Below are 72089 nucleotides of genomic sequence, written 5' to 3'. Positions count from 1 at the left end.
GCATGGATGCCTCCCACTAGACCAGGTTGCTCACAGCCCCATCCATTCTGACTTTGAATGCTTCCAGGGAGGGGGCATTCACAGCCTCTCTGGGCAACCTGTTCCAGTATCTCACCAGTCTCACAGTAAAGAATTTCTTTCTAATATCTAGTCTAAATCTACTCTTTTTCAGTTTGAAACCATTTTCCCTCATACTATTGCTACACGCCCATATAAAAACTCCCTCCTCAGCTTTTCTGTAGGCTACCTTCAAATACTGGAGGGTCGCTATTGAATTTCCCCCCGAGCTTTCTCTTCTCCAGGCAGAAGAGCCCCAACTCTCTCAGCCTGTTTCCATAGGGAAGGTGCTCCAGTCCTTTGATCATCTTTGTGGCTCTCCTCTGGACCTGCTCCAATAAATCCATATCCTTCTTATGTTGGAGTTTCAGGACTAGACACAGTACTACAGGAAGGGTCTTGTGTTATCAATGGGTCTTTTAGAATAAGCAACATATGATATGATTTTGAATAAACAATACTTGCTTAGAACAATGCCATTTGTTTTCATTTCACTCCAATTTATAGGAGGGAGATGAGGTTCTTTTAATATCTGTATACCCGGCGTGAGATTAAGAAACAACGTTTCAAATGTTGGTCCAACCAGTTTATTATAAATCCTAATCAGGGAGACGGGGAAGGGAAGGAGGGCGATAGAAAAGAATCGCATAAAGTGGGGATAGTCACCACCGGGATCCAGCAGAGGTTCTGCTGCGCTCCATTTCGAAGGTCTGAGGCAAAAGCAGCAGAGGGGGAGAGCAGCAGCGTGGCTGGCCTTGGGCAGCAAGCAGGTAGCAGGAAGAACTCGCAGGGCCAACCCAGGAGGAAGCAGCAGTGCTCAGGTAGCAGGCCCAGGAGAGTCTGTCAGCACGCAGGGACTGTGTAGTGAGGAATCTGATGGCAGACACCTTTGTTCTTCAGCATGCTGGTAGAGTGCAGAGCAAGTCCAGGAGGGAGAGAGACAATTCTTCTTCACGAGGAATCTGTTGCCAGAAAACCTCCCCTGATGGTTGTTGATCCCTCTTTTATCCTCCTTTTTTTTTCCTGCCTACTGACATCACTGGGTGCTTGAGCAAGAGTGCACCCTGAGATGGCCATCTTCCTTGAGATAAGTCCACACAAAAGACCGCTTCACAGCCATTAGCTGGGGCTTATCTCTCTCTTGTTGCCCCTGGCCTTGTCCATCTGTGTCCCTCAAGCAAAGGATTTCACAACCCATGCCCAGGAGTTGACCATCAGTGTTCTCCAGACAAAGGATTTCTCAACCCTTGCCCAGGATTTGCTTAGACTTGTTCATCTGTGTCCCCAGCAAGCTTTGAGACAATGATGTAAAAGAATAATCTCTCATAGTTTTTTAAATATGAAGAACAAAAAAAATACAGTTATGTGATAGAGATGCATGTCATTTTGCTGGTAGTCTGGATTTCTGGTATTTCCACGCACGCGCACACACACACACACACACACACACACAAAAAGTCACTTGTGTTATTGAATTGGATGCTAGTTCCCCTAGTACTGTTTATCAGACAGCATCCATTATTACTTGTCAGAAGTCAGTCTGGGTCCAGGTTGGCTCTCCAACAGGGAAGTGCTGTCACCATTTTAGAAATGGAAATTGATGAAGACTGCTGCAGGCATGTTGATCTGATGTACTCTGCAGTGAAGTTAGATTCTTATGTATTCAGTTTCTCTCTTGCTCTCTCTTTTTCTTTTTTCCTATAGCACACCAGCATCCAAATACAGTAATCAGAAATTCATTAATAGATTATAATTCAGTTTTCAAAGTGATAGATATTTTTATCTCAGTTTGCCATAGATGTTAAATGTTATTACATCCCTATAACTGCTTATATGTATGAATAGAGACTATTTCTAGAACGTTATGTATCAGATAAGAAATTATGTGATACACAGATATGTGCAAATAGTAGAAAATCACAGGTTATGATGTGACTTCACGTGTACTTGCAAGTCCAATCAGTGGTAAGCATTGGAGGCCAATGTAAGTGAATGTCTTTGCATCAATGCCTTTGCATGTTTACAGCTTTTAAAAAAACAACATTTAAAATATTTATTAGCCTGAGATTTTTCAAAATAATTGTTTCAGTCTTCTAGTTTTTACCTCTTTTACTTGAAAGCAGAAATCAAAACAGCAGCTGTGGTTTTCAAACACTGAAACTATGAAAATATTTTGAGAGTTCTTGAAGTCTACGGATTTTACAGTAAAGACTAAATTTAAAGAAAACATTTCTCACCATATTTTACTTTAAAAGCATCCCTATGTCTGTGCCTGACACCAGCATGACATGACATGGCATTCTCCTGGGGGAATACGTCAGCTCGCAGAGACCTTTTTTCACATATAGGTCAGTTCCCTTTTGAACTGATGTGAGATAACTGCAAGAGGTGTGAGAGTGAGCTTTGCTGGGTCAGAGGGTGAGTTCTGCTCTCAAGCTAATGCAGACTCTCACCAACATCACTGGGCCCTTGATAAAATTTACAAATGTGGAAAAAATAGAATTTGACCTCATGGTTGTATGAAGTATCTTTACTCCTCTATTGCATGTTAGCCTAATGAAATACTAGCATAATTAAATTTGCTTTGTATGGATGGACTACATTTCAGGCCAAATTCCATACTGTGACATGGAATGGATTCACTTCAGGTGCTATTGTCTTTTCCAAATGGTCTGAGTAAATGGAAACAGGAGGGGGAGCTGTGGGAACAGGAAAATGGAGGAATTATTGCTCTGCTTTTAATTTAAGAGGAACAACTCAAGCTTATTTTAACTTTAGCTGTTTTCACCCAAAAGACTACTTTGTTTAACCTAACAGAGTAAGGGCTAGAAAGGCTAAATGCATTGGGCAGAGGATGGGGGAGAGGGAAAAGGAATACTTAATGAGAAAGACACTATTAGTATCTGAACAGCTTAGTGTAAGTAACAGATAGGAATAAACCCAAAATGGACACCTAAAGGTTTCTAACCCATTAGAGTTACTTATTTTCCTGTTTCTTCCTGTAGGACAAAATAATCTTTTAAGTGCTGTTAAGACAGAAATTGGCAAATTTCTGAAAGACATCGTGACTGAAAGTGCAAGGTACTGGATTCAGACCTCTAAACACCCATCTCTGGGTTTGAAGAAGAAGTAAATTTAGTGTTTAGATAGCCCTCTGGGAGACCTCCAGTCTTTATAAGCAAGAACAGCTTCACAGAAGGAACCTACGGATAGCCCAAGGTGTTAAGGTAGTGTTTATGGAGCAGTGACTTCTACTCTAAATTTGTGTTCTGTGTCTGTTGGAGTATAAGGGGGAGGACCTGTACCTTGCACATGTACTGTGAGTGCTCTTTCTGCTGGCTTCTGGGAAGGGAGAAGTCAGCACTGGGATGGCAAATGCCTGAAATAAACTCATTCTGTTGCCTGTCTGAAAAGGAGAGTTCATAGCTGTGAATCCTCAGAAGAGCTAAGCGCTTCTTTATGCCTCAGAGTTAGTTACCTGCCTCTTCCAGGCCAGCAGAAATACTTTCCTCAGTATCCTTGGCTGTTCCTACTGCTCATGTCAGATGCTTCCTTCAGTTTTGCTTTGCATGGAATATGCCCATGTTTAAAGCTTTAACTGTGATTTTCAAAGGTCTCCATGGAAACAATTTCCTAGGCTAGCACACCTGTCTTGGCTGTGATCATCATCAATACCTATCCTCCCATGGAGAAGGGAAATTACAAGCCTCAGCAGGAGCTACTCAGGAGATGGGGATAGGGGTGGATTTCAGTGTTTTATTCACTTCCGCACATCATTGGCACAGCAACAAGCTGCAGTGCTCATAAGAAAATCTATTTTAGTAATGCAACAGACAAAAAAGTAAGTGTCCCGGTGAGAGACAGAAAGTAAACAAGAGTTTCTTTTAAAATTTAGTATTAGTATTTAGATTCTATAGGGCTAATAGTGATATTAAATCCTTCTCCCATAGAATGAAAGAATGCTGTTATTTAGGTTCATTTAATAGTATGAGTAAGGAGAATCCAGTAAATAGAACATGCACTACAGACTTATGAATTGTTCAGTTTTTGTCTGATTCTTCTTTCCTTTTTCTGCACATCTTCAGTTCTTCAGTCACAGTTATTTTGCTGCTATTTAGTGAACATTTCCACTTTTCTTAGTTGGCTGTGTATCTTATCAAGCAAATTTAGCCAAAGCTTTAACAGAATTCCATAATAAATGCATTAAGCAATATAAAACTGGTGAGGTGAATCAAGTTACAATTTTAATATTAAAAAGAATGTAAAATATGTTCATTAATGAGTGTTGAAAACATTTTATATATGACAAACTTGTTAAATTAATAAGAAAATATTTTAATGTCTACCTGAAACCCCTGTGCTCTTTTTTATTTAGATGTTTTATAACGCTGCTATTGTGCACTGTATTCTTCATATTCTAGGTTAAAACTTGAAAATTGAGATTGCAGAGAATTTTAGCACAATAATAACTGAAAATGTTATTTCTATTGCTTCATGCAATGTGATGTACTTTTGTTTAATTCAGACCATGGCTAAATCTTTTCCTCCTACTAATAAAAACATTTCAAAGTAGTTTCATTCTACTTTCACTATATCATTAGCCTGTAATTGTGTGGTTTATTTAAGAGAGATTTTCAGGTAGAAAATCCTGCTGTCACTAAGAAATAGGGTTCTTTTAATAATCATTTGTGGATGAAATGAATAATGTTCATGTTTAAAGAGGAGCTGTAAACTAGCTGCACAGTTAACCTAGGGCTTTATCTAAATCACAGCCTGAAAGAGCAAAACCTGAAAAATAAGAGCTACCCCACTGCTTTCTGAACGAAGGCTTTCAGTCTACATTATTCATGTAGTGAGGAAAATAAGAACAAGTTGCCTCTTTCATACAGACTCAAATCTGTTAATTCTTCAGATACCAGTTATCCTGAGACAAAGCCAATTGCATGTGTTCTCCTGTCCACCTCATCCTGGACTGATACTGAATTCCAGAGTGTGAAAAGGTTACCCTCACACACACACAGGTTGTGTGGAAGAGATTGGTACCAGCACAGCACTTTCATGGCAGTGGGAACCCATGCATCAGCTTAAGGCTGAACAACTAATTCTGTTGCAGCTTTCTCAGCTCCAATTAACGCTGCCAGTGCACACTGAATGACTGAGGCTGGTTAGGGTGATATGGGACAAAGCACAGCTTTCAGAACTATTTCGGAAACAGAGGAACATACCTTTGCATGACAGGACCTGTAGGAGTGAACTGACCTCCGTGCATTGCTCAGGTGGTTGTCGTACACTATAACCTTAAAAAAACGATTTTAGATATTTTTTTCATTTATTCTGAGATTTTAATTCATAGGACAGAAGCAGTGACAGATTTGTTGCATTTGGATATAGGGAAGTTTGTGGAAGGGCTGGAAGCTTATTTCCCTCTGGGCAGTTGGATACTTAATATTGTACAAGTTGGGGAAGGGGAGGGAGAAATGGCTGATGCACCAGAGATTGAATGAGTTCTGTGTAGCACTGGAGCATGCTTCTAGGGAGACCCTTACAGATTGCTAGGTTTGAATAGAATCTGCAATAGTCTTGTGGATGTTTTTTCTTCACAAACACCAAGTATTTGGGATTTCTGCAACATAGCTGTTGAAAGCTGGATCATGTTGATATCTTCATCTAATGCTTCCATGTCTTGCAGGAATTCTGTTAGAACAAACAAATTGAAGATTATAAGATGCCGAGCTACTTTAATGTGGAGAAATAGAAATATCTATATGAAAACTATCTAAACAGTATTATTAGTTTTTCCTCAGACAAACAGTAATTTATCCTGGAATAAAGAATAATCAGCGTCTTCTGTTATAGTCCCTGGTGTGCATAGGTTTTATGAATTTATTTTTACTTGTCCCATGCTTAATTCTAAAGCTAAGCTCTGTCTATAGGAGATAATTGGACTATGCAGTGAGAAAGGTTGTATTTATTAACATTTTTAAATTAGCAGTGACAGAACCCATATCCAACAGACTAAAGCGAGACAGAACTCTTGTGAAAACAAATATATATAATTAAAGTCTCCAAAGGTGTTCAACATCTTCTTTTAGAATTAAATTAGAAAAATGGCTATTTGGAAAAGTACCAGCATTATTCCTGATACTGAATTCTCTGATAATGAATCAAGTTCCATGAAGTGATTTCTGACTGTAATTCTTTGGGAAATGTTTACGAAGTTTCTTATCACATGAGTTTCCTTGTGACCGAAGTTTCCATGAGATAAACTTACAAATCAGCTCATCCAGCATGAATAAGAGATTGCTCAAGACTCTAATAGGCCACAAATTGGATTCCTGAACAATCCACTAATCTGTTGTCTCTTTTCTTCTTTCTCTATAACTAAGACTAAGGGGGGGGGAAAGCTACAAGCTGCTGTCAGTTGTAATTATGCCCAGCTGAAATAAAATGTCCTGACCTGTGAGAGGTAGGTCAAATGTCAGAGAAGGCTTATGGGAAACAGTAGAGTGTTGAAACTGTCTATATAAGCTTTGCAAGTATTTACCCATTCTGTAGAAAATAACTGTGAATTTCTAAAACAGAAAAATTGTAGAAATGTCAATGCATGCCTATTATGACCCTGTTCTATAATATCTCTGGTCAGACGTATAGATGAGTTAAGAGGCTTAAAATTATTTCTCCATCGGAGATGGCGTGCATTGATGCCTCTTCAGCAGACAGATTTTTATATTTTATATTTGAATTAGAGCTGTTTAAGTCATGCTTTTTAATATTGTCTGTGTATGAACAGTCATGATACAACTTGAACCAATATGTTTTAATTTGATCAAGCTTGCTAATCCACTCAGTTCTACTCAGTAACCTATAGTACCTGTAACAATTGAAGAGAACCCTGACGTTTTCAGAAATATTAATGTCACTATGCAATACAAGAATTTATTACTTCTCACGACTACGTTGATGTTATATTTATAGGTTGCACTGGTAGCTATAATATTCTGTAACTTATTTTTTGTTTGCTTGATGAAGGATTTGCTCATGAAGGAAGCGGTCAGCAAAAATGTGATTAGAAAGTGAGAAATAAAGCACCAAATCATTCACCACTTTGTGAATAAAACCTGAAGTCTTCTGTTCAAGCTGAAATAGTCTCTTTGATGCACAATACCACCCTTTTTTTCACTATTAGAAAAACTAATTTGGTGAGTAAATACAGCTGAGACAGTGTGCCTGGTTTGAAATGCTAGGTAGCAAGATCAGGCTTTACAAATACACCAGTCTGTAATTTTCTTCAATGTATTAATAAACAGGATGCAAAATCAAGAATAACTGTCAAGGAATAAGAACCAGAATATTCAGTCCAACATGTAGTACCCATTAACTTGTACAGTAATGTTATTGCTGTGCTTATTTACACAGCATATTGAATGGCTTTATAGGCAGACTGCTGGTTTGCAAGCACAGAAGAATACTGTTGACTTACGGGATAAATTATTACTATCCCAGTTCTTTTACCACTTCAGCTGCCAGTGTGAGATATCTTTTCCTCGGGCAAGCTAATGGACAGAACAATTTGACTGAGCTGTTGAATCACCCTTCCTTGTCTTTACTCTTTACTGTACTGAAAGATTATGCTTGTGGTGCATTTGCAGATTAATGGAAGTGGCTGTCAGCTCCAACCTTGGGTCACTCAAGGATGTTGGGTGGTTAACTAATCAGTTTTTATTGGTGTATCACTTTTAATCTCTTTAAAAAAACTTCAATTTTATATGAGCATATTCTGTTCAGTCATAAATTTATGTTAATGATATTACCTCAAACTATATTTTCCCATTAGCTCTAACCAGCCAGCACACCTCCTAAGCAGCTAGTTCTGTAATGTACAACTTCTTTGATCTTTTATCTTCCTCATTTTAAATGCTGTAGATGATATTTTAATTTTCAACAGCATATTAATGCTAAAACTGAAAAATTCAGGTTGATGTAGAGATATTATAAACATTATTAATTCTCTGTAAAGTTGTTTATTGGAGCCAGATAATGTGCTTCCTATGGTTGGATGTATGTTCAGATGAGAAAAATATGAATGAGTTTCAGTGGCATTGGAGTGCTTGTGATACTGCAATTTTGCTTTGTTGCTAGGATTATATCAGTTCTAGGGAATAAACAGGTGAGCTTTGTCTTCATTTCAGTTATATGGAATATTTCCAGATATGAGAAGTTTGTATGACAGCTGCTGGTCAGGTCAATGGGGCAGTTTCATCAAGTGAGATAAAAGCATTTGAACAGTGTTGTCCACCTACAAAAAAAAGAAAAAAAAGAAAATAAACATTTCAATGTAAAAGTACTGTTCTGGTAGCTATTCAGTGAGTAAAAGCCTTAAATATTAATATGAACCTCAGTAGTGCATTATATTTTCTACTGAGAAATTCATCTCAATATTTTCTTGCTATAGCTATTTCAGTCACAGAAGAAAGCTTGTGATCAATAAAAAGAAGCTTTTATTTTAGACATCAATCTTTTATTGAAAAGTATGTACATTTCTAGCTTTCTAGTAATAATGCTCACAATCTTTTTTTTTGCCACTGAGTGGCAGAAATGAAGTCATTTTGTTGGACTATAAAACTTGTTCATGTCACGGCCAGTGTATATCACAAGAAAGTGTTGCTGATGCCTGTTCAGATGTTCTGCATGTACTGCGGGAAGAACAGGATTCATCTCTACTGCTTTATGGAGTCAGTATCTCTGTGCTTAATCAAAATTTCCCTGTACAAATTGTGGCTACCTATGAGAAAGAAAGAAATGTCATAGGAATGTCATTGGTTTTTTTGAGAGATGGATAATAGATAATGTTATTCTTCATACTGTCAGCTGAAATACACGTTTGGGCAATTGATAAACTTTTAATTCTCCAAATTGGAGACTTCACACTGAAAGTGACCAGAAGGAAAAGAACAATGCTTGGATAATTGACAGTTGATGGAATAACTATGGAGCTCTAATGTAGAATGGGGGTTTGTTATTTTCTTTGCTTGGCATCCAGGAGTCAGAATGTTAGAAACCATAAGATTCCACTACATCCCTCTGAGAAAGGGCAATTTCTATATCTTTGAAATTAATTTTTAATGATATATAGAGTACAAGTATTAAAAAGCAGCACAGCTGCTTCATCATCAGGTTGATTATTATTTAGTAAAACAATGTCAGCAACAGCCATTCACAAAATAATAGCAACACTTTCTCATACATATCTTGCAAATTGATAGGTGATGGTAAATTTGTAAAGCATTTAAATGATCAGTGCAACAGCTTTTGTTTACGTTGTCATTATTGACTTCTTGCTGGTATGAATTCCAGACCACTGAAATTAGACAGGGTTGAGATTACAGTCTCATAGCAGAAGCATTTTCCAGCTGAAATAACTAAGGAAGAGAAACTAAAAGCCTTTTTCAATCTTTGAAACATTGAGGAATCTTAATGAAACACAGTAAGAAGCATGGCTTTTACCAGTGTCAGTTAATCTTGTCTTCACTATCAACTTTCTCAAATAAAATGCTCAAATGTCTCTTCCTATAGAGAACTAAAAAAAGTACAGAAGTCTTTGTGGAATATTTAGAGATTTAAATATCCAATCAATTTTAGGAGCTTAATAATAATAATGAAAGAACCTCCAAGTATTATTTCTTTTCAGTTTGTGAAGTTACTTTTGGTATTGATTACCAAGCTTGGTTGTTTCTGACCTATGATGTTTCCTGGTAGTAAATAAGAATTCTATAAATCAGCAACCTCTCCAGATACATAACCCAGAAGCCTATTATTGATATCTAATGGACTTCATCTACAACTGAACTGGAACCCATGTCTTTTTGCTGCAATTTGACATTTCCTATCATAGTTAGTCAATGTCATCCTTTCTGAATTAAAGAATGTGTTCTAACATATAAATGGAGAAAGTTTGATATACTGCAAATATTTACATGTACTCTACTACATCTAAAATAATATGCAATAAAGATATAAATAATACATGACTTTGCAAAAATTATGCCATCTGATTATGTGACTGACAAAATAAAATTCACCAGCAAATTCTATGTGAGTATATGAGCACATTTGGTAGAATCAGAGTATGTATTATGTAGAAACACCATACCTAATGTCATTTTCCAGATATTCAGTTGAGCTACATTTTGCTTCTTTCTAAGTTCATAAAGGTTCATAATATGTTGGCAATCTAACTTTAACTTCACATTCAGGTATGTAGGAATGTAGTGAAACTTTCTTTAAACCAGTATTATCATGTATTGAATTCGCACTTTTTAGGGACTGTCTGCTAGGGTATTTATTTGATATCATATGCTGCTCTACATGAGCCATTTTCACCCTTTCAATCCTCCATCTTGCATGGTAAAAATACACCACTTTTGCTGAAATTGAGTATCATCTTACCTGGTTAGTATCTGTTGGCTATTACAAAACTGCCCAGAAAACACAGCAAGTACCCAACACATGTAAGGGTGGTTCTGTGTGCTGCTGGTGCAGAGCACATATTCCTGCCGACTACAGAATGTCTATACTGAGTGGAAAAAAACCAAAACAAACAAACAAAGAAAACAAAACAAAACCCATAAATATGCGCTACACCTAAAAAAAAAAAAAAAAAAAAAAAAGAAAAAAAGAAAAAAAGAAGAAAAATGCATTGATAATTGCCCATCTACCCTTCAGCATGCAGCTCCAATCCATTTTGGTTTTTGTTCACAGGGTCATTACTGGTGTGACAGTATTGTCTATTTGTTTTTGGAATCTGTCATCTTCTGACTGTAGCAGTTGACTCTGAGGGTGAGTGCTGATAAGGACATGGAAACTGATGGGAAATTCCTTGCAGAATGAAGGGATCTGTTTTAAGCTTGCAGCAGCTGCATAGCCTCACTTACACCTGTCTGCAAAAAAGGGGATTTGGTGAGGCATCCCATCATAAAGTCTTCCTTACTCTGATGTTTCCATGTTGGCTGACAGTTCTGATGGAAAAGAAAAGTTATCATATACTCCATATCAAAATCTAAACAGAGGACAACCTAACCTTTCTTTACTGTGCAGAAGAATTTATTTGAATGAAGAGAAATAATAGTTTGAAATGGAAACAATGAAAAAGCTCAGTTTTTCTGTACAATTTCCTACCTGCTGTTGGTTTTTTCCTCTGCCACTAAGAACAAAGAAATCAAGAACAGTCATGACAACCATAGGTGATATAATCGAATATTTTAGGTGTTGCAATGGGATGCAGTTCTGATTCTTGTACTCATGATTATCTTACTGAGTTGTATAAGAGCTGCTTTACTTTACATCACTGTATCTGTAAACATTCAGTTTTGATTTTCTGTTTGGTTTCATAAAAATATTTTGGGGGGAGAAGATGAATAAGAGGATTGTTTCTACTGCAGGAAATATTGTTAAAGCATTTTTAATGAGTGATTTTTTCCCCCCCAAATTGTGCATATTAGTGTCTTTAATACTAGGCTAACTGGTGGCCATAAGCTACCATGTGAATGACAAAAAAATCTGTAGTTATATACTTATGTGTTCTCATGCTGAGGATTGTTTGAGTTGAAACTCCCAAATTATGCAGCACACTTAGTATCTGTTTGATTTCAGTTCTGGGTAATATGTGTGTTTTAATTAAATCAGCAACATGCTCAATTCCTTATTCTCCTGAATTATTTCATCATGGTATAAATCAGTTGAAATGTCTAAATATTTGTTTCATAGAAATGCAAAGAAGAGTGAAGGGACCTTCTGCAACTGGTAATATTCTTTTACAGAGGGAGGAACTCTTACAGGACCAGGAGCCAGGGACTCCTTGCTTGCTGTATACCTTAACATTTCTGTAAAGTCCCGATGACACTGACTTCATAACTTGAGCTTAAAAATGAAGGAAAAATATATCCATCACAGTGACACAAACAAACTAGCATTTGCCAGAAAGAGACTAATTCCTGTGGGTTTCATGGAGCTATTATTGTTAATTACATTAATTACAGCAGTGACAAGGAATCCCAGAGAAAGAGACCCTTCTATATTAGTCTGCTCAAGTACAGAGTACTCAGTGAGGCTTTCAGTTTACATAGGCAGGATCGACATTAGATGAAAGAAAGAGTTAGAACACACTTGTGGGATTTACCACTCTGAGAGAAGTATGTAAATAATATGTAAATAATTCATATTATATTTGTTTTCATTAATTTGGAAATAACTTTCTTTGTCTTAGGTTAAAATGGTTGCATGAAGTCTAGCACATTCTATTCTAACCAGACTGAAGTTTATTACTACTTATTAACAACAGAGTTACTACCTATAATATACTACAGAGATTCTGTTGCTTTCTATTGGACACTGTTAACTAAAACAGATTACCCACTCAGATGGACTCATACAGTTTTTAAACTCATACTTAAAAGCAGGACTTTATATTTGCAAAGTGTTTGTTTTGACCCAAATTATAATTTCTGGTCTAATATAATTTCTGTATTAGAAAAATGCATTAAAAAATGCTGATGTCTTTTGGAACATGAAAGAGATAATCTTACCATGATACTTTGGCTGAAAACACCAATGGATAGGGTGCTTAGTGAGAGTGGTTGGAGTTTGGATTGGAAACCTCTTAAAATTGTTCTTCTGTTCCCAAGAGAGGAGAGTGCATTGAAGTCTTAGAGTTTTTCAAGCTGTCCTATTGTAACTCTTCTGTAGAGAACTCAAAATAATAGCAGGATTAAGAACCAAATTCCAAGTTTCTCTCTTGATTGCCTTTAACCTCCAACCTAAAGGGTCACTCCGAAGCTCTTTCTCAGTGAATTAAGTTAGTTGTGTATAGTCCTATTTCATGCACATTTGTACCAAGGAGCGGATCTTAGGGACAACAGGGCAAGTGGTCAAGTGAGTGAAAGCTGTGCTACACAACCTTTAGAAAGTTAAAATAAGGCTGTTTGCTAATGCTCACAACCCTTGTTTTCAGTAGCTCTTGGGATGCTTCAGTTTGTGATGTTAAAAAAAAAAAAAATTAAAATGTTTTTATTTTGTTTAATTTGTGTCTTGGTCCAGGTAAGTGTTTGTGGCATGGTAAGGCATGGTTACATACACACCTATGCTACTTTAGTATTAAAAAAGATGTGAGATTAATGAAGAAGAAAATTGCAAGTGTTTTTTTTTTCTTGTCATCATTTCTATTTATGTTTTTACTTAAAGCCTCTTGTTTCCAAATCCTGCCTAGAGCCATGGTGTTACTTTTGTCAATTTTGCATTTGAATACAACATCTAACTGATCTTACAAGTGTCCAGAAAAAATTAAACATAGGAAAATGTGAAAGATTCGCTAAAGCTTATATGAGAAATCTGAGTAAGAAAATCTGAGTTTTAATTGGTCACACGTTTTACTTAGTATAAATACAAAAGGTGCTGATAAAATGGAATTATTCTGATACATATTCTTGTAGGCAGTCTTTATATGTACTTATATAAAACCTTCTTTACTACTGCAGTAGTATTTCTCTCTAAGGGACAGCAGCGGGAGGAACAGCAGAGGTCATGGCAAGCAGACATCGCCCAGCTGAAGAGGGAGAGCTAAAGCAGTGAGGAAAAGAAGAATGAAAGTGAGTGTTATGACAGTCTGTAAGAGCTGGGAAGCTCTGTTCTGTGTTTTGTTACCAAAAACATGTGAGTGTGGTTCGCTAAGGTAGGAAGGAAGGGGACGTGGCTGAGAAAGAGACAAGGCAAGGGCCAGTGAAGTTTCATACTCCTGAGCTTCACACACTTTCAACTGAATTATCTGGAAGCAGCATATCTGGGTTTCAGCCGTGTTGTGCCCTGGCTGCAGAAACACCACAGAGGGTATCAGCGCACTGCAGCAGTTTAAGCTCAGGTACGTTGTTACCTGAACACAATTATTCTACTTACAGATGAGCTTACCTGAGGAATCACTTTTTGGACATGAACTGGCTCTGAATGGAGCCGTTGCAGCCATGTAAATTGTCCTCCAGTGGCCTGGGTTTTAAGAAGTTTATTAGCTTGTATAGAGTGATAAGCATAATCTGGCTTTGTGCTTTGGTTTGTTCCACTGGAAAATCTCAGTATGAAATTCCATTTAGAACTTACTGATATAGAAAAATACAACAACTTGAATGTAGAAGTCTGTCTTAGCCAATATATCCAGAAAGTCCTCTTTCTTTACTGTTAGTTATAATCACAAAATGAATTATCTAAACAGAGCCAGTTATACAGCTTGCCTAGAAAAAAAAAAACACAACAGTATTTCTTTCGAAAGTGTCTGGAAAATAATACATATTTCAAACAATCTAGAATGTGAAGGAAAAAACCAACAACAATATCTCATAAAAGCAAATTCAGCTAGTAAGGTAATTCCTGTTAAGCCCTACTTGAGGTCTTAAGTTTGAATTATCTATGCAACCAACCTACAGGGAGTACTGAATCTGGAGATTCTGCACTGGAACTCAGCTGTGTGACATTAGGATTAAAGTCTGTATATGGCCATATGTATCATTTGAGAAATTTGTTTTGGCAAAGAGAAATTTTCTGAAATAAAAGAATTTAGAATATCTTGGGTTATTATTATGGCCTTTTGTTTTGTTTTGATTTGTTTTGCTATAACTCATCCAATTAGTTTGTTTTCTAATTCATGCACAAACATTCAAATCGAAATCTGAGGGTAGCAGAGACCGAGTTTGCTTTTCTTGTAGATTCCTAATCCTCTGAGATGTTTCAATTTATACCTAGATGATTTTTATACCAATCCGGTCATTATAAAATAAGTTTACAGTACACTGAGAACTGTTATATAGGTTTTGCAATTTTTGTCATATGATGGCAAGATACACTGTTCACTGTTGCAGAACTGAGTATTGCTCAACTATTGGAGTTTATAGCTATTAATAAATAGAACTTAATGACCTTAAGTTGTGCCAGGGGAGGTTTGGGTTGAATATTATAAGAGATGTGGAAATATGGCACTGAGAGACATGGCTAGATGGCATGCTGGGGATGGTTTGGGGTTGGACTAGATGATCTTAGAGGTCTTTTCCAACCTTAATTATTCTATTATCATGGTAGATCTCTTCTCTTGTAGATGCTCAAGGAGTCTGAATGTTACAAAAGATGTTAAAGCAATGAGTTACTTGCCGTAGTTTAGAAAATTGTTATATGAATATTTTCTTTAGTTCTGCTCAGCCCTAAATAGCAGCCTTTTTTCTAAAGTATTGCACTGTCCCAGTACAAACCCTGGGTCTTAATAATAAAGCAACAAGGCAGAGATAATGTTATCTGGGCAAAGATTCATATTAAACTGATGCCATATTATATTTGTAGAGTTTGACATCTCTTTCTCACCTGTGTTTCTGTACCTTATGCATGTTCAAGAGCTTCAAACAGTTACAAATTTTGCTTCCAGGGCTACTTCCTAAGATTTCAAACGTCCAGTTTTTTTAGAAGCAACCTGCTGAACAAATCTGTTTTCATTAGTTATTCCTTACCAACTTTCTCTCAAAGCTATTAATTTTCTAGTCAGGAATTAGCTAAATATGTCAGTCTCTGCTATTTACTTTGACGAGAATTTGATGACATATTATGAGTTTTGACCTGTCTTTGAGTTTGTTTTTGGTGATAGACTACACTTCAGAACAAACCCTGGTTATTAACGTCTCTTAATTTCTTTGATGTTATCAACAATGAGTATCAAAGGATTAATTTTTAATAAAACATGAAAGCAAACATAAGTGAACTTTCCTGGTATGGAGTTCTTCATCTATTTGTAGAAACAGATATCCTAATCTGAAATCCAGAGATTTTTTACCTTTCCTGTGCAATTTTAGCCAATAACCATTTTGATTGATCTAATTTGGAAAGGTTTGGAATTAGTGATTCTTAAGATTTTATGACATTTTACAAATCCCAAGTATTAGATGTAATATGTTTGTTTGTTTGTTTTTATGCTCTCTTTCTGAAAATTTCGATAGGGATGCTTGTACTCTTATCATCTTGTTGATGATAAGGGTACAACCTTTTCATTATCTGTCTCTGATATTTATCCAAGTTTAGAGAAATGTTCTTTTTCTTCATTGTTTCTGTTTGTTTGTTTTCCCATTAGATTATCTTCTGGATTTGAATACAGATACCTGTTGTTCTTACTTCTAAAAGTCCAAGAAGCAGTGTATCTTGATCGAGGAGCATTATAAAAACATACTGATTTTTGTTTAAGAATGGAACTAAAGCTCCTAGAGAAAATAAACCTTTAAAACATTTGGCATGCATGTCTGTCTTACCTGATCCCCTGTCATACTCTGGGAAACCTGACAAAGCTGAGGTTTTTAAGCAGCTCCACATACATTCAGGCTCTTTCTCTGACTATTATTAGGGAGGGAAAAAAAAAAAGTGTTTCAAGCTGCTAGACAATTTCCACTTCTATGACTCTTTTTCTTCATATCAGTATCTTAGGCAGACAGAAGCCAAAGCTGAAGTCAGTAAATGAGTTTATGTGCCATGGATAATGAAACTTTCAGCAAACACAAATTGTTGTGTTGTATTTTTAGTGAAAATGCGTTTTCTTGTATTGATAGCTCCATACAAAATCATACCTTGTTGTTTATATTGTAAATATCTCAGTTGTCTCCCTCAAAAGAAGAACATCTTGGGCATCATCCCAGTTTCTGTCATATTCAGCCTTTGAATACAGGCCATAGCTTCTCAGCTTCTCATTTTTTTTTCTACGGAAAACTGAGCAGCAATCCAGCTGCTTCACTGTCCATTTCTCAACTAATCTTTCTCAGTATATTTAGAGCTAATTTCCTCTAGCTTGGCAACAAGAAGATCATTAAGATTCTGTGCTTTATGAAAATAGGCAGAATAGTGAGACTGTCCACTAATGTCCAATTGAGACTTGGACATTCTTACATTTGAAAACAGTAAATCACAACAGAATGTCCACCAGAGGCCAAGATTCAGTACTGTCAGGTGTCCACAGAACAATCTATTTGTGTTGATGTTAATGCACCGGGAATCCTGACAATATGGATTCAAATACACACAAACACAGCAAAAATGTATGTATTTGTGCATTCAAAGCAAAATCTTCAATCCTTCAGAAAAAGTAGAATAAAGTATTTTGATAGTGTCCTACAAAGAACAACAAAAGACACTGATGTCAAAAGCAGAAAGTTTTGTACAAACCATATTTAATTTGCTGCCCGTGGAACCTGTGGCTTTTCTAAAAATGAAAGCATTTCATTTGCGTGAGAAAAAGTATCTGCTGTAAGCGTGTCATGCAGATCTGCCTCAGACTTTTGACTCCAGTATACATATTTATACCTCCTTCCAATTCTGAAAAGGATATTGGATACAATTTGCCTAAAGAAAGTTTTTAAACCTAACATTTCTTCTGCGAATGTATGTATATTGGGATTCTTGGCCACAGGTAGTTCTAGTATTTCAAAGATTACATGCTGTAAAGATCTGTATTTTTTAAGTGCACCTTTCCCTGTGTACACCGTGTGTTTTAAGTTCCCTGTAGAAACTTCAGTATTTGTTTTTTATGCAGAGGTGGGAGGAACTTGTCATCTCCACCTTCTTCATCTTCCTTATCCTAAAATGTGTCCTAAACGTGCTGCACCTCCTACTCTCCAAAACCCCCATTCTGCCATTTCCTTCTGAGCTTTTCTACCTTGTCCTCATTCTACCCCCACAAACAGTCTTGTTCATGTCTTTCCTATCCAGTTCATTCCAAGATCATTGCAGGCTGCTTTCTTCATGGTTTCTCTAGTTAGTGCTACTGAAATTATTCTTCATTTTTCCTAACCCAGCCCCATCCACTTCTGCTTCCTTCTCTTACTCCCAGTGTCATCTATGCCCCTAGACTCTGTGACCATATTTTGAGTTTACAGATTGTAGTTGCTAATATTGCCTCTCCCACTGCTCACTTTTCTTTTAAAACTATGGTTTTCTCTTCTTCATCCAGTTTTCTTTTTCTAATGCACTTCATACATATTCATGACTGACTGAGTTTCCTTCTGTTCTTGTTTTTTTTTTTTTATCGGACTGAAGAAATCTTCTTCACCCTAATATTGTAGGCTCTGGAGTTTGCAGGAATATAACTTTCATTACCTATTCTGTTGGACATATGCAAACAAAATATAAACAAATTTGTTTGCAGAGAGAGTTAATAACACACTGCTGACTTTTTAGTTCAGGTTGGATATTTCCAACCAAAGACCAACTTTTATGTAGGCTAATTGTGATAAGACAATTAAAAAAGGGGAGATTTAGGTTAGATGTTAAGCAGAAATTGTTTACTTAGAGGGCAGTGAGATGCTGGCGCAGGCTGTCCAGAGAACCTGTGGATGCAATCCTTGGAAGCATTTAAGACCAGGCTGGATGGGATCCTGGACAGCCTGATCTAGTTGCTGACAACCTTCCCCCTGGCAGGGGTTGGAACTAGATGGTCTTTAAGGTCTCTATGTTTCTGTGACCATACTCTCTATGAATAAATATCACAATTGAGATTCCTGATTTCCTTTCCCTTTCCCTTTCCCTTTCCCTTTCCCTTTCCCTTTCCCTTTCCCTTTCCCTTTCCCTTTCCCTTTCCCTTTCCCTTTCCCTTTCCCTTTCCTTTTCCTTTTTTTTTTTTTTAATTCAGAGTTCGAAGAATTCTTTAAAACTGATCTAGTTTATTTTTTCCCCAGAAGATTTTGCCTTAAGATGGAAAATACAAATAAGATATGCTAAAATTATATGCATACATAAATCAGTGCTTTATGCTGAGGAGTGTCAGGGAAGATTGACAATGGACTCTGTTCCTTTTCATATTGAAGAAGTGTGTGTTTGCTTTCAATCCATTTTTCTTCTTCTGCTATCAAACAGCTATGGTGTGCTGTATGCAGATAGGCCTTCATTAGCTTTAATGAGGCCTTATGGAACACTGCAGCTTTCCTTCTAAGATCTCCTTATGAATAAAGATCTTGCTTTTATATGACCTTAAACAGAAGGACTGTCTGTCTATGGATATATGCATCAGAGTGTACAATGGGTTCCCATCTGTTTGTGCCCTTTAAGTATTATTAGATCATAAATTAAACATTGACTCTGGTAATAATAATAACAGGCACAAATTAGCTCGAGACTTCAATAGCAGCCAGATTCTGCTGTCTATGAACTTAATTACTAAGGAAATGAGTGTGTGGCATTCTGGAGTGCAAAAGGAGAAATGGCTTTCCTGAAAAGTGATGTGTAACTTTAGTATCTCTTCTGACAAATACTTTTTGGGCTGCACAGTATGGCTATAAGTTGCCTGAAAGTGTCAGTATTCCTTCACTTGATTTCAGGTTGAGATCTCTTTGGTTTTATTTGTTCTTAAAATGAGAAGATACAGTTTAACATACATGTAATAACTCTGAATAAAATATCATATCGTCTAGGGTTTCTTTGAGAAGAACAGAAATCTTGACTATAATACTGTTAATAGTTTCTTGATAATACTAATTACACCAAATCAGAGATTACTCTTAATTACATTTTTATTAATGTGCAAAATAATCTATTCTAACAGAGAATTAATTAATATCTTTCCTAAATGTGTTGATAACAAACTATAATATACATTCACAAAATATATTCTTCATAAGTACACTTACTTAATTTTACTTGTAAGTCAGTTGATCTTAATAGGGAAACTTGTAATAGTAACCAAATTCATTGCAAGATCGCAATCTAGTTTATCCATTAATTACAAAAGTAGATACTTTTATTTTTTTTTTAATTGTTTAAAAATGAAAATACTGATTATCATTTTTATAATTATAGGTTAGGGGCTATCATATTTTTAAAAGATAACTCTTCTCAGACAGTGCTTTATTGTTAAGGTAATCTCCTGTATTCTTTTTTTTTAGTTTATCATGATATGCTTTGTTGCCTAGAAATTAAAAAGATATTACTGCCTTATGAGAACTCTGCAGCCTTGTAGTCAACATCAAATTTAAAGGATTACAATCTTTACTCACGATTTCTTTGGAAAAGCAGAAAGCAGGATAGTGAAAATGGAAAGCAAGCATTGGATGACTTACATTTTTTGAAAAACAAAAAGCAGATTTCAGTTGAATATCATGGTTATTTTCTTGTCAAATTATTTATCACAAAAAGTGAAAAGTACTGGTACTTTGGCATCTGCAATTCCATAGCTGTTCATAGCACTAGCTTTTCTCTTTCATGGGAAACGCGTAGTGCTGAGGGCAGCCAGGATGGTGCAGACAATAGCCATGAAGTGTTAGATGCAGCTAGGAATGTCGTTTAGAGCCTTCTGGATTATTTTCTTTTGCATTACTGTCTTTGCTACATTAAAAACAAACAAACAAACAAAAAAAACCCACAAAACCTAGAGGTACAGAACTGTCATTCAAATAAAATAGTCCCAGCAGTCTTTTCAGAGAACCCATTCTCATGGTAAGTAACTTCAGCACCTTTAAACTAGAAAGTATTTCTAAGGCAAAGGATTTTTAAATATTAGACTTGGAAAATTTCAGAACAAATGCTGCATCATTCAGATGTTTATTTTCAGTTCTATAGTTCTAGGTTACTGATTTGTATAACTCAGGTTCTAAGTTTTGTCCAGTCTGTACTATCCTGATAACTGCTGTAATCCAGGAATCATATTTGCAATTACATGTGATATAGGTTGATTTGTTAAGCAATAGGGATTAGTACATTAGTTTCGCTAAAGGAATATATGAATGATGGTTCTAAAACTTTCCATTTCAGCTTTAGTGGGTAAACTGCCTTCTTTTTCCTCGATAATTTTGTACTGAGGACAAAATAGAATATTTTCATCTTCTGCCTTAATGACTTTGCCTCATGAGATGTACTGGAGTCACAATAGAATACTTTTATCTTTTGCTTCAAAACGTCCAAGGACATTTTCCTCAGGTTCCACATGCATTATTTTTAAAAAGTGATCTAATAAGCAATGGAAATCTTTCAAACTGGGAAAAGTGGATGGAAGTGGGTCAAAGTCTTCAGTGACGAAGCTGATGGTGAAAAGCAGGGAAGAAGTAGGTGGGCACTCGACCACCCTAGATATCACTGAGCACGCCCAAAGGGACATCAGCACATATCTATGAATCCCTGAAAAAGAATGAATATATGTGCCAATGTACTGCATATTCGTGTTTAAACTGTTCAAATGTGGAACCTGAACTCTGAGAGTGGGCACTTGCTTGTCAAGTTGCCTTGTATGTATCATGAGGAATAAAGGAATACTGCTTTCTAACACCACATTGGAGTTACAGTTTTATTCCTGGATTTTGGATGATGTGTATGGACTTAAACCCCTGTTGGTAACTAAAGGATTCTTGCCATTTTTAAACTTTATTATATAATTCAGTTACAGAAATAACTTTCATTTTTCATAAGGCAAAGCCAGATGGGATATCATGTGGAATATGAATCACACATAAAAGGATTCTATTATATGAATTTAGTGCTTCGTTGTATGGAGTTAGACTTGTAGCTTTGTCCACTTAAAGCTAATAATATTTTTGTGACACAAGGGAACCCAATTTAATCAAAGCTCACATATGAACTGGAGCTACATTGACTTTCATTTGCTTATTTTTAGCAATATGAAGTACTGTTGAGGATCAAAGTCTTTGGTGGAGTACTGAGCATGTTGCAGAGTGACTCTAGTAAGGAACATTGACTTGCTTTGCAAGGGTAAACTTGTTTGCTCAACACAGGAATGATAAGAAACTTGAATTTAGTAGTTAGTTGGACAACACAAGCCTGGGCTCACCAGTGTATCACAGGCACGATATTCTATCTTTTATGCTTTCACAACTACTGGATGATTTTTCAAATACTGAAATAATAATTGCCTTGAGATGTTCTCTGATCCTCTCTTTCATGTAGGCTTGTAAATATCCACATTTTTTTAAGAAAGTTCAAGCAACTTTAAAAAACATGATGTCAAAAGCAAAGCTTGCTTTTAGAGATAATCCCCAGTGGAATGACTTTCAACTGAATAATGCTTTGTCTTTTTATTGACAGGTCTTAGCTTCTTTATGTTTTTCTGTTTGCTCACATCAACCTTGTTATTTTTTCCTTTACAAGAAAGCAAACAGCCCGCAAATCTTTTCTGCAGACAAGTCAATACATTTTTATACTTTCTGGTGTTTTATTTTCAGGGAAGTTCACATAGAGAGGTTGGGCATGAAGCCAGATGGCCTGGAGGTAATTCCTAGAGCTGCAGCAAGCTTTACACTGACTAACAACTGCTTTGAACAAATACTTCCAAATCACAAGCTCACTGATGCTTGTCTGTTGAGCTTCATTCCAGAGAGAAATGTCTCATGATTTGTTGTTGCCTTATGCCTTTTCTCCATGCTCTCATTCAACAAGTCTGACTGTAGATGATATTTAGCTGGAATGAGCAATTTGGGTGATATGCTAATATAATAATATGCAAATTTAAAAAAATGCATCAGTGATTTACTTTTATATCTAAGTAATTGACATTATATTGAAAAATATATGTATGTGTATCAGTATGAATCATCATAAAAATCTTAGGATCCTGCTGCATTAGAAAGGGGAACAAAGGCCTACTTCTGAAAATACCAACCTGAGTATTTCATTTGCTATACTAGGGAGTGAGAAAGAGATTTCAGCCAGTATAAAGAACTGCAGAGTGAGGAAAATCAGGAATTTCTATGCTGAAAGCACTAGGAATAAAAACTGCCCCCAGATTTAGAATATTGATCCTAAATCCTAGGTCCAGCCTCACTAACTGAGCTTCATCTATGACAGGATGACTGTCACCAGTGGTGTATTCCAGGATTCACTATTAGTTGTTTAACATTTTGTTTATTTTTAACTGATAAATGTTTAACATTTTTATCAGAGATCTGGATGAAGGCATCAGGTGCACTTCCCAGTATGTTTATGGATGAAACCAAATTAAGTAGGACTGATCTGCAGATGGCTTGCAGAGGGATCTGGATAGTCTGGACCAATGGATAGTGTCCAGCCATACAGTATTCAACAAGACTAAGCGTTGGGCCCTTCACTTGGGTCATAACAATCTTATACAATAGCATAGGCTTGGAGGAGAGTGGTTTGAAGGTTGTCTGGTAGAAAATGACCTGGACGATCTGGTCAGCAAGCTGGCTGAACATGATCCAGCAGTGCTGAGTTGGCCAAGAAGGCCAGTGCATCCTGGCCTGCATCAGGAATAATATAACCAGCAGGAAATGATTGTATCCTTATACTTGACACAGTTAAAACCCCTTCTCAGGTTCTCTGTTTCGTTTTGGGCCCCTCACTACAAGGAGGATATTGAGTTGACATTGAGGTGTGCAGAGAAGAGCACTGAAGCTGAGGAAGGGAACAGAAAACAAGACTTGTTAGGAATAACTGGAGAAACTGTTGTTATTATTATTTTATTTTTTTTTCACTATGGAGAACATGAGGCTGAGAGTAGCTGCTCTCTACAGTTACCTGAAAGGAAGTTGGAGCAATGTTGGTGTTGGTCTCTTTTCTCAAATGACAGCTGATAGGACACAAGGAAAAGTTTCTTCACTGGGATTGTGGTCAAGCAGTAGAACAGGCTGCCAAAGGGGGTGGTGGAGTCCCCATCCCTTAAGGTACTCAAGAGACTTGTGGACATGGCAGTAAGGGACATGGATTAGTGATGGAACTTGGTAGGTCAGGTTGATGGTTCGACTTGGTGATCTTTTCCAACCTAGATGAGTCTTTGATTCTAAATTGCCTTCTACATCCAGAGCTATGCATAAAGCTATCCTTATTTGAGTACTGTGTACCCTCTTGCAATGTGACTTACGAAGGAAAAGAGCATCTGTTTAAGGTCTCCAAGCAGTGGGAATGTTCTAGAAGCATCCACATAGATACTGTGGGCTATTCCATGAATTTTCTAGATTTCATACTCTCAGGGGTTATTAAAATTAGTTTGCATCTCCTCATCCCCTTACAGTCACCTGCAATAATACAATGAGATATGGTGTCTGCCTCATTCATTGCTGTATTTACCAGGTGTTTGAAAACTGATTTGATTCACAATTTTTTAAGTCAGTGTTTTGTAAATCTCTGTATGCTGTTTAAATATCTCTCTTTTTTTCTTTTTCTTTTTCTTTTCCTTTTTCTTTTTCTTTTCCTTTTCCTTTTTCTTTTCCTTTTCCTTTTCCTTTTCCTTTTCCTTTTTCTTTTTCTTTTTCTTTTTCTTTTTCTTTTTCTTTTTCTTTTTCTTTTTCTTTTTCTTTTTTTCTTTTTTCTTTCTCTTTCTCTTTCTCTTTCTCTTTCTCTTTCTCTTTCTCTTTCTCTTTCTCTTTCTCTTTCTCTTTCTCTTTCTTTCCTTTTTTTTATTTTTTATTTTTCTTTAATCCAGTGGGATCAGCTGTGTCCTCCACAGGATCCTGAGTAAAACTACTGACAAATTAGTTGCTATTTTGCATATTTCCTTACTTTCTGAAGGGTGAGTTTTGACATACTGTGTACATTTCTATCTCTTCCTCTTGAACAACTTGTTTTTTTTCCCCTATTTTATCCATTGAGCTGCCATTTACTTACAATCAGTTTTACAAAATATGTAATTGAAATAATCTTCTAGGATTTAATTTTTTAAATATCCACAGTGTTTCAACCAAAGCATTAAAATATAGGTTATTTTTACAAGTTTAAAAGCTTAGACATCTTGGCAGCAGTTGATTTTGATACAAGTGCTCTGTGCCACTGTGGAAGGTTCTTACGGAGTGGGTGAAGTAAGTGTCACTTGTTCAAGTAGAAGGATTGGGGATTTGGGGTGTGTATATATACTTGGTGTTACCTAAGTCCTTGGGAAGGTGATGGAGCAAATAATCTAGAAAACTATTTCCAAATGCATGAAGAACAAGATGACGATGGGATCCAGGCAGCATGGATTTATGAAGAGGAAGTCATGTCTGACCAACCCAATAGACTTTTATGACAAAATAACCAGCTCAATGCACAAGGGCAGAGCAGAGGATGTTTTTCTTCAGTAAAACTTTTAACACTGTCCTCCATAATACCTTCCTCAATAAACTGATGAAATATAAACTAGATAAAAGGGAAGTGTGAGGGACTGAAAAGTGGCTGAACCACAGCTCTCAAAGTACTGTGGTCAGTGACACATATACCAGCTGGACACTGGTCACTAGACATGGACCCTGGGGGTTCATAGTAGGACCAAGTGAAATACAGAAATTTCACTTAAACATAAGAAAACTGTTTTGTTTATTTGTGTATTTCACTGAAGTTTGTCAACAACTGAAACTAGTAACTTAGATAAATTACAGACTCTCCATCCTTGGAAATATTTAAAATCTGATAGGACACAGTCTTGCTTTTGAATGTTTAAGCAGAGGATGTGATAATGTATGCATGATAGTAAATATTAGGACTTCTTCCTAAACACTAATTCATTTCCCATGCAGTGTTCTTTAGTTATTACTCTTAAAGAAAAAAACAAATGATATGCAATATTCTCCAAGGTGTACCAACACTGTAAGAAAATTTGAGGGTTCATGAGTTCTGCACACGTATGTTGAACTTCCATCCCTACCATGATGCTTGTAGAAGAGAAATTTAAGATAGAAAATTGCCATTTTTATAGTAATATTTATTTTAATTAGAAATGGAGAGGGTGAAAGAGGTACATAATTTTATCTAGATTTGCTTTTTTTTCTCACGCATAGTGGTTGTTGGCTCATCATGTTATTCTCTTGACCTCTGACTCATGTATCTGATTTAAGGAATAATCTGCCTGCTAGTAATTAGTATCTCCATCTCCTCCTCATTAAAGTAGCTAATATGCTTTCCTTCTGCTTCAGCTGAAGCTGGAATGAGGTTTATTAAGCTGCAAGAACAGAACCTTAAGACTTTTTCTTTTATTAGAGGGCTTCCTTATGTTTTTACAGGACATGTAGTCCAAAACTGTTTAATTTAGCTGCTTTGACAGAGAGAATCAATGCAAACCACCTAAAAGAACCCTGAACCAACAATTTGTATTTTCTAGCCAATTAGCTTGTGTTTGTGAGACTGACAAGAGGAGATTCAGAATATTTCTTAGAAATAGTCTTTTCTTCGTTTATTAGTTAGGAAAGCATCCAGAGATCATCCAATCCACCTAAAACAGCCTCTCTACATGTAGGCCATATACTCTGTTAATGCCTTCTGCTCAGTCTATTCTGAGGGTGTTTGTTATTACCATTTACTCACCTAAGATAGGTTATGCACTACAGGAGCGATGGGAGACTAAAAGGCCCAAGGCTGTGTCCTAAATACCAACTCAAAGGGATACTACTTTGTCAGTAGGTTTTTAAAAAAGCTCAATGAATGGAGGGAGATCACTTTCTGCTGTGTGAGATTTGTTACTTTTTTTAAAGAGTGACTGGAGAGCCTCACCTGAAAGAAAGAGGCATGAAACCCCAAATCACCACTCCCAGGAAATATCAGCAAAGCATAGCAACTAGATCTTGCCATTCATTTGAATTAGCTTAAAAGAGAAGAAACAATTCAATTCCATCTAATGCAAAGATTGCTTTACAAATGTTGAAATGTCTTGTTTCCGCTAAAAACATAGAGAGCTAGACTCTTTCATCCTATTTCATTCAATTAGAGATCTTTATTCCATGAAAAAAAGCTTTTTTGTGTGTTTGTGTGTGCAACCTGGATGAAAAACGAAACTTTTTAATTTCAATTTCTTAAAATGAAGTTTTTGATTTTTCAGCAAGGTGCAAAGGGATTAAAAACTCCCTTGTTTGTGAGCTTTCACTCGTATATCTATTTATACAAGTGATCATAAATCACAAACAGTGATTTTCATTTTCGGTGAGTAGTCACATTTTAAAGACCTTTGATCTCTAACTATATACAGTGAGATAAGTAATAAGTAGCACTTTTATAAAAACTGAATGCTCACTGTGAACACAAATAGTTCTTCTTTTTCAGCTCTGATTTTCACCTATGCAATTAAATGCAAATAACTTCTTGTTTCCAAAAATGCTAAAAAAATGTTTGCAATGGGATTTAGCTCTCATATAATTATCTGATTACATTACAATTCAGCCTAATGTGGTTGTGGATTTTTATATCATATATAAAAATGTATACACAAAACCTAAATAAATAAGATTTAATTTCTAAGATATTCTTTCAACTTTGAAGAATTGTCTATTCTACTCTGCAAGTTAGGCAGTTGTCACCTGAGGAAAGTAAAAGGGAGGTTTTAGTCACTCAGTGAGCACAGCAACATCCATACTGCTATTGGAAATACCAGTTTTCTGATAAATACCTAACTTGTTTCTTTGTCACTTCCTTCCCTTGTCAGACAGAAGTTTTGATCTTTCTGCTCTTTGCATGATGGAAGCCTATTTGATAATCTCACAAAAAGCTTAAGGCAGTAGGAATAGAAAATCAAAATTAAATATGTTGTTAAATGATAATTCCCAATAAGACTTTGTTATTTTGCAGAAGACGCAAACGTAACTTTTGAATCAGTCTCTCCCTTGCTTTATATATATGCACACTGAAATGCACCTGACTTGTACAATCTTTAGAGCTTTTGCTTTTTTTTCATACTCTCTGATGATGACATGATAAAGTAGTTATGTCAAATCAGGAAATATTTCATTATAGCATGATCAAAGGGAAGTGAAGAGCACCAAAGCATTAGCACTCAAGAATGTCATGATATATAAATAGCTCAGGGAAAGCGATAGCACAGGTTCAGAAGTTGTGCCAGCAATTAGATTCAGTTATTTGCTTGCTTCAAAGAGGTCTGCTGCTAGGGGAAGAAATAGCTAGATCACTGCTGTCCCTCGTGTTGTGGGAGACACCACGGTGGAGTTTTCACAGTGGGTCTGGCACTTGTGGGACTTTTGCAGAGACTTGCTGGGCACTGGCTACAAGCCAGTTTTGCGAGGTGGGTATCAGAGGTGGGTATCAGAGATGGGCAGTGGCTGCATGGTTCCCTGCTGGTGCTACATAAATGTCCAAAAGCTTGTTTAAATGACTGTAGAGTATATCTGTGACCTGAAGAATACATTCAATTGTCTCCTGATGTTCTAGTTGTAGGAGAGACCAGTGTATAGCCCTGCAACCTTCTGCTTACTAGCTATTGTTATATATAGAACCCCAGTGCTACTTGGAAAGAAATATGGGCTACAGTTATTTAGTATACTATATATATTTTGTGTAACTAGTTTTACATCAGTTTGATTTTATTGCATATGATAATATAGTATGCACTTTATGAATATAAAAAGCTACACAGCTTAGAAGATTTTAGGTGATTTCGTTCCTGCTCTTACCTTAAATTCCTACTGAGCAGTGAGGCTGTCTATCAGCACCGCAACACTAAGGCAATAGTGAGTGTGGTCACAGTCCTGGTAGCACTATCTGCTTAAATCCTTTTGAGCCCATGGAGCCCACATTCCAATCCATACTTTGCCAAGAAGATCCTTGGAAATCCACTTTTGGAGATTTCATCTATCTCTACAGTTCTCCTGTACTACACATCAAAAATTGTATTGTTGTATATTTACTTGCAAGGGAGAATACGGATTCCATGCTCAACATGAGCCCTAGTGTGACTGAAACAGATACCAGATACTGAAACAGATAACAGGAAGAAATCTGGAGAAGACTTTGTTCAAGAGAAGATGACACACGTCAGATGCCATTTTCTGACATTTTGCTATCTTAATGGTGGCATTCTTATGATACCATTTTCCTCCTGTCAGACTGGAACCAGAAAAATGACCTAATTAGTTTTGAATCAGATAACAAAGTTGCATCATTTCAGATTTGCGTTCATTGATTTGGCTTGTGTCTGCCCTAAAACAGATGTATAGCTGGAAGATACCAACCCTGCAGAAATCTTTTTCCTGTCTTCAAATTTGTTGTAGTTGAGTAGTGCCACTGTCAAAGCATGTTACACTGTGAATTTGCTCATTTTTAGCAGAAAAAGTTAAGTGGATTAAATGACATCACAATAAATTCTGACACTAATTAAGAAAGCTGTAAGATTTGTTTATTTTTTTCTTGCTAAAATTTATGATGAAATATATAAGGAAAAAAATTACAAACTTTATAAATTGCCTTGCGAGTTGATTGGTCAAATCACAAAGCAGTGTATGTTTTAGGTGGAGTTTTTATGTGCCTGAAGCTGTAAACTTCAAATATTTAAGTAGAAGGTTGCTTTTGCCACTAGATTGATATGTAATCACTGATAAATACTGTTGTTGGTTGTTTTTTTTTTTTTTTTTTTTCCTTCTAAGCATCTTTGAAATAAGAAGTGTGCAGTTTTATAGCAAAAGTAAGTACTGTGCTCTAGTGGAAACATACTGTTAGCACTGCTTTGCAATGATTCTGTAATTTGTTTTCATACTAGCAGAAAATTGTGCATATGAAAAACATGACGTTATGTTATCTATGTGCATCTATGTATATCTATGTATAACTATGTATGAAAGTCTTTTCATATATAGATAAAAAACAATACACATAGACATGAAAATCATTGTTTTCTTATCTGTGCTGTACATATGATGAATATACTGAGGTTCTGCAGCCTGCATTAATTTGTAACAGAACAGCTCATAATCAGAACAGCTCCTCCTGTCTGTGTAGTGATTAAGGGTGCTTGTGTGTCTTTAGTGGGAAGAAATTAAGAAGAGAATAATAGATACTATTTATTTTTTCCTTCACTTACAGTTGCAGTAGCTATAAAATCAACCCTTTTCCAGGTTTATAATACATTTACAGTTAATAGATTTCCATTATTTGCTGTTAGATTGTGCCTGGATGAACTTGTCTTTCCTCATTTGGATTTGGTATCATACCATCTTCCTGATTTCCTGTTCTGCGCAGTTATACTTCATTACACCTTGACAATTTAATGTTTCCAAAGTCTTACGATGACATCAATTTCACTTGTTTTGCTTTTATTCCTAGTGTGTTTTCCTATTAGTGACATTGTCTTCCATATGAATACAATTTCCTTGCAAAATGTCAGCGATGTTCGAGAGGTGGTGGTGATCAGTTTATTTTGAAATAAAAGTCAATACTCGTGAATTTTTAATTGGTTCCCAAAGAGAACAGATGTGTGAAGCAATGAAGTATCTTGCATTTCCATGGAGTGACACTAGATGGCATTCCCTATTTTTTTTTTTTTTTTTGTCACTGTTCTTTACCATAATACAGGGAGAAGTGCGGTGTGCATAGATGTCAGACCCAGCGTATGACCTGCTCACCTGTATTCTGCTCTGTATTAGTTATGTTTGGGCACATAACCCTTATAAAATAACTTTCAGTATATTGTAGAATTATGCCGCATTAATGTTTTGTTGTCTTCTGTGGTAGTTATTTTTAGATGGTAGACTTTTCTTTCTTTTAATCTTAAGACTGGACAATGTTAGTGATTAATATCTGTTGTGGATAGAGATGGGTGATTTCCATGAAAAAACATACAGTCTAGAATTTGTGAATGATGCTGACAAAAAAACATAAGTAGAAAGATGTTTTGTAGGCATTTTTTCTGAGCATGAATTATTTCTTGTCAAAGTAGCATTTGGGAACGAAAGACACGTGAAAATTAATCTTCCACTTCCAGGCATAATTGTGGTTACTGTTCCTTGATTCAGTGATGAAAAGCCCCTGTTGTTCCAATTGAGCTCAATCCCAAATGAGGCCCCTCCTCTACTTCTAGTCTAACAATCTCAATTTCACCATTAAAACCATAATGTGGATAAACATCTAACTGAAATTACATGATTGATACAATTAAAATAATATTATGTTGAAACAGGTAAGGTTCATTTAATCTGAGGGATTAATTTTCCAACAGAATAATTAATTTTCAGTGCAATAAATAGTATATTTTACTTTGTCAATTTGAATCCCCACATCTCCAAATTATCAGATATGATTTGTAGTTTATCTAGTTGCTCATTTCTCCTTGCAGTTATCTACGCTGTGCTTGGAGGACATCTTATGCCCATTTTTCCTTGCCTACAAATTCTGTAATATTTTTCTGAAGGCGAGACAGTGCTGTTCAGTGCAGTGTGCATTTTATTGAGGATGTGGGCCAACTGCCTTTCAAGAAAGAGGGAAGATTCACACTGACTTGAGTGGAAGTTGGATCAAGCCCATGGGAACCTAATCAACACTGGAAATACGCCTGTTTATCCTATTGCTGTTTGTTCTTGCCTGTGTAAATGGAGTACCACCAAACTTGCAAATTAAGCTAACTTTAAATGTTTTCCAACTTCTATATTCCTACTTTCCTAATTCTATATACAGTCTGTATATTTTCACAGTACACATAAATAGATCAGTGATGACATTAGATGTGCAGTCAATGTGTGAAGTTCCATAATTTGGCCTCATGCTGGTTTACTTTTCATGTGAACTAACTCATCTGATGGCCCCATGGGTAGCAATTTGTGCCAGTCTACCATATCAGGATTCTTTCTATCTGAAATAAAGCATTAACGTTCAACTTTTACTAGAAAATGGCAAGCTGACGAAGACAGAGGAGCAGTTAAAATTATTCATGTGCTTTTTTTTTCCTTGTTATTATTATTTTTTTTTAACCTATGAAACATAGAGTAATAGTGGATCGAATCTCAGTCTTAGACGATGTGGTGATGAACACGAGGTGATGCAGTATTTTACCAGCCTTCTGATTTCTGAAAGCTTCCAGTGACAGCTATCAAGTTCAAAGTGGAAGCCTGGTGAAATTTTGATCAACTGTGATTCCTGAAGAGACATGATTGTGTCAGAAACTAGCTGGATTGCTTTTATTATCACTTCATAGCTTTGTAGCGTCTTCATTTTTCTCTCTCTGCTGCTTTATTTTTTTATGTGAGGTCTAGTGAAATGCCGCTAGTGTATAAAGATGCTATTCAAAGCATCTAAAAGCAGAGCTTCAATGTCTTACTCAGTTTTGAAAAGGCTGGATTGCACTGATTGAGGTAAGCATAAGGCTTTAGGAAAATTAGCCACTCATTTGGCTAAAATATTGCCTCAAGGTCAAAGCCTTTTGTAATCTTGTTTTTCCCTCCTCCTTTTTCCTTATTTCCCACCATAGCCAGTATTTTCATATGACCTACATCCATACTAGGGACGTAAACAAGTCCAGGGTACAAAGTTGAGAACTGGCACATGAATGACCAAAACTTTTCTCATTTAGGGCACTGATAGCACAGTTCTGGTGCAGTGCAGGCCACTCACTTAGTGGGTGAGGAGAACTGGAACTACACTGTGCTCTTTGTCAGAGGGCCAGGAAATGGGCTTTGGCCCATTTTATTTGTAGCAGACTGCTTTAGAGTTTTGGAGAAGATCCAGATTCTCCTTTTCATTTAATTAACATATAGCTTGAATTCTTTTCTGATATTTTCAAAAACTTGTAAGTTAAGTTGGCTGTTTCTGTCAACATACTTTCAAAGGCAAGCATAAGATGAACAAGTAAAAGCTGTCTAAAGAGATCTGGTTGCTGTCTCATGCTCTTAAAGAAAAGTTGCAGGTGAATGGCTACAGTAGTCTAAAGCAACCTGGATCTGCTTTCATTCCATAACAGAGCATTAAAATGTTGCAGAGACTTAGTCAGTATATTATACTTCAACTTTCCTTGCTTTATTAAAAAAAGAAGTCTATTTTTAAGGGCAGTGAACTTTCTGATATTACAAGTGTGTACCGATAAAGTGGCAGCTAGCTCCCAGGAATCACTGTTGGTCAGAGCTCAAGTCTCATCAAATTAATTTCTAAACCTTTCTCCCTCTCCAGCCCTAATTAATAGATAATTTTTGACAGCACTGTCTGTAAGTGATTACATTTATACTTTTCTAAATCGTATGTTGGTTCCAGAAAGAAAAGGTTATAGTCCTTTTGATTATACTACCATCTTCTGGTGAAAATACGGGGATTCTTGAAATAATACTTTTTCAAGGGAAAAGATAGAGCTGATTTGGAAGCATCCTACATTATGTAACATGGCAGGTTGCAGATAGAGATTGAATAAGATACCTAACATAAGTGATGTTCAAACTAGTACCCAGAAAAATATAGATCATAGGTTTCAGTTCTTGTATTGAATAGAACAAGGATTGTGTAGAGATTGTATTAACACCAAATGATTTCAAATCTACCATCTGTGGGACTTTCTTGGTCCTGCTTCTGAATCACTATGATCCGTCTATTATGATTTGTTTTATATTTATACTCCAAGTGTTCTGAAACAGCATATTGCTCTGTGTTTTGATAGTGGTGGTATAAATGGCTTGTGGTCCATGATTAGGAACCAAAGCATAGAGGAATTAAAGAATATGTCTGTCAGGTGAGTTGAGTATAAAGGAGAGAATGAGAAAAAGGAAAGCTGATTTAGATGTACCAGAACAGAATTTAAGATCCCATTTTCAGGGTAAAAATCTACTGATGTTTATTGGCAACTGCCAGAAGGGCAAGTATCATTCAGACAGTGCTGGTTGAAGTCTCCATCTTATGCAGAAAGTTTTGGGTTTTTCTTCTTCTTTTGCTTTACAAGTAGCTTTAATCACAAACCTGGCCTTACATTTGAACATACCATCTTTCTGTGTTCACATATGGCAAAAGTACAGGTGGAAAACATTGGAGATGAAATTTTATTCAAAAGATGAAAAGCTGATCTTGAGATAAGCCCTTGAGTTTTGCCTACAGTAACTTCAAACTATTTTCTTTAGCTCTCAATGGATTCTTAGCCCTTTTGGGAGGCATCATTCAGCTTGTTCTTCACCTTCTTTCTTCTCCCTACCCTCCACCTTTCCAAGGAACATCCCCTTTCTTGGAGCAAGTGAAATTTCTGCAGAATGTTCTTCCTTGTATTTTTCCTTCTCCCCCTAGAATGGATTGGAAAATCTAGATCAGTCTCCCTGCTCCTGGCTCTGACTGAATTTTTACCTTCTTTAACTTCAAGGAAGTCATTTGGGCCTTAGAATAGCTTGAAGACATCAGCACAGTGTTTAGAATGTGTGTCCATGGAGAAGCAGTCGATATTCCCATTGGCTCTGGAAATGCTGCAGATTGAGCCGTGTCCCTACATACAGAAATCAAACTGAAAGGAGCCCGTAGAAGAGTTATGCTAGTGAGTTTTGCTCAGCACATTGTACATAGGACTGCAGAACACTGACCCTTGTCCTAGTGAAAGGGAGAACAGCTGGAACTCAGGCCTGTACCAGGCAGCTCCAGGCATGGGCAGTAAGAGAACATATCCAAGCAGAATATGCACAAAATGAGATAAAGTGTGCCTGCAAAGTATGTGGAACTTTGCTCTCAAAGCCCCTCTTGTCTGTTATCCCACCAGACCTATGTACCTGGTGTATTTTTACATCCTTTCCTTATGGGAGACCTGGTGTACTTGCACATCCTTTCCTTATGGGAGACATGACAGTGGTTGATTAAAGTGAATCTAAGCTAACACCTTCAAAAACAAAATATTATTTGTTCATTCAAGAGGTTCTATAATAGGGAGCAAAGGCATAAAATGAAAACAGACCAATTCACATAGGACTTACCTATATGAAAATTTCTCTTTCTTTTTTTCCTTTTTGTCTTCTTTATTTTTACTTCCTTCAAGATTTTGTTAATTGATTCAGCATTCTCAGCTCTGTCCTAGACTAGGGAAGAAAGACACCTTGTTCTTATTTGCACCTCTCTGTCAAGGACTAACCTCCAGTTAGTTTTTGAAGCTGTATGTAAACTGATTTCTTTTTGAGACCTGCATTACAAGGTTGTTTCTTTCTTTTTTTGTTCTATCCCTTTCGTTACTGCACTCAAGATTGGTCCACCTTGCTGGGCAGTGAAGCTGCAGCATCCACTTGGCTTATGTGATTAACAACCTCTTTTCTTTAAACTTGAGCTATTAAGTAAGCTATAGTTGAAGTTTCCAGATTAAAGAGTTAAAAAGCAACTGAACAAGTCAGAAATGATTATTGTAACATTAATACATATATAGCAAACAGATCTAGCAAACTTAATAAGGTTCAAGTTTTACTCTTGTCCACTCTGTCAGCCATATCAGAACTCATTCCTGTCTTCTGCAATAGGCAAGGAAATAATCCAATGGCCACTTCTCCCTCTTCCTTTCTCTCTTTGTCTTTTAGTAGAGGCTTTTCATGGCAGACCCTGTATTTTGCAGACTTAACATGTGTGACTACCTGATCTCACCAACAGTCTTGACTTGTTCTCTCTTTGTAGTAGTCTCACATTATCTTTGTGCTTTCATGCAGAGGAATACATCAATCACTGGCATAACCATTATTCTTGGATATATGAAGAATTATGATGCTTGCCATAATGTTGTATCTGACCATATAATCCAGTGTAGCACCAGTGTTCTACAGCACTGTTGAATCCTCAGTATAGGTGTAACCTGAAGTTATCATCCCTTCCCTTTCTTGCAACTACCAAAAGCAGTCTGTCAAGTAATTGACAGACCATGACAAAAAATAGTTATGACAGGTTTCTTTTGACTCCTTATACAACAGAAAGAAAAGGTGTGGAACCTGGTGTGCACATGGGCAGTAATATGGACTGAAATGCGTCTGCAGATATTTATTTTTTCTTCCAGGTCTCTGTATTCTGTACAATGGAGTGCCTCTTTTGTGCTGACAATGCAGTTCCCTATAATGTCACTCTCCCTGATAGACTTTGCTGATAACCAACTCTGATTTTAAAGCCTTAAAAAAGCTATATCTATTTTCTGGTATATGAAGAACCTATCTTTCATAAAGATCTGAGTTTTCATTTTCTTCATGCTCTCTGATGCTTTATTTCAAGGACATTTAATTTTTTATAATGCTGTTTCTGAAATACCTGTACTTTATTGGATCCTTTTGTTACTGAAACACTCAGCTAAGATTGTATTTATTTGTTTTGTTTTCTTCTATCAGTGCTTGCAATGTCTGATCTTTCAACTTTTTGTATATTTAATAAGTGTGTTATTGTACATTTAATTAAAAAGAAGTGCTGTTTTGCCATACATTTTCAGGAGTCTACCTATAAATATTTTGGGAGAAATGATCTGTTTCAGCTGGACTGAAATTTCTTCTATCTTGATTCTTCTGAACGATTTTCTTCGGTGCAATCCATACCATTTTCAAGGTAGGTGCAACTCCTGGAAAGTCTTGGTCACCTTTCTGCTCTCTGAAAATGTAACTGAACTCACCAGTCCTGGTGAGACACTGATAGTTGTATACTACCTCAATTAGAGTATCCATAGCTATATAATTGTCTTAGCATGCTGCTAGTACCAGGGCTGCTGTGCTCTGCCCTATCATCTGATTTGATGGCATTAAGAGAGAAAAAATTTGCTGCTTCTCTTGAGACTTTGTTCCATTTGTTAACCATGTTCATTGGAAGAATTATGCATTTGTTTCTGACAAATTCATCTGCTTTGACTTTAAGTCATTGACTTTTTTCTCTTTGCTTAAGCATTTCAGTGTCTGGAAATTTTCCTGTAGTTCAATGCTGCAATCAAATCTCTACTCAATCTTTTTTTTTTTTTATCCCCTCCCAACAATGCATAGATTTGGCTCTTTTAATTTTCTCAGGATTTTCTCCAAACCTCGAATCATTACAAAAAAAATTTGGAATTCTTTGTGCAGGGGGATTTGGAAACTTTGGAGACATATTTAGGCAAAAAATGACAACTTTCATTATTTATTTTTATTTTACAGGCAGCTGAAATCTGTTGCCGAGTAAGGCTACCCAATTTGGATATGAGAATAGTGCTCAACACTCAATGTCAAAATCATATTTTCCTAATAAGATCTCTTATATTTTATATATAAAATTTAGAGGAAGACTTCTGGATCTAAGTCTGGATGGCCTTCAGGCTGGAATATTGAAGAAGGTGGCACATGAAATTCCTCTTTTGCTGCCAAGATAATATTTGGAATTGGATATAGTATGATTGAAAATAAATAAATATAGCATGTATATATTTTGGAAAATAAAAGCCCTCTACTTGCCAGGAACAGACTGTTAATGTTAACTTAATGATACACAGTATTTTGGAACAATTACGGAAGTGAAGAACTTGAGAAGTCAAAGTAAATAACCAATGAGGCAAGACACAACACGGCTTTACCAAACAGAGAATATGTGACACTAATGTGATACTTTCCTAAGAGAATATAACTGATTTTCCAGACAAGTGAACTGCAGCAGATCTCATCTATCTAGAATAAAATGCAGCCTTTGAATACAGAGCTTTATCAGAGGTTATTAGTTCAGGAGCAGAAGCTGAATGCAAATGCTATTATGTGTATAAAGATCTGGTTAACAAAAAAAAAAAGGCTTTTTTGGGTGAAGTTAAAAGGGGAGCTGTTGGGTTGGAAGGAAGTCATTACATACCAATTTTTCCAAGATCAGTCTTTGGACCATTTTGTTTAATACTGTCGTAAATAAAATTGGCAAAAGTAGATGCCTGATAGTGAAAATGATTGAGGTCACAAAATAACCTTAGCAAAAAGGAGAATCAGAATATAATTTGATAGCAAAACTGAATGATCATGAGGACTGAGAGTAATAGTATTATTACGAAAAAGTATTAATAGCACAGGGAACATAGTCATGAATTAGGGACGGAAATCACTAAACTAATGGCTCTTTATGTATAGAAGGCAGGGAATAAAATGTGCATATATGTGATCATGAAAAGAGAAAATGCTACCTGAGCACATTTTGAAAAAAGTATTTCAAGTGCAGGCAGGGAGGTTCTCATCTCATAAGGTCTCTGAGCCTTTGTGCTCAAAATTGAGAAAGATACATTTTTAAAATTGGAATAAGTGGAAAGAAATTTTTTTAAGTACCTGGAAATTATTTTTTGAGGATAGACTGGAAAGAAATCTGTCTTATCTAGGCTTTCAAAGTGGACATTGAAAAAGGTTTGATTAATCACCAGTAGGGGAAGGGAGAAGATGTATTTGATTTAAAAATGTGTTGGCACAAGGACATAAATTAGTTTAGGTGAGAAATTAGAATAAATGTGGTGTAGTGCTAGTTTGGTGTTGTTGTTGTTTTTTTGTTGTTGTTGTTGTTATTGTTGATTTTTTTTTTTTTTTTGAGATATGGCTGTGCTTTGAAAAATTCTTGTCTGAAGAAGGCAAAATCCTAATTTGTTTAAGTAAAACAGTATCCAGTTATAAAAAGGATATTGCTATAGGTTGCCTTCATTATCAGATAAGTAGAGTAGATGATCCAGGAGGTCTCTTGAGCATGGTTTCATGCTCACTGCCTTCCATTTTGGTGCCTATTGCCCTCATTTTGAGAAGAGCACAACATCTGACACACTTTACAGTCTTTTCTCTAAGGAAGTGTTTTGGCTCTGATAATGACTCCAGTGCTCTTCAGAAAATAAGGCCCTAGGTTAGTTGCTCAAGCTTACACAAGAGACACAGTGCAGGTTTTGGATGTTAACTTTCAAAGACCTACATGCTTGTCTTAAGCATACAGCCATCCTTTCATCTTTGCATTTCAGTTTTATTTTATCCAGCACACAAATTCATTTCTGGCAGCAGTTTAGAGGATTGGCAAGGTTTATTTTTTGTCGGTTTTGGCAATATAGCAAATTACATAGCACAGGTTTTACACAAAATGGTTATTGAAAGATAAATGGTTATTGGTTACAGGATGGTCAGGAATCACCATCTTCCTGTTGTTGTGTTATAGAATCATAGAATCATTTGACTTGGGACATTTACGACACCCAGCTGAGTGGTATGGTTGACACGGTTGAAGGAAGGGATGCCATTCAGAGGGACCTTGAGAGGCTACAAAGGTGGGCTCGAGAGACCTAATGAGGTTCAACATGGCAAAGTACAGAGTTGTGCACTTGGGCCGGAGGAATCCCAGGCATTGAGAGCAGCCCTGTGGAAAAAGACCTGGAGGTCTTGATAGATGAAAAACTTATCATGAGCCAGCCAAAGTGTGCCCTTGCAGCTCAGAAGGCAAATGATATCCTGGGCTCCATCAAAAGAGGGGTGGCCAGCAGGAACAGGGAGGTGATTGTCCCCCTTAACTCTGCTCTTGTGAGGCCCCATCTGGAGTACTGTGTCCAGGTCTGGAGCTCCCACTACAAGAAAGACAGGGAGCTGTTGGAGAGGGTCCATAGGAGAGCCATGAAGATGATCAGGGGACTAGAGAACCTCCCCTATGAAGACAGGCTGAGGGAGCTGGGCTTGTTCAGCCTGAAGAAAAGAAGGCTGCAATGTGACCTCATTGCAGCTTTTCAATACCTAAAGGGAGCCTGCAAACAGGAGGGGAATCAACTCTTTTAAAGAGTTGATAACTGCAGGACAAGAGGAAATGATTTTAAGCTGAGGGAGGGGAGGAAATACTTTACAGAGTGAGTGGTGAGGTGCTGGAACAGGCTGCCCAGAGAGGTCGTGGATGCCCCATCCCTGGATGTGTTCAAGGCCAGATTGGATAGGACCCTGGGCAGACTGGTCTAGTATTAAATGGGGAGGCTGGTGGCCCTGCATGTGGCAGGGGCTTGGAGATTCATGATCCTTAAGGTCCCTTCCAACCCTGGCCATTCTGTGATTCTGTTATTCTGTGACGTTTAAAGGCCATCTAGTGCAACTCCCCTGCAGTGAACAGGGACACGTATAGCTAGATCAGGTCTCTCAGAGCCTTGAATGTCTCCAGGGATGTGGCATCCACCACCTCTCTGAACAACCTGTTCCAGTGCCTCACTACTATTATTGTAAATAACTTTTTTCTTATATCCAATATAACTTTTCCCTCTTTCAGTTTGAACCCATTCCCTTTTTTTTTTCTCCTATCACAACAGATCCTGCTAAATTGTTCATCTCCTTCTTTCTTAGAGATCCCCTTTAGATATTGAAAAGTTGGTTCTCCTAAGAACCTTCTCTTCTCTGGCCTGAGCAGCCCCAGCTCTCAGCCTGTCCTCACAGGGAGGTGTTCCATCCCTTGGATAATTTTTGTGGGCCTTCTCTGGGCACACTCTAGTAGTTCTATGTCTCTTCTGCACCAAAGACTCCACATCTGGATGCAGTACTGCAGGTGAGATCTCTCCAGTGTGGAGAAAACTGGCAGGATCACCTCCCTCATCCTGCTGGCCATTCTTATTTTGGTGCAGCCCAGGATACAGTTGGCTTTCTGGGATGTGAGTGCACATTTCTGGCTCATGTCCAGCTTCCCATCCAACCAGTACACCAAGTCCTTTTTGTCAGTGCTGTGCTCAGTCCTTTCAACCCCCAGCTTGTACTGACAATGGTAGAGAAACATGCATCTCATTTTTGTGAGTCCTTATTTTGACTGATGAACAACTTATCTAATGAGAGCGCAAGTACATGAAGACTTCACATTAATTTTGGTTAAATAATTTTTTCTTCTAAGTAAAATTTAAATAGTTACCATATAGCAATTATGGAATTGTGCACAGGAGTTTTAACAAAGTTCAGTAATCAATGTGTTTTAGTGAATTGAAGGTATTACCAGTATTTATTAATTACCAGTAATGCTATTTACATTACCAGTAATGCTTTTTACATCTTGAAAATTATCTGTTTAAAATTATAAAAAATCAAAGATTATATTGGGTTTATATTATGACAGAAGAGACTAAAGTATATTGTTTCAATGATTGGTGATCCCTCAAGTTGGTGTTAACACCTTTCCTGTTTTTCCTATTAAAAGGTATCTACAGGGCAAGAGACAGAAACATTGTAAAGCACTGGGAGTGATCATAGGAGACTGCTTTCTATTTTGCATTTTTAAAGACCTTATCTTACACATGAATGTTCAGATAGTAACTAAGACTAAGATAAATAAAAGCCCTGGAGTTCAGCATCAGGAAACTTCAGTGCAAGTTAAATACACAAAACTGAACATTTGAGCTTGAATGCCTTAAGCCATAAAGGACAATTTTCAAAAGATGTATTAACTGAATCCATATTTCTCAGCAGTAAACACTGTATTATTCTTCCTACTTGTTCTGTTAAATGTTGGTAGGAACAATCCATAAAAACAAAAGAAGTAATTTTTAAAAGAATAAAATGGAGCTGGAGTTTTCAATCTGATTTGTTTTCCGCCTAAGCAGGGAAAAAGTTAATTCTCTTGCATTATTTTATCTCAGATCTTTTACTTTAAAGACAGCAGACTGTTCTCATAGTAATTCCGAAGTAAATCTGTGCCCAGCCGGTACAGGCAGCATGACTTCAAATTTGCTCCATGCACCAGTAATGACAATTGATAAACTACTGATGGAATCATGATGTAGAAAGGATGCAGGGAAGAGAAAATGTATCTGTGCTATCCTTATTTGCTTACTTCAAGCATGTGCTGCTGGAAATTTACTGAACCAAGACGGTCTTTTTAATTGGCCCAGTACACAATTTCTTCTAGGACTGAAGAGCAAGAATGGAATATTAGGTTTTGATTTTATCAGGTAACATCAGATTTTTGTGTGTAATATTTTCTAGAAAACACCAAAATAGTATAATGATATTTATATTTTGAAAGTTCATAGGTAGTTACTTTCTTGGAGGATCCTGTACTGCATCTCCTGCAGTAAAGCAAACAAACAATCATTGGAAGAGATTTAGCAAAGGATCTTATGCTGTTCTACATATTATATTTATGACAAAATACCTTGGATTGTCTGTGTAGATGAATATAATGGTGCTTATGTTCCAGGCTTTGCTCTGTTTTGTATTCCTGTTCTCCAAACTGAGCAAGCTTTGTGTACATTGCAGAGTGTGTAGTCACTTGATTTACCTTCCTGTTCTTTTAGCAGCTGATGTACAGGGTGATCCTAGAGATTATCCTGTAAGCATAATAATTGTAAAAATCTGGATTTTACTATTGCTAATCTTTTCATATCCTTGAAATTCACATTCTCTCCTATCCGAACCTAAACTCACCTCATTAAGTAACCTTTGTTTCTCTCTGTGTAGTAAACCTTTTTTTTTTTTTACTTTCCAGTCTTTTTTTTCTAGAAAAAAGAAATCTAACTTATAAGCAGCAAAATTTTAATGTAAAGAGAATTTTAATTAGTGTAGCTTTGTATTTAATGTTAGAATCTTTGGAAATTGATTAGCCAAATCTCTTCTCTATTCCTGAATTACCAACATCTAAAATATAATTTATTTTTCCTTTGAGCTGCAGCAAGCTTCTTTGTATGCCTTTGAGAAGTGGAGTTTGCCTTTGCAATAAATTCTGCCTCTCTTTGATTTTAGTATTGTTTTAATAAGCAGATGGTAGTGATTGTTCTGCTTCTGCAGATCTATGGCACTGGTATTAAGAAACTATACAAACTTTCTGGAGCCAATTAGTATTTTATAACATATTAGTTTCATGTTAGTTGCCTTATCCATAAGAAGGGGACAAGTGACTTTGTTAATTTTGAACTCCTCTGCTCCCTGAGGCTTGGCAAATTCAGATAAATAAATTGCATATTTTCTATTATTATTATTATTATTATTATTATTATTATTATTATTGTTATTGTTATTGTTATTGTTATTATTATTATTCCATATTGGCTCAGTGAGGAAGAAAGCCCCATGAAATGCTCAGTATCATACGTATGTCAGAAACAGGTACCTTCTTTTTCCTTTTGCTAAAATATAGAGCACTTCTAGTAGGAATAGTATTGCTTCAGCAAGCTGTTTTAAGGGAAAATGGTTTTGTTTTCTAGAGAAATATTTTTTCATTTTGTACAGTGCAAATCTTTTCCTATGTGAAACTGGGAAATGCAAACTGAATATATTTTTGTTACTATTTTACTGTAATATTCTAAGTGCCTTGAAGATGTGCAGAGTGAAATCTGACACTGCAGATCATAAGGCAATGACAGAATTAATGTACTCATAAAGAGCATTAAAAACATTATTTCTAGCCCTTTAAGTGTTTCACAGTATTGTAAGTAAGTAATTTTAAATAAATGATTTATAAGAATTTTCATTTGTTTGAGGACCCTTACTATAAAACATGATGTTTTTAGAAGTATATTGGATTCTATAGTGAAATGAGAAGGCGTTTTGGTTCATTCATAGCCCCAAGATTTAATTGTACAATGGAACAGTCACTTCCTTTTATAAGCAAACTTAGAACCTATTCTTTAATTTACTTCATTTTATCTCAAGTTACTCTGTATCCTATTTGTCATTTTGTCATCCAGTCACTAGTGTTAAGGTCATTCTACAACTCTTCACCACTGGACCTTGCCTTTACTGCATTTGATAACTTAAGTTTCATTGCACTTTGCAATGCTAGTAATGCTATTTTGGATCAATCACTGACATGTGGAATAACATCATTTAGATACTGATGTACAGTATCACACATCCCTGTCATTCTACTGTGAGAATTTACCATTTATTCCTGTATTTTGTTTCCTGTCTTTTATCTAAGTATTTAAGTATGTGCAGACTTTCTTTGTTATTGTACAACAACTCACTTTCTTCAGAAACGTGAGAATGGAAGGGGTGACTCTTGGAACATTTTTGAAATCCAGATACTTGTCTCTCTACTGTTGTCTTTCAAGGAACCTGAGTGAGTCACTGAGATGTAACTTCTTTCTGGAAAACATGTTTGGTTTTCTTTATTTTTTGTCATATTATATGCATTCCTCCTAATTCTGCTCTTTAGTATGGGAAAGCGCAAGACCAGTTTACCACCTTCATGTTGCCCTGAATTCTTTTTGAAGATTGATCGCTCTTCAGGATGCACGTGCCAAAGCAATTTCAAATGAGAGGTGGCACGTTATTGTTTCGGCGTTTCCTCGAGTTCTTACATCTGGAGGCTTTTATAATCATGTTTTTCTTTCATTTTTCCACACCAGTCTTCAACTGAAATGTCAGTTTAAGATAGACTCTCTGATAAATGTTCTATATAATATTTCGCCCCACCAAAAACAACAAATCCAAATCAGCTGAATAAGACATCAATTGCCTATTGTCTGTGTGAGCAATCTACAGAAATTTTCTATTAGAATAAACATATTCTTCTTTCAGAATATACTATAATGGTGGCAATGTGCCTTAGCCTAAGACTTTTTGAAGTATTTACATCTGTGCCCATGGACTCCTGTAGCCCATATCTCTCTGGTAGAATAATGCTGCTACAACTCCTAACCTACAGTATTATAAAATGAAAACATGCTCTTGCTATTTTTCCTCTGTGTGGGTAGATGCTAAGTCTATAGATTCAATGAGATACTCATTTATTTCACTATATTGATAATCTCATGATCCTAGTGCTGTGCAATCTGACAGTCTTATTCTTTTTTTTTTTAATGTTTGTTAAATTTTTGTCTGGCTTTCATTTGTCTTAGGCCACTCAAACTGGCCAGCTGTGACCTTCACTTGTTGGTGAACAATTTCTCTTTTTCCATCTGGAACTATTTAGACATTTTCCTAAATCTATATTTAAAGAAATACTGGAGCAAGAGATTTATTATCTCAAAAGTAACTAAGATCTCCTTCAAATAGTTGGATATTCAAAGAAAAGTCCACTTAATTCGTTGAATGCATTATTTCTCAGTTTTAGTAGTGTATTTTATAGATTTAATAACATTTTCCCTTGTATGTGAATGGGCACAAGTTGACTTACATTTGATTCCTAGAGGCTGAAATGCAGTATTTGTCTTACAAAAGTAGGTTGCAAATAGTGACTGCAATTTGCACTGTATGGTTATACAGCACTGTGCTGTTAGAACCTCAGAAAGAAGAACTTAGTACTAAGGGAGAATATATATGTGTACAGTGCATAAGAAATATATGATATGACAGAAGTGTGCCGCACCTGGTGGTAAAAATCTGCCTTTGATACCTCTCCTAGAGTATTTAGGAGATAAATACAAAGCAAAAGATAAAAACAACAGCAAAACAGTAGGGAAATGTTCTCAAGTCAAAGCATATGGAGAGAATTCTTTAGAAGCTAAAACTACATTTTTGGCCTTACAGGTACTGCTGACCCAATGACCTAATTTATTTCAGTTGGAAAGTCATGCTGTCTAGCTGATGTAGTGTTGCAGATATCTTAAGTTATGCATTGCTGTAATTTGGAAGTACTTTTATTTCCATGATTACTGTTAAACAGCAGAATTACCTGGTGAAGACAGAATAGAGATTAGCAGATTAGAAAAACTGCATAATTTATGCTAACTTTTTTGCAGGTTTTGATGGCTGGTCAGCTTGTGGAAATCTACATCTTGTTGGAATCAATGACTTTCCATGAAATGCAGTTTTTCACCTTGCCCGGTGAGATTGGTTTTTTCTTCTCACAAAATTATTGTCAGTATTTCCTTTTTACAGTGCCCACCTTCAGTACAGTGCAAAGAATGTAGCTATTCACTTTTCTTACTCCAACCTTCTCAGACAATATTTGCTGAAATGCCTGCAGATATGAATTGCTTATACTGAAGAGATCTGAAAGTCAGGACTCTCCTTCCTCAGAAGATGGTATAGCTTGTAGGTTGCTATGAGAAAGATTCTCACACTATACTTTTCCTCGAGCAATGTTTCTGAAATAAGGAGACCATATTTTTATGTTTGTTTTTGCTACAGGGATATGCAAATTTGTGCTGAGTCAAACATATATATTACATGTGGTTTGGAGTTGAAGTTAAAAATGTTATCCTGTTCTTAACTGCAGCAAAAGTTAAACATGGGATAGATACTCAGCCTATGTGTTTTTATACAAGTGTGGTATAGTGCAGAGAAGTTGTTTTTTTTTGTTCAAAATGCAGGTGATAGTTGCCTCCAGCATTACAGAACATATGAAAGGAATCAGTTTTAATCCTCTCTGAGACTTAGGTATCTACTTTTTATCTGTGTCCAAAAAAATTTGTGATCACTTCAAATCAAGTCTTCAGCTACTCTTAACTGCTTAATGCTCTAATAAGAAAACATGATAGGTAAGCAATGAGCAGCACCTCTCCTCCCCAATACATGTTGAGTAAATTTGTTTTTCTCTAAAAACATCCATATTCTTTTTGTGATGAGGAGTTATGTTGAATAGTGGTCCTGATAGCACAAAAAATCAATGCAATTATGCAGTCATTATGTAAATGAATTCTGCCTCACCAATTTCTTACTGAATGATATAGGATGCATTAAGATAATATCTGATATATTCAAATAATAACATGAATTTGAATTTGGAATGCTGGCCATGGACAAAAGACAAAAAAAAAAACAAACAAAAAAACAACAAAAAAAGTGAACCATCTGTAGCATGTGGATAAAAATTCGAATACTGATGTCTAGTCACAGAATTAAGCAATAAAACATGGTAAAGTATCAGAGCAAAAATGATAATCAAAGTGGTATGTTTATGTCTTCAATGGTTCTGGACAAAGAACATACAGACTATAGACTTTTTGGCAGTCTGCATATTGATAATGCCATACCTGCAGAGAATATGCAGGTAAACTTCCTAAAACTGGGTAGTCCTCATCCAAATCTATATTTCATGTAGCACTCTTCTTGTTTTTCATGTCATGTCCCATTTATTCAAAGAAATGGGACCCAAGGTTGCCTCAGTTTAACCATCAACTGGACAACATCCAGTGGATAGGAAATCAGCTAGTTGAACCAGTGACCACTGAAATAAACCATATATACTCCACATTCGTGTATATCCTCTAAGAACAGCAGGATGTGTGCTTGCTCCAAATAAGCCAAAATAGTTATTACAGGCGTGGTGCAGGAGACATTTCCTCACAGCTGCATTTATATGCTGAGGTAAAAAGTGTTTATTGTTCTAGAAACAGGGAAGATGCCCACAGCTGCTCTTGAAGGCGGATTAAAGAATTTTTTTGACCAGTACTCATAATCTGGATTCTTGTGGAACAGCTGGATGCTACCTGGAAGAGGTGCTCCCTCTGACTCACAGGAAGTTTCTGCTGCTTCTTTCAGCTGAATTATCATTTCAACAAACTCATACTTCAAATTGTCAAGTGGCAATTACTTCAAGTGTAGTTGTTTAACTTATTAAAAAATGTGTCAGAAAATGTATTGCTTGAATAGTAGCCTTATTTAAGGATAATAATGCTAATAAATTATAGTAAATGTAGTTCCTAAATTAGATCATGAACTAAACAATATCATAAGCAGACTACTTTTAAAATGGGATTGTAATTATAATGTAAAACTGATGGCAACATCAAGTTGAAATTTAATTAATGTCACTCATTAAAGAAGAAAAAAAAAATAATAAAGATTGTCAAGATCTATAGTGCACCAACAGTCTTAATCTCTTTAAGCAACCACATCTGCAATTTCTTCCCAAAGTCCTTTCCTATGGGATCCACATTTCCATTTCAACTCAGCATTTGCTGTAGGATGCACTGTGTCTAGCTTTGTCTCTGCTCTCCTTGCATATGGACTGGTCTCCTTCAATTGTTTTCTGGCTGATGCTGCAAGTAACCTTATTTACAAAATTCTAGATGGAGAAGTGTGGATATTCCTCTCTTGTGGATGGTCCTCATTCTGTTGTGATGGGCAGATTTCCCTTCAGTTTCACTGCTTTACCTGTTTCCTGCTGCTCTATGTTGGGCTTCTCAGTCGTACCAAGGACCTGCCTCACCACCTGCTACCATCAACCTAGAACTTCTTGGGTCCTCTGGGACTACATTGGTCAGGGAGGGCACCACATGTCCTGTACCTAGTTCACCATCTGCTCCTGTCTCTTTCCATCACCTACACAGTAGCTGCTGCTGTCATTGCAATCTTCATCCCATTTCTTTTTCTTTTTTTGGCTATGAATCTAATAGAGCACCTTGTGAGAGGCACAGTTCAAATGCTCTCATGACCTAAAAAAAAAAATTAGACTGTGATCTCATATATGCACATTTGTTAGCTTCCCACCATGGATATACCTTCAATTTCAGCAGCCATTTATAGTATGCATGTAGTATAACCTCCTTCAGCACTGACTGCAACCTCTTTTTGTGTCTCTAGGAATATAAGGCTGCAGATCTTCAAGCTTAAAAAATCAATTCTCGCTGTTCTTGAGATAGAGGACAGAATGTCATGTTGTTGGGATGATAATCTCAGGAAATGCCTTTTCCTCCTTCTCCACCTCTGAAACATGGTTTTAACACTTCTACCTGTTGTGTAAGAAAGTAAGTATCTGTAATGGGTCATCCTTCTCCTTACAGGGTTAAATGACACTCCTTCCGATATGGAGTATTCAAATTATAGGTTTTCTCGAGGACAAGGCTCTCCATTATTAACTAGTCTTGGATATGCACAGGCAATCACTTCAGTGAGCAGGTTACAGGAATAATGCCTGCTGAATGTTGCAATTTTTAGCATTTGCAACAGATGCAAATAGAAAAAGTCCTAGTATATAGGATAATATTTTATGTGGATTTGGGCCAACATGCTCTTTAAGAGTATTCTTTCTGCATCTAAATGCCTAGTACAATTATACTTCTTTTAAATTCATGTTTTAAATTTAGGGATAAATCACAAAATTCTGCTTGAACATAATTAATGTTTTTTATGCAAGCTTGAATAGGAGAAATTATATTTGTCATGTCTTGCTATGCTTAAATTTACTTCAGAAGTGCCAAGTTTCAAAAAAAAAAAAAAAAAAAAAGAAAAAAAAAAAAAGAAAAGAAAAAAAGAAAAGCCGCATTATTTTTAATGTTGGGATCTTATGTGGTTTACTTCTCAAGTATATTCTTAGAAAATCAGGGCAGTTGCACATCTCATTCAATTTTATTTTGGGGAAAAATATAGAGGGAGGAGAGAGAAATACAGATTTAATATGAACCCCTCCAGTAATTGTTGAACCAATCAATGGCAAAAGTCAAAGTTTGTTTTATTTGTTTTTAAAGTCAGTGGAAGAATGAAACTACAAATGTATCCAGAGTTGAGAAGTCAAACATTTATTACCACTGAAGGAAAGACTGAACTTACTACAGGGCTTCCAATAGGATTTTAGATTCCTCTTTCAAATAAAATACAATCAATATAATCCATCAGAGCAATCCTCAGTTTATTGGATACTTCCACTTAGAAGGTCTTTGCAGAGCTTGACTTGTCTTATTGGTTTGTGTGGAGATACCAAGGGCAGAATCATTTAGAGTTATACATGAAGAATCATTACTGTAGTAAAATAAATGGATGATATTAAGTTGTTTGTATTCTAACCTTCCACAGTTTGGGTCTGGTCTTCAAAAAATGAATCACTCTTGTCCCATCTCTATTTAACATACTTAAATTATTTATGTAGTGATCTAACACCTAAGGGGAGACAGAAGGTAGAAAACAATAATGTGCCTTGTAGTGCTTTAGTATATAATCTGACTAAGTTTTGTGAGGATATTTAGTATTTTATTAAACATAATTCCATTAAGACTGTAACTACACTTTCTAATAAAGTATTGCAATTATGTAAATATATGTGCTCTAATTATGTGATTAGGCTGGCAGTAATTATGCATCCACATAGCCAATTGTAAGTTAAAATTACATTTAAAACAATGTCACTCAATGCAAGGAACAAAACAAAAATTAGAGATGTGGAAATGAAAAATATGGAAATGCATGCCAAAGGTCATAGCAAGCCACTCACTCATATAAACTAACTCTGTTCCTCTGTATCAATGTCTTTGTTCTGTTTCCCAGCTGTTGCAGTAGCTAGGACTACCTTTGTTGTATTTTTCCTTTTTTTTTAACCTGCTCATAGCTGCTGACAGTACAGTGGCATAAGACAGGACCACATAGCTGTTTGCCTCCCAAGAATTCCTTGTTAGTTACAGATTCTTCCTTAAATAAAACAAATCTCTTGCAGTTTATTTTGTAATACGATTTTTAAATACGTTGTGACTGAAGGGACAAGAAGTGCTCTGAAGGCTATAACCATCTTATGTATACAGAGCAAGAGGGTGAGTTAGAAGGTGCTGGCTAGAGCTGAGCACAGAAAATTCTGTGTTGCCATCAACACAGCCTGCTTTGAACACATTGTTTCACCTGATCACAGATTTGATTTGCTACTTATTGACAAATTTCCGAGTTATCGACATACCTTCCAAACAGAATACATAGTAGTATGACTTTGAAGTAATAATTTCCCGAGACACACTTCTTTTAAGTGCATGAACTCTGATCATAAAGCGCTATCCATGCCTTGCCAACTTGTCTCCTGAAAGCATGGCAGATCTCTTGATTTATATAGACACCCACTTTATTTAACTAAGTGAGATAGTGTTATTTATTTTTGGTCTATAAGCGTGCAAAAATCTTTGAAGCCATATATCTTGCTTTTCAAGGAGTCATGACGTGCAGACAGAGGTAGCTAAAGCAGTTCATTCATATTTAGAAGCTGTAATTTGTCAAGTGCAACATACAGAGAGAAATTAAGTTGATGCATCTAATGCCCTGCGCTGAGAGCTATTCTCTCTCATTCAGGTTGCTTGTAACAAAAGAAATGTTTGAATTTTGGTGTTGAGGGATATGATTTAGTGGCAACTATTGGTGATAGGTGGATTGTTGAACTGGATGATCTTGTAGGTCTTCCAACCTTGGTGTTTCTGTGATTCTGAGATTCTGTGATTCTGTGGAAAGGCACATATAGTAGCAACTTAAAGCTGCACGTATACAACATTTGGGAACATCAGCAGTTTTTGCATCTGTAGTTTGTCAGTTTTAGGTGAAAAGAGGAATTAACATATCTGTGGATCATTTTCCTATTTAAGATACCATAATAGGCATATGAGACAGAAAGTTTATTTTCTTCATAAACCTAATCCTAATTTACAGAACTGAGATGCCAGATTAAGGATGAAATACAGGCCAGATATAAAAGTCCTGGTGCCTATTTTGGTGGTGTAGAAATAGTGTGGAGCAGGAAAAAAGACTAGAGTTTAGTGTTACTGTTTAAACCACCAGGGTATTTTTGTGGATGAAATTCCATTTCAAGGTAAACTACCTGTAATAATATTAAGAATCCCATTTTCAGTCACAGAGGGAGGCACTGAGTTCTGGAGGTACTAGAATGGTAGACAGGGAGTGAGCATGGCCCAGATAGAAAATGAAATGTTCACCTCAAAATGTCAGCTTAAAGATAAGTAAAGGTAGCAACAGAATGGGGTAATAATTCCTATACAGTAAATTTGAAAGGGCATCAGGCTGTTAAAACATGCCATATATAGAAGAAATTTTGCCATTTTGCTTTCATTCAGTACTTCATTAGGCAAACTTCACTTTACTGATAATTTAGCACATATTTTTTTCCTATTTATTAATTGTACTTGTGATCCAGGCACAGATAGGTTTGTAACAAAATCTATGTGTACATATGTATAAGATTTTTTTTTTTTTGTCACCATATCATTCTTCAAATCTCAAGTGATTCCTGCAGAATGTCTCAGCACTGCCATACTCTGGAAGTAAAATGCAAACAAACAGCATATGTGCTTGTGAAAATGTTGAAAAGCACATAAAGATTTCACAAATAATGGCATTGCTCACTAAAACTGAGGAAAATTTTAAGGAACAATTAATGATTTCATTTCATTAAGATTGAAACAAACAGAATGTGTTTGTTGTAATAATAATGTAACATTAAGTTCTGGAAGAGAATATTTAAAGCGTGATGTGAATTTATAAAAGTTTCTTATCCAATTTATGTAATACTGTATTTGTTACAGTATAGGAATGTTTATGGTGTTTGTGTGTAACAAATGTCTAGATACATTTTATGAATTTGAAGTAGGATGAAGGAGTATGAAGGAGAATTTTGGTGTATGAAATCTACAACTTCTATTACAAAAAAAGCATCATCGTGCTTGAATGGTCAGAAACATAAAGCTACATTTCATGTGTCTTTTAACTAGGCTGCTTACCATCTGACATCATTGTTTGATAAATTACCTATATCCATCATTATCAAGCTCTGCCTTAAATTTGAAGGTCAGTGGCCCTTTGCATCATGATTCACAAGACCTGACATCCCTTCATTGCTTGCGGAAATCTGTTTTGTTGCTGACCCAATCCCTGCTTCCATTTTTGCTTGCAGTTCTGCCTTGCACTATTGTTTTTGCTGATCGATCTCCATCTCTCCTTGGTATGTCCCTGAAATATTTCAGCTTGCTCTCCTTGATGTTCTGGGAACAGTAAATGGTTCTTTCTGCACTGCTGCAATATACACTCATTTGTCTTCTTTCCTTCTCTGAAGTCTTCAATGTATATCAGCCACACAGATCTCAAAGGACTCTGATGACTTCACAATTGCTGCCTTGAGCATCCAGCTTTCACAGTCACACCTAGCAATAGATCAAATTGTCAGTGATTGCACCAGCTTGACCTTTATGAACAGGTCTCCAATCTGCTCTTTTCTCTCAGAATATCTTTTAATTTAACACCTGCTGGACATGGCATTGTCAACCTTATCCAGATGTCACTTTGTTCAGATGTTGCTATCTTTATGCACAACGAAGACTTCATAGTTCCTATATTTCCCCCTTCTGTCATAGTCCTTTTAAATCAAAATGAAATGGTCCAATGTCATCCTTTCTTATCTTTTACTGCTATTTTGTGCTTCGGTGAAAGAGTCAGACCCAGATTAAGTAATCATCTTATTTCTATGCCAGTATGCAAGCAAGTTTTCAAATTGAATTTGAAATAGGCTAAAATTTTGGACCTAGTTTGAAAAATCACTCCTGTTAGACTTCTTTTTCAGGAACAAGTATGATTCTGAAGTGTGTAGCTTAATGGCAGATAAGAAAATCAGTCTCATGCTGCAATTCTTCCTTATTTGGGAGGTTTCAATTTTTTGGTAAATAATTTATAATTTGCTTTTAGAAACGGATTTTGTTTTCTGAAAGTTAAATAAAATAATTTAAAAAAAATAAATAAAGTCTTTACGTATTCTAATCTGTCAGGAGACTGGAGTATGCAGCATTGTATGCTGGGATATCACGTTTACTCCACGATTTAAAGGAGGTGACTGACTTCTTGTCCTTCATGTTTGCAGATAATGTAAAAAAAAAATAGAGATGTGGAGAGGCTGGAGGAATGGGCTGACAGGAACCTCACAAAATCCAGTAAGAGCAGAAGCCAAGTTGTGCACATTGGAAGGAGCCTCAGGCAATGACACAGCTGGGCCTGCCTGCCTGGAAGTAGCTCTAACCCCTGGGGGTCCCAGTGATCAACAAACAGACTGAGACAGCAATGGGACTTGGAGGTGGAGAAGACAAGCTGTCCTGGGCTGTGTTAGCAGGAGCACTAACAGACTGGAGCAGATGATTAACCCCGTGAGCTCAGCATGTTTGAGCATATCCAGTTTTGGGCCACCAGTTTGAACTGTCACTGACTGAAAGTCACTGATAAACTGGAGTGAGCTCAGTGAACGGCATGAAGAGTATCAGGAGGGCTGGCACATTTGCCCTGTGAGAAGAGGCTGAAGCTGAGAAGGTTTTAGCAGCCCCCAGTGCCAAGGGGAAGTGATGGAGCAGACAAGAGGCTGCCTGGTGGGAGGCAAGAGGCATCAGGTGTATGCTGAAACTAGAGAGTTTCAGACTAATGAGAAACTTTCGAACCACGAGGACAGTGGGCCAGACTGCCCAAAGAGATTGTGCAGTTTCCATCCCTAGAGATTTTCCAGAACAAACTCTGATATAGCTCTGAGCATCCTATTCTGATTTCACAGTAACTTTGCCTTCCCGTGTGTGAGCGTGGGCTAGAGATCTTCTGATTTACCTTCCAAAGAGAAGTTTAAATTCTGATATTCAGTGATTCTTATGGTAGGAAAAAGCTATCATAGATTCGCTTTCTGATACTGGAGCAGACTTGAAAGAATTTCAGAGATGTACTAAAAGCTATGTGAACAGAACTCAAAGGTACCTGTAAAGCTGTCTGGAAATGTTAACACTGTACATCAGTGCACCCGACTGTAATTTGTAGATAGCTGCTTAAGGTATATAAGATATTATGTGTTATGATCTGTCTCTTTTCACTTTCAGCATCTGTCCCCTAAGGGTTACTGTATCTCTGAGACTGCTTTTTCTATTGACAGACACTTTTGAGAGCTCTTTACTTTTATCTAAAGTGCAAGATTTAAAGATAAGACTCACACATCAGTACAACAAACACAATTTCAAATCGCTTAAAAAGGATCAGCCTTGGGTTTTTGGACTGTTTTCATGTTTTGTAAGAAGTGTTTTCAAGTATTTGTTAAGAAGTTACTGAGGCAATATTAATTTAAAGCTTTAAAAGAATGTAACAATTTGCTTGTATTTCTTGTATTGTTTGCACAGGCTTGCTTTGCTTATTTCTTTAAACTTACTGTCTCATACAGTATTATTTTCTAGTCTATTCCTCTGCTTTATCCTTTACTACACATCCTGACTGCTTGAAGAAGATAGTCACAGTCTCTTTATTTGCCTAGACTCAAGAAATCAAGCTGTAATAGTCTTTCCTGTATGACAGGAATTCCATTCTGTGTTTTATCTCAGTAGCCTTTTTTCTTTATCACTTCAATTTTTGTGAATGTTTCTTCAATATTTGTGATATTGTGTATAGAATTGCACTTGCTAGATCATTTTTTGTCCATCCTTTGTAAACCTGCGTTAAGTATGACTAGAAGTACTGTTCATGAAGTATCACAGCAGAAATTGTCTTCTTTTCATGGGTGCTTTCAGTGATTAATTCACGCATTCGGTTCTACTTTCCCTTCTGCCTTGGCACTTGACTGAATTCTCTCCTTAATGCAGAAGTTTTATCTCTAGTCCTTAAATGCACACAAGAGTGTTCCTCACATTTTTACTATATTAGTTCTCAACATTAGATTTCTCTCTGGGTTATACTTAACTACCTTCTCTAATTACACTGTAGGTTATCAATGTATATCAGAAAAACATTTTTCCTTTCCTGAATAGATAAATACTGATACAAAAAGTATACCAGGTTCTAAAAATAGTCTTTTAATATAGTCTTTTAATATTTTCAACAGTAAGTGCTCCATTTCTGTTCTTATAGTGTCCCTGTATCCTACCATTCACTCTACATTTCTTTCACAAAAGTTCCTTTATACTACTCTTCTATCCTACTCAATTTGCATTTCTTGAATTCTTCTATTTAACTAGTGGTTTTCAGGTCTTGTATTACATGTTTTATGAAACTCTGAACAGGTGCAAGCTATCTTTTTGTAAACGGCACTCTCGAGGAAGAGCATACACCTGCTCAAATACAATTATTTTGCAGGTTATTTTTCAAAGCCAGCTCTTTTTAGACGTTTAGTTTTGATTACTCTCATGTATGAACATAGAATATCAAGCTTTAGTTGCTGATCCAGACAGTGTTTATATGTGGACACATGCTCTTCAACACTCAAAAACCGGCATATGAAAACTCTGGATTTGTGCCACAACTAGACAGATATATTTTAACCTGGCTATAGTAGACTTCCGGACGATATGAGTTGACAAGCACTAGCTTGATTGTTCTTGGCCCTTCATTGCTGAACATGAGAAAAATGTGGCACCACATCAGGAACAATTACAATTCCTGCACTCTGAGGACAAAAACATTATTTTCCATATTTTATTGCCAAGACAACAGGATGATGCAGGTGAAAAATTTCACTCTATCGGGACCCAGAACTTTTCAAAGCTCTCCTGGAGGCACAGTGTTAGTCCCATATTGGCTTATGAATAGGATTCAGAGACTAGAATGGAATTGTTCCAAGCAATGTTAAATGCTAGTAGCTTATTAGCAATGAATATGGTATATCAAATGCAACAAAAACTATTTAAGATATGTTTTAATGTGGGAAAGATTTCCCAAATCCCCACAAACTGAATTAGCATATCAAAGGTTTTAGCAGTATCTCACTGAATCCTGTAGTAAAAAACATGCAGTATAAAAAAGATCTGCAAAAAAAAAAAGTAGATCTAGCACAGAAGAAATTAAGGAGTTAACAGATGCCACATTCCTTCTAAGAGCAACTTTTATGCTACTTTCTGTTTGCACTCAGTGTCTACTTAACACTTAACTCATCATTCATCTCCCTGACTCACTTTTTTTCAGCTATTTACTTTGATACAGCAATAATGGAGCTCTTTGTGGTATTGATGTGCACTCACCCACACACACCAAATTAACAGAGGATCTTTCTTCTTCAAAGTTAGCTTCAATTAGCCTACTTAGAGATTTGGAATGAGTGTCCTTCCTGACCTGTAGGCCAGGTTGTTTCTGGAAAATGATTTAACTAACTAGGTTGGACAGTAGACAGAGACAGCAAGGTCTTGTTTACTGTACATCTTAGATAGGCTAAGCCTATCATTAAAAAAAAAATATATATAGTACTAATTGGTGACTCAGAGCCCATTGCACCAGTAACCATGCATATTGAAGCCTTTTTTTTTTTTTTAAGTGTATTTTGGCCCCTATTTTCTCTATCGTTTTCAAAGTAACTTGAGATTCGAGCAACATAAATGCATTTATTAAAAGAAAACTTTGCTGTGAAAATTCAGCTGTTTCTATGTGCCTTCTTCCTTCACTATATTTATTAATTCTTCAAAATAAGGAAATCTATAATAGAAAGAAAAATTTAAATTTAAAAATGTAAATTCTATGATTCTATGAATTTGTGTTTGAGCATGAAAACAGATGCATACCACAGTGTAGATGGCAGGTTGCATAATGATATTCTGCACTTAATAATATAAGCATGTGAAATGTAGAATTTGTATAAATATAGTGAATAAATTAAAGGGTAAGACTACACTCTACAACCTTAAAGGTAATGAGTAGGGTTTTTTTAATGAGTTTGTGCCTAAACTGTACCAAGACCCAAAACCTTATGTTGCTATCATCTATAACAAGAAGTTAATTTAAATGTTTCAAGATTTGGGAATTGGATTCTGCTCAAATAGAATTGCTCATAGTGCTGTTGCTACCCTTCAGAGACAGGTGTAGGAAGAAACCTCAGCTAATTCTTTTCTTTACCCAGGGTGTTGTTGCCTAGTTAAAACAATCATTTTCAAGAGTGGTGATGTAGTGTCATCTGCGTTTATGCCTATTTGGGCATGCACAGGGAAACAAACTCTGATTTCTACCACATGCTGTGTGGCTCCCCAGAGAACAAGCAGTGAGCAGAGCATGCTGTAGGCAGTGTTTAACAGCAGTACAGAAGCTATAATTTCAAGTTTTATTGAGCTAGGCTATTCTGCTTTACAGAACAGCTTTGCCTTTGCCCCAAGGAAAGATCAACTCTGTATAAACCACTCTCTACTGATTGAGTCAACATATATAGGCAATCTTTTCCAGAACTTCACCATCCTCACTTGCAGAATTGTTCTAGGGAAGGATTTAGCTTGAGTTTCAGATGTAAATTTAGGTATACACAAAGGAGAGATCTGCATGTGAACTGAGCTCTCTTTATACTCATTGTCAATGGGGACAGTGAAATCCAGGAACTTTCTCAGACAAGAAAGTGCAAATGTTATGTTTTGTCTAAGAATATTTCTCTAACCTTCACTGAATTTGATGGTAGCTTAGCTACCTGGTTCACATGTGAGTGCCTGCGTTTTCATCGCTTAAATGCAAGTGCTTGAAGCTGATTCTGATTCTCATCCTTCATCTACTCATCCCACACAAGCCTACATTTCTGAAAATTTCCAAACTACATGTCCTATTCAAAGGGAAAAAAATTATCTACGTGGAACAATTTATTTTTATACTTATGCTGGAAGACTTGTAATTTTTAACTTCATTTTTTCTGACCTTAGGTAATTTAGCATCTCCCTGTGCTCAAGTTCTGTTTGTTCTCATTGCTGTCTTCTGGAGTCTCTCCAACATCTTTACACCCTAAAGTGCAGAGACTAAACTAGATAAGGTGCTCTGCTGAAACTCAACTGTGGACAAAATATTTAATAAACAATGTTCTTCTTCATTCATTCATTCATTCATGCTATTATAGCATTGCAAAACGCTCAAAATGAGTTCCATGAATATTTAATTATTCCTCTTGAAGTGAAATGGTTTAGGTAGGGGTATCTTACTTGTTGACACACATTTCAGTATGCCCTATAATCTCTTCATCTTATTGCTTTCCTGCAAGATGTGTGATTCAGGTTGCAAGTCTTGATTGTGAGCAGAAGATGGAACTAGATCTCAGAAGGTACTGAGCTACTGTATAGAAAGAAAACAAATTCATTTTCTGTTGAGACAGAAAGGATTAAACCTTCCATTATTTGAGCAGAGTATCTTGAGCAGAGCAAGAAATTCTTGTTCAGCTTAATGAAATGCTTCATTGGGACATGTGAAATTGAACATATGCTGTCACTCTTTGTCTCTTCCTATTGTCTTAGGTAGCTCCTTGCACAGTCAGATGTGAACTTCTGGTGTTTGGTTGTCAAGGGAAAAATCAACTAATAGAATATAGGACTTCTGGCATACTTGTGGAGTGTTTTCTTGTTTTTATTGTGTTTTTTTGCAAGTTAGATTTCTTCAAAAATCTGTTTTCAGCAACTGATAAACCATGTTTTGCATTTGTTCCCCAGGCTCTTCTCAGACTGCCTCCTCCTCAATGTCACAGCAGTTTTCTGTCTAACTAGAAGTACCTATTGGTGTCCCAACTTGGCTTTATTTGGTACCTCACCTTTTCAAGAGCTGAGAAAGAAAAGGAGAGAGACAAAGGCTATCCACACAGTTAAAAATAAAATGGGAAATAATGTAGAGGACAAAATTCAGGCTAACAGCAGAGTACTGTCAGCCTTACTATATTATATGTAGTAAGGGGTTTTCTCTCAGCTAACATTGTGTGTTCTGTGAAATACACAGACAGAAGGCTTACTTTGAAATATGAGTACCTTTATCTTAGAGAAAGTTTCATAATACTTTTGAAAGCTTTTCATGGTTATAACAGAATTGAGAATGTATTTAAAATAACCAATTGCAAGCTATTTAGAAATTCAAATTAAAGTAGAGCTTCAGCAAATGGAATGCTACAATGCTAACAAGATTAGAAAGCATGAGCCAATTTTCATATGCAAAAATGTAGAAAATAATTTCTAAGTCATGAAATACTTGAAGGCTGTATTATAGAAAAATGAGGAATGGTGTGTTTGTTTGTGAAAATATATCTAATCTCTTACAATCCAGATTCTGTAGTCTTGCTAGCATTCTTTTGAACCTGAATACGATGAGGTTTATTTCATATTCTTTTTTGGAAAGATATGTATATACATATAACTGCATATGTATACGTAACATTGTATAGTGACTCATTTGCATCCCATTTTTGATAGTACGGTCAACATCCATTTGATTTCTGGTTTTGGTGTTTCACTTTTTGTGACTGAAATGCCATACTCATTAACAAGCCAATAATCAGTGCAGAACTTCTGTTTTTCTCTTGAGTTTTCTGATGAGCAGAAGATATAAGTGAGTTTTCTGAATTCTTCTAATAAAATGATGGATGCATTTAGAAGGTGGTTAATGCTGACTCAATGCAGAAATCAGGAGCTTATGGTCAGAATATTTTCTGTTCTGTGAATGCTTGGTTTATCTTTGATCTTACTGTTTTTAGAAACAGTATAAGAATTGGCAGCCCTCGTACCCTCAGTTTGGTCTGAAGGTAATGCCTCCGGTTTGTTTCCATGGAAACCACATCTGATGCAAAAAGCACAATAGCACTGTTTGGTAGAGCAAGTTGTCAGCTACAAAACGCTGTTTTTTGACATGACCATCACTAACCATGCATTTTTTGAGCGACAAAAAGTAACTGCATGTCGCACTCATAAATATCTGCACCAATGGAGGTGACCCACTGTTTCACAGCTGCTATGATAGCATTATGGCTAGGAAAAAGGCTGACCATGCAGTCCAAATTTCATCAGCCTGAACAAATTGGAATCAGAAAGTTCCAAATCTGTATTAAACAGTACATGTGAGAGGACAGTCCAGCCAAGAGTGGAAGTGTTCTCCATGGTCTTCAAACTGGTATGTAGCCTGGCATTACCATGTTGTAAGAGGTGCTGAAAGGCTGTCTTCTTCTCTGATCTGACTCTGGAAGTTCCAAATGAACATTGGGATCTAGAAAAAGAATCTCCTAACTTTACTAGTTCAAATGTAACTTTTCTCACATACGCAGTTCTGTTTTTCCTTTTAGTTTTAAGATTAAAAAACACCCTTTTCTGTTAAGTATTTAATTAACTTTAGAACACTCACATCCCTACCTAGAGTTATTTTATTACTTATACAAGGTAAAAGTTTCACAGCCCTTCTGATTGAAGACCTTTCCTTAGTAATGAAGCAGCATCTGTTTTGACAATATTGCCAGAGTTCCAACATAAATTTGTTTTGTCTGCTATTGTTGGTTAATATTGTATATATTTCTTAAGTTATGGGCAAAATGAAACTAAACATGCTTAAAAGAGATCATAAATACTGGGAACAGAGTGTTTAGTATGTAAATGGATTGTACCCAGTGAATTAGAAAATTAAAAGGAGCTTATGCTTCAAACGTCACCATAAACATAATATGGCTCTAATCCAGCAAATATTTGTGCAGACATGTAACTTTTCTCCTGTGAATAAGATTAATAACATATCTAATCAGGATTTGTAATTCAGGAATCTGCAGGAAAGAGATCTCAGAGACAAGGAAGATGTAGCAGAATATAATACTTTCTGGGACTTGTTCTTTATTGATGCTCACCTAACCAAGTACGCTGTGGAATTTTTATTTTGTTTAAAAGTTTTCTAGAAGACTATCTAGTCCTGTGCAGATGACTCAATAATATATCTTTCACTTGTTTTCCGATCTGAGTTTTCTCTCTTGCCACACAAAACATCAGTTCCAAAATCTGCAAAAATAGTTGTACAACTTAATTATATCCATAATTTTCTCTACATTTTCTAACTACACAAAATGAAAACACTTCATTTAAAGCATTTACAGAAGAAAACGCATGCATAAGAAATTTTGATGTCACAATTCAAAAGCTTAAGTTTGCATTTTCTATTTCTTATATAAATAAAACCAAATCAAATATCCTTCTGAAAGATATACTACTGCGAAATAAAGATATTACGTTCAGTGGAAGAATTACTGGACATAGTTCTGTCTTGTGGTATATAAGAGAGTCCATCCAGATGACTGAATGGCTCACTAAGGTCTAAGAATCTACATCTTTTTATTTATTCACTTATTTATTTATCAAATACTTGCATGTTTTTGTGATTCTTCAAGGATAACAAGCTGAATCATAGCAGCTGATGTTCCTACTTGGCTAAGACATATCAATACGTCCCAAAGGGAATAACTTTGACTATTTCTTTAAAGATTAACTTTGGGTAAATAGGATAATCTCATTTTCAGCAATCTGTTTATCATATGATTGGCCAAAAGTAAATCTAGAATGATTTATTTCTGAGTTGGTTGGTTTGTTTTTTTTTTGTGGTTTTTTTTTTTTTCAGCTAATGCTGTTTCAAAGGGATTTCAGCTCATAGATAACAATTGAAAAGTTTTCTGGAAAGTTGGTGGAAGCAATCCATAATATGTAATTGCAGAAATGGAGTTACACCATTAGAAACAAATTATACATACATATATATATATATGACCAGTACAAATATATGGGCATTCTTTCTTGGCAAGAATATACATATTTTGCCATGTACATGAACATGAAGACTGCCGTCTTGTAAAATTTAGGATGCTTTGTATGGAACTCACACGTCTAAATTTAGGCTCAGAAATAAAAAACAACCAAACAAAACAACCACAAAACCGGACAGTCATATTTCTAACACTTAACACTGCAATCGAATAAGCAGGTCAGCTAACAGAAGTCACAGATCTTACCAGCTGCATATCCACCGTGTACATGCAACATTTACTTGCATTGTATGAGTAACTTCATTACCTTCATATATTTTCTAACATGTCAGCTTGCTGAAGAGCCAACCACAGATAATGTTCTTAAAGGGATGTACAGTTTAACTGGTTACAAGTAGGAATCAATTACTGCCAAAGAGTCATGAAGCACAAATAGATGATGCTAACAACTTCAGATTTGCAGAGAAGAGATCTTCTAGAGCTGTGACCTGATATGATTACGCCCTGCCTACCAAGTGTTTTTACGAATATGATATTCCGCAGACTAGTTTTTGTGTGAAGAAAATTGTCTGTATTTGGAAATATGTACGGTAGGCACTGAAAAGAGGGATGGGACTGACCCTTAGCTTGTGAGAATAATCCTGTAGAGAATGTGGCTGATTTGTCTGCCTGCCAGTGTAGGTAAGAAGGTGGTATGAGAAGTACTTCACCCTTGGGGCTTAGATGGTTTGCTGCAGTTATTGAGTCACTTTAACAATTTAGGAATGAACTTAAGCAACCTCTGTGTTGATGTTTTATGTTGCACTGTAAAAATTTTGTTTGAATGACAAAAATTTCTGCTGAAACTTATTTGGAAATATTATTTGAAAAAATCAATGCTTATTGTAATAGCCTGTGTAAGGATGAAGACAAGATGTTAGTTCATCTAACAGAAGACTGAAGATGCAACACAACTAATTTAAATAAATGCCAAGAATAAAATACCGTTGTAAGTTACCAAGCATTGTATTCATCTGATTCACTAAACTTTGACATTTTGTCAGTGATAAATTTTACTTGAACGAATGTACTCTAGAATGACTTTTAACCAATACAATACTTTTATTCAGTGTTTGATCATACGGCAATTAATTATTAGCAAATAGAGTTCTAAATTGCGTAAAGTCACATGAAAACCAAATCACAACACAACACTTCTTTCAAATGATAGAATTTCAGTAGGAATGTTCACTACAGTGGTCAAATATTTCAACATAACAAGTGACTGCACTGATTACCAACATTTGATATCTGTAAAAAAATCTTTTGAATTTTTATGGTACACACTGTGATACCATTTTCTGATGCAAGTCATTCTGATTCTGGATGTGACGTGACATGCAGAAGCATGAAGAATTACCCTAGTGATACACTTTTTTCCATTTATCACATAAAAAGCAACATCTCTTCTGGTTTTGTAGGTTTTCTTCCTTAGCAATCAGATGTCTGCAGTTGATTCAAATATATGATGCTTTATGAAATATGATAATATGAATAAAATGTGTGTGTACGAATAGGCATTTAATCTACTCTACTGAGAATGATAAAAAAAAAAACAAAGAAATATAGGATCATGTCATTTTAAACTGTATGCTTTCTGCAAGGGCTTCATTATTCCCTTTGTATGTTTACACTAGGGTATAGTTTTTAATTATTTGATAAGTAGGATTGGGTTGTTTTTTTTTTTCCTGTAAGTATTCAGCCTTACACAATTCTCATAAGAAATAGCACATCAACTAATTGCCTTGTGATTGCTTTAGTGCTTTATATCTCCTAAGCTATCTATAATCACCTTCTGATACAGCATTGAATCATTTATTTCCCTGCAATGTACGTGCATATATACAAATATATATATTGTACACGTGTGCAGAGTTATGCAGTGTAAACATCACAAACTCTATTAGGAGAAAATGGTTGTAGTTTCAAAATCAAATACACAAAAGTGATGAAGAAACGGATAAGATTCAATTATTTGAGATGTTTTGGGAAAATAGATCTCATAATGAAATTGTAAAAAAAAATGAAATCAAGGTCTTCTAATTTGTTGCATCAAATTAAACTCCTCAGTTGCCTTGTCACTGATTTACAAAACCAACACCTATTGAATGAAATAATATAGACAAAATTAGAACATTTCCCTGTTTTACATTGATTCAAAAATCTGAAAAGTCAAGAAAATAATTCATGGTCATAACAGAGCTCATTTTTGAACAAAATGCTAATGATTCTTTGCAGAATGTCCTTCTGGTTCTTCTCTTTTCTTTTCTTTTCTTTTCTTTTCTTTTCTTTTCTTTTCTTTTCTTTTCTTTTCTTTTCTTTTCTTTTCTTTTCTTTTCTTTTCTTTTCTTTTCTTTTCTTTTTTAAATGTTGTGGTACAAGTTAGCACATACATATTTAAAAGATTGCATTTATTTATTTATTTATTTAGTATTGTTTCCTGTGATGTTTTTTTCCCCACCATTTCATATGGAATTAATTGTTAAAAGAGAACTGTGGAAGTTTAAGTTTTCATTTCATTTTGGAACAAAGACATCATTCATAGTGTTATTTAGAATTTGCTGTGAAACATTAGTTTTTAGTAAATGGAAATGGTGGTATTAATAACTTAAAAACATACACTGTTATAGGTTAAAGGCCAAATTCCCTATGAGACAGAGTTTTATGAAGCCAAAAATGAATCTATAGATTTCAGCAAAGTTTATACATATTTGCAAAAGTATAAATGAAAGCATTTTTTTCCAGACTATTGAAAACCTTAAGAAGGTTTTAGAACAAGAAATTTTAATGCTGATGGAATTTTTGAGTTCTGTGAGAAGATAGTTTTGCAAAGCAGATACTTGTAATGGAAGAAGAGCAGATCTTCAGCCATGTTGTACTGAGGTGAATGTGACCAATATTATATCAAAATTTTTGTATGCTTAAGGACTATAAATGATTACAATGATTACATATGGTTACCTTTGCTTCTGCTTTTACCTCAGCGCAGTAGTAGTGCCATCTAATGTTCTAATTAATCTAAAATATCTTTCAAGTTCGACTTTCAACAGCAACAAAAAATGCTTCCAGGAATGATGAAATTGGCCTTGCTCCAGCTGCTTCTGCGGCTGCTACTCATGTAAGCTCTTGGCTTTTACGGCAAAATGATCAAGTTAAGAAAATCTGGACAAGATATCAGGAGTCAATCAAATGCTCGATTTCACTTTAAAATGCTGAACAGGTGCAAGTGGGGTACATTCAAAGTGGTCGTTAGGCGAAACTTGCTTTGGGGAAGGTGGAGCCAACATCTGTGCTTATTTTCACAGATACAAAAGAGCAGGCCTCCCAAGGAAATGTGAGTAGGATCCAAATGGATGAAGCAGCAGGGTTGAATAAAGTATTCTGATTTAAGACCTTCTCTGCTTATAGTAATTTGCATTTGAAAAAAACATGATCAATTTTTTTTTTTTTTTTTCTCTTGGGGGTAGTGAAGGAGGAATCTAATTTAATTAAGAAAAACATTAACTCCAAGCACCTATCTAATGAAATATTAAAGTATATTCAGAACAAGCAAATTATAATCATTTTATAGTGATTTAAATGTTTCCCTCTACTACTACATGGATTTGTTAGTGTGCTTTTTGTTTTTTTTGGCTAAAAGCCCCATCTTAGTTTACCCTTCAGATGTTCTGCTTTTTAATGATAGGCTGATAGGATCCTCCTACAATAGATCTTTATGACATCATTTTATATTTTATATCCAAAAAAAATGAGAAAGGATTATGTGTAACAGTGAAGTAGAGCCAGCTTATTAAATCCTGATGTGACATCTTACATTATTAGTGAGATGTGTGAAGAAAACTGGTATGCATTTCTGATTCTCACTGACTATAAAAAAAATATTTTTTTTATTATATTTTTATATATTATATTTATATTATTTTTATATATTATATTCATTGTCTAGGTAACTTCATCATTTTGCGGTTAGAATGAGGTACCTTTACTCCATTTATGTGTCAGTTTTTCTTCATGTAATTATTTAGGAATGTGATGTTTTTGGTATATTGCTAACATGTGGTTTGATAGTTCTCCCTATGACCTGGTACAGCTGTGAATACTGTAGCTGTATACAGTTAGGTAAATCTCAGAGAAGAACTGGGTGTGAGTGCTAACTGTGCTGGATTATCAGGACTATGCTGGTGCTGGAAGATCTGCTGAGGATTATATCTGGCCCTGCTTTTACTGGCAATTATTTCTAGCTGATACTGTCATGTCACGTATTGTTACATGACCTTGCAGAAACAGTCACTAAAAAGGCTTTATTTCTATCCCTGGTAGGCCAGGACAGTGCACTAGTTTATTTGCAACCTGACTATCAAGACACCTATCCTTTGGTATTCAGGAATATTGCAAATTGTACAACTGGCAACACTAATTTACTCAGAAGTTGAACCTAAACTGGAAAAGAGTTACTTATCAAAATGTCCATTCATGTTGCCACAATTCTACAATTCTACTTAAACGGTACTTGTTGCCAGTAAAGTTTCTACACTTCTGCTCCATTTAATATAGTTTTTTGTTTTGTTTTGTTTTGTTAAACTTGAAGAATAAATAGGATTTAAAAGAGGATTAAGGGAACGGAGCATTGTTTGATGCTGTCCAGCACAACAAAAATGGATTTGATGGATGGACCACTCATAGGAATTGCCTGGCTGTTTGCACTTAGAGAGTTGTAGTCAACAACTCCATGTCCAAGTGGACACCAGTGAGAAGAGGCACTCTTCAGGAATCAGTGCTTGGACTGGTGCTATATAACATCTTTGTAGGTAACAGTGGGATCAAATGCACCCTCAGCAAGTTTGCATGTGACACCATACTGTGTGGTGCAGTTGACACGCTAGAGGGATCTGGACAGGCTTGAGGGGTGGGCCCATGCCAACCTCATGAAGTTCAGTAAGGCCAATTGCAAGGTCCTGCATCTGGGTTGGGGCAATCCCAAGCACAGATACAGGTTGGGTGGAGAATGGCTTGAGAGCAGACCTGAGGAGAAGGATTTGGAAATGTTGGTTGATGAAAGACTCAACATGAAACTCAATATAATCTGGCATCGTCCACTTGCAGCCCAGAAAGCCAACCATATCCTAGGTTGCATCAAGAGAAGTGTGACTAGCAGGTCAAGAAATGTAATCTTGCCCCACTACTCTGCTCTTGTGAGACCCCACCTGGATTATTGTGTACAGTTCTGGGGCCCCCAACACAAGAACATGGAGTTGGAGCAGGTCCAGAGGAGGGCCACAAAGGAGATCAGAGGGCTGGAACACCTCCCCTGTGAAGGCAGACTGAGAGAGTTCAAGCTCTTCTGCATGGAGAAGGCTCAAGGACAATCTTAAAGCAGTCTTCCAGTACCTGAAGGGGGCCTACAGGAAAGCTGGGGAGGGACTTTTATAAGGACAGGTAGTGACAGGATGAAGGGAAATAGTTTCAAACTGGAAGAGGGTAGATTTAGACTAGATATTAGAAAGAAATTCTGTACTATGCTGGCAGTGAGATACTGGAACAGTTTGCCCTGAGATGTGGATGCTCCCACCCTGAAGGCATTCAAGGCCAGAATGGATGGGGCTGTGAGCAGCCTGATCTAGTGGGAAGTGTCCCTGCCTATAGCAAGGGAGGTAGAACTAGATGATCTTAAAAGTCCCTTTCAACCCAAACCATTCTAGGATTCTATGATTTCTTCTATGAGAGTTCTATATAATGGACTGATTAGCCTAGAGTAAAGAAAACTCAGGGAAATCTCATCAATATCTATAAATACCTGAAGGATAGGTACAAAGGAGATGAAGCCAGGCTCCTTTCAGTGATTTCCAGTGCCAAGGCAAAAGGCAATGGGCATGAACTGGAATGCAGGAGATCCCATCTCCTGTATTCACCAGGAAGTGCTTCTGTGCAGCGTGAGATACAGAGTGCTGACACAGGCTGTCCAGATGCTGTGGATTCTCCTTCTTGGACATCTTCAAAATCTGCCTGGACATGGTACTGGGACCCTGCTCTGGGTGTTCCTGCTAGAGCAGAGGCTGTGCCAGATAGACCAAGAGGTTTCTGCTCACTTCAGCCATTCTGTGATTTCTGTGAATTTGTGATAGATGTCTCTGACCAATCTAGTGGAAAACACAGAGGCTTAGTTTTTTACACATTTGTCAGTGCAAGCATAGGGCCTGAGTACAAGTTCGACTGCAAAATAATAAGATGTGAATGTTAGTCTCAATATCAGATATGTGAATATGACACCCCTCCTCATCCCCCCCCCCTTCTACCCTTTGCCCCCCCAAAAAAGCTGCAAATAGGATTTTTCATTGAAAATGAAAATACTCCAATTGAAAATTAAGGGAAGTTAGTCCCCTGCGTGTATATTTATGTGGTGCAATCTAAGCTGGATGTTTACGATGAAACTGGTGTGCCACTGCTCAGTCAAATGTAATCATGTCTCTTCAAAGCTGGTTTCACCCTCTCAGTCATACATGAATTTGTTTTCTTTGCTTATGAAGCAAACTCTCTGTCCCTGAAGGTGATTGATTGCACAGAAGAATGAACCTTTTTATCCACAGGCCACCTATGCTGTTTGTCACTTTTGACTTTTGTGCCTCCCTATCTAAACTCTGACCCAACTAGATAACAACCAGCTGAAATAATCTCTTTAGAATTGCATACATTCATTACTGAGCCACACCAGTTTCTGTTCAGCATAGGTAAAGATAGTATATCTTGTCTGTGATAGTAGGAATACTACCTGATACGAATGAATGCAGACCTGCTCTCACAGTTAAATTTTTTCTGGTATTTAGAGGCAGCAGAGGAAAGAATGTCAAAGAAGCAGGATGCCGATTAAACTGTAACTTTTTAAATTTGCCAAGAAGAGGGTGCAGGCTCAGATTGCAGTTAGTTTCCTTGTGTGCTTCTGATTTGTATGTATTGGAATAAAAAATCGCTGATTTATTTGTTAGAGAGAATCAATTAAGCATATGATATTACATTTGTATGTACCAGAGAATATTTATACACTACTGTATGTGTATTATACATATGTATCTGTGGGTTTTTAGAAGCAACTAATGCTCTTGATATTTCTAAATTTGAGATCAAATAAATACAATTATCATATTGCAGCCATTTTAAGAAAGGGTTTCATAGAATCATAGAACTGCTCAGGTTGGAAAAGACCTTAAAGATCAAGTCCAAACACGACCTAACCATACTACCCTAACTCTGACAGCCCTCCACTAAATCATGTCCCTGAGCACCGCATCCAAACGGTTTTTAAACGCATCCAGGGATCAACCACCTCCCTGGGGAGCCTATTCCAGTGCTTAACAACCCTTTCTGTAAAAAAGTTTTCCCTGATATCCAACCTAAACACCCCTGGTGCAACTTGAGGCCATTTCCCCTCATCCTGTTACCAGTGAGACGAGACCAGCCCTGCTCTTGCTGTAAGCCCTTTTCAGGTATTTGAAGAGAGCAATAAGGTCTTCCCTCAGCCTTCTCTTCCCTGGACTAAACAGCCCCATTCCTTCAGTTTCTCCTCATAGGCCATATTCTCCAAGCCCTTCACAAGCCTTGTTGTCTTTCTTTGGAACTGCTCCAGCACCTCGATGTTCTTTCTGTACTGAGGTGCTCAAGAATGATTCTGAATTAATAGAAGCATTTCAGATATATTTACTTTTAACTGTTCTGAAGAGGTGATGTACAAACTATAAGAGGATATAGAGTTATATAAAAAAAACTTTGGTGTGCTGAGATTTACCATTGCCATGCATAACATTCTGATTTCTATATAGCTCTTCATCTAGGTTGCCCTGAACCAAAAATGCAAAATATGTCTTTAAATTCTTAATATGACTCATATAGCAGTCTAGGGATGTTAAGCCAGAAGTTGAAAAAGTTGTCCGTGGCAAAGATATACCTAAATTATGCACAGGAAGAGCCAGGAGAAAATAGATGTCATGTGAATAGGTGTTCCTCATTAACCAATAGGGCATACTGGTACTTCCAAGGCTTGACGAGTATGGATACTCCAACTGTATTGTTGGAGTAGTTCTATGTGATTTTAGAAAATAGCTCTCTTGGGATCTCACTTTTACAGCAACCATGCCATACCTGACTTCTTTCATTACAAATCTGAATCCTTTGTCATTAAAACCTGGTTAGTTCAGTCATGAAACTCTAGCTTTACTATGGGTACAAAAATTAAGAGTACAAAAAGCCACTACTGGTCTACACACAAACTTACAAGTCAGGCAAGATTTGAATGAATATTGTCCTTAAGTAAGAAACTGAGAGTAGTTTCACATATTTGCATTACATTTGTATATGACTTATCGCAACAAATAAAATTTTTCAACCTAGTCTTTGGTATATTGCACAAGAACATTTTTATGAAGGATGTTTTAAATATTTTTCCACAAACTAAGTAAATAATGAAATGTCATGAAAACAGATAAACTGTTTATACAACACAAAGAAATTATGCTTATATTCAAACCCATTAGATTTACAGTTTAGATGGCTTTGCATTGGGATTGGGCATAACAAAGTTTATTTCTCTACACCACGGGTGGATAAAGGAATCCTACTAGTATAATTCATGTATGGCATCAACTAGATTGCTCTCTGATTCTGATGGCTATCAAGAGGGAGAGGAAAATACAAAGAGTGGAAATTAATTTGCACACTAATGAATTTTTTAATTAGTATTTAAAAACCCAAATTTCAGCAGTATATTTCCCTGTAGGGAACAGTATAGAATGATCCAGGTAATTAGAATCAAGTAAAGATATTAAAACAAACTTATGGGTATAATGTGATAAAAGATGTTTGAAGGTCAACCGTGGCAATGTAAGCAAGGTCAGAAATGTATTGGATAAGGTCTTAGTATCACTACGTCCTTTTCCATCAATTTCCTTGAAATCCTGAAAAGATTCTAAAATGTAAGTTAAAGAATTGAAAATATAAACATATATTAGTTAAGATTTAAAATTAATCTTCAAACTAACCTGGGCATTAATAATTATATTAACTTTTATCTTTGGAAGCTATTATCCCTTTTGTCATTAGTGAACAACAAAAAAATGCTTTGAAGATACAGAACTACACCAATCATGATGTTATTTTTCCAATCATGCTATTGGTATTTGATTGTACCTACTAAGTGTATACTGACCACTCAGCTGGACCAGCGTATGCTGGTGTGCTATTACTATTCTGGCAGTAAGAAAAATGAAATAACCTGAGGGCTTCTTTGCTACTGGATTCTACAGCCAGCTGTTTGGATAGTACCTTTTTTTGAAGCCTGAAGCTCTCAAGGTGTTTCCTACTAGAGTCAAGTTGGTTTTGAAAAGGCAGAGAAGAATTATGCCTTGTTCCCACCCATAGGCCCCATGTACACTGACCTAAGGGGATAGGATGACTTTCAGCCTTTGAAGTTCAAGTAGTAACCTACTGACTCCCTGGAGTGAGATAAAAACAAGGAAGAGTTGAGCTTTGGAAGTTGTGCCACTCTTAGCTCTGGGCTTAGCCTCCAGGCATGCATTAATCCAAAATAAATTACTCAGAATTAAGTTTTTCTGGCAGTAAATTAACCTTTATTTTAAGTGCTTGAATTTCCTAGGCCTAAGGCTTATCTCCCTGTTTGCTTTAAAGTTGAACATGTTAGACTTCATCCTGGTTTACAGCAGGGATAGTGATTTTATATAACGGAGTGTAAGGGAACTTCCAGAGGATAACAGTATAAAATGTGTTCACAGACCCAGAGTATTTGACAGTACAAATAGAGACTAAGTAGGAAGTTAAAAAGAAAAGCTAACCAATGCGTACATAAGGCTAGGTAACGCAAAGCCATTCTGTTGAACATCAGCCCTCGAACACACACATTTCCAGTCTGCAGCTCCAGTCTTACAATTCACTGCATATGAAGCAGCCTCTAAAGCCAATGAATTATAAGATGAGGAACCTTTGTCTTCAAAAAGGAGCATGTTACTATAATCATCTATAATATTCACTGCTTGTGCTGGTTTCAGAAGTAGGATGAGCAAAAAACTCACTGCCAGACTAAAATGAGGTACAAACTCTTTTGGCTACCTCATCTGAGATTTTGGTAAGATTGAAAATACTTTATTTTCCCTCAATAAACAGTTCTAGAATGGTATCTTATGAATTTTCTTGGCACCAGTATCATTCTTTTCACATATTCATTATCCCTTACATCAGTGCTCTGTTTCATCCCAAGAATGTCTGTAGTTGCCATCTGTCTAGAAAGCATGAGTTGATGGTCTCAAGTCAGTCATTAAAGATTTAGGGAG

General features: G+C 36.2%; 1 long non-coding RNA gene across 1 annotated transcript; it reads left to right on the top strand.

Moving 5' to 3' along the window:
* Positions 1-36170: 36170 nt before the first annotated feature.
* On the top strand, positions 36171-59523 carry LOC125689124 (uncharacterized). Its single transcript, XR_007375057.1, has 4 exons — positions 36171-36267; positions 45314-45398; positions 48102-48265; positions 58658-59523. It is a non-coding gene; the product is annotated as an uncharacterized LOC125689124 (long non-coding RNA).
* Positions 59524-72089: the final 12566 nt, after the last annotated feature.

The sequence above is a fragment of the Lagopus muta genome, chromosome 2, assembly GCF_023343835.1.
Source record: "Lagopus muta isolate bLagMut1 chromosome 2, bLagMut1 primary, whole genome shotgun sequence".
NCBI classification, from domain to species: Eukaryota; Metazoa; Chordata; class Aves; order Galliformes; family Phasianidae; genus Lagopus; species Lagopus muta.
Note: the sequence above shows the minus strand (reverse complement) of the source record. Positions and strands in the feature narration are given on the sequence as shown.